The sequence below is a fragment of the Cervus elaphus genome, unplaced genomic scaffold (assembly GCF_910594005.1).
Source record: "Cervus elaphus unplaced genomic scaffold, mCerEla1.1, whole genome shotgun sequence".
In the NCBI taxonomy this organism is placed as follows: domain Eukaryota; kingdom Metazoa; phylum Chordata; class Mammalia; order Artiodactyla; family Cervidae; genus Cervus; species Cervus elaphus.
In genome coordinates this window covers 98,881-170,969 of record NW_025316750.1, presented here as the reverse complement: position 1 = coordinate 170,969, position 72,089 = coordinate 98,881, and the positions used below count along the sequence as shown (strand labels likewise).

At 40.4% G+C, this 72,089-nt stretch overlaps 1 protein-coding gene across 1 annotated transcript; it reads left to right on the top strand.

The window, feature by feature from the left end:
• The first annotated feature begins 19,437 nt into the window (after positions 1–19,437).
• Positions 19,438–57,151, top strand: LOC122691369 (cyclin-Y-like protein 1). Its single transcript, XM_043897953.1, has 10 exons — positions 19,438–19,998; positions 30,740–30,814; positions 32,623–32,657; positions 37,987–38,087; positions 43,354–43,389; positions 45,529–45,580; positions 46,425–46,547; positions 50,422–50,582; positions 53,796–53,958; positions 55,080–57,151. The coding sequence occupies exons 1-10, from the start codon at positions 19,788–19,790 to the stop codon at positions 55,191–55,193; spliced, it is 1,071 nt and encodes a 356-aa protein (XP_043753888.1). The 5' UTR covers positions 19,438–19,787; the 3' UTR covers positions 55,194–57,151.
• The last annotated feature ends 14,938 nt before the right edge of the window (positions 57,152–72,089 follow it).

The following is a 72,089-nucleotide window of genomic DNA, read 5'->3' as shown; positions in this document are numbered from 1 at the left end:
TCCATGAATCACCACTATTAAATATTGTACCCAGCATCATGGGGGAATGTCCACATTTGTGGGCAATTGTTTCAACTATTACCTAGTTTAAGAAAATATTCTTGCTGGCTCACATTAACAATAAAAAAGATTAAAAAATGGAAAAAACATTACTATCTGCCACATATATTCTGTACCTAGTGAAAAGATCTCTTTAAACTGGTGGGCAGGGGCCCCAAGTTGCCATAACAGACTATTAGAACTCTGGCATTAGGGTGCCTAACTTGTTCCCATTTGCTTAAGACTGTCCCTGTTTTAAAATGAGAAGTCAGGCTCTAGGAACCCCTCGGTCCCTGGCAAACATGGATGGTTGTTGAGTGCTTTGGAGTCAGAAATAACATAGTAATTTTAATCAACTTGAGAGATAAATAAGTTGTCAGGAATAAGTTGTCTATTTGTCAGAAAAGACCCTGATGCTGGGGAAGATTGAAGGAAGGAGAAGAAAGGGACAGCCGAGGATGAGATGGTTGGATGGCATCACCAATTCAATGGACATGAGTTTGAGCAAGCTTTGGGAGATGAAGAATAGGGAAGCCTGGCTTGCTGCAGTCTGTGTGATCACAAAGAGTTGTGCACGACTGAGTGACTGACCCACAACAACAAAAATGTCTCTCTTGAGTCTCAGCATCTTCGTTTCCAAATGAGAATGAGAATATCTTTCCTACAAAGTTGTGATAAGTGTTAAATGAGGTTATACATATAAAATGCTTTGCCACGTTATAAGCACTCAAAAACCAGTGACGACTATTATTATTATTGCCACTGCTGTTATTATAAAGTTAATTCCCTTCCCTTTACCTGACTCCATCTTCTCAAAAGAATCTCACCTTCCTCTCTTCCTATGTACATTGTATACAGTCCTCAGACCCCTGCTGAACTCTACTTTTTTCATGAAGAATTAATTTGCTAATATCACATGCAGTGATGAAATGGTGCATTAGGTTGAACTTTTTGAAACTGATAGTTTTCTAAGTCAAAAACAGTCAAATACTGATATCATACAATTTGACCTGTGTGTGTACATAGTAGGCATGGGGTGTGGCTTATACAAGGCTGTCATTTCATAAATGTTGTCCTTTCTTCCTCAATGACTCTGATATTCATGGGCCTCTCCTTAATTCCTCCTTTAATCATCCTAGGTTTTCAAAGAAATTTCAGATTCCATGTCGTTATATTTTAAATTAAGATGATCTATTAAATGCTTAAGTAAAATGATTTTTTAACCTTTCATAAACTGTGTGTAAAAAATTCACAAATCAGAAGAAAAATTCTATAGTCTTGGAACCTTATATTTGCTCTAGATAAAGTTGCTATTATGTATCCCTTGCTTTTTGGCAATAAATAATATACTGCCTTGCCTTTATCTTATATACATGTGTCTTGAACCTCATCTTGACCATGTTGTATTATCTTTTTACAATATCCAGTGTTAGAAAGAAATACATTAATTACAGATAATTGAAAAGGGAACTTTAAATATCATTGAAACCAGATGGTATGTTTACATCAGTAAGGTTTCAGACTCAAAGGAACATCATTAAAGAGAAGGGCCCCAAGTAAATTTCTGGAGCAGCTCTGACCAGGCTGGTAGCCCCTATGCTCATGTGGTTATTGAACCCTTGAAATATAGTTGGACCAGATTAAGATGTGATGTAAATATGAAATACATACTATAACCCAAAAACTTAGTAACAAAGAATATAAAATATGCTCTTAATAATTTTACATGTTGAAATGATAATAAGTTGGCTATACTAGGTTAAATAAAAAAATGTAATTAAAATTAACTTCACTTTTTACTTTTAAATGAGACGCCAGAGCATTTAAAAATTCATACATAAAATCACCCAAATGCCAGTCAAGAGATGAATGGATAAATTTAATGTGGTACAATGAAATATTATTTCATGTATATAATACAATATAATACAATGAAATATTATTCAGCCTTAAAAGGAAGGAAATTCTGATACATGCAGCAGCATGGATGAAACTTTGAAAATATGCTAAGTAAAATAAGGCAGACATAAAAGGATAGATAATGCATGATTCCATTTATATCAAATACTTAGAATAGGCAAATTCATAGAGACAGAAGGTAGAATTAGAAGTGACCATGGACTAGAAGTAGGGGGAATGCAGACTTAGTGTTTAAAAGGAAAGGCGTTTCTGTTGTGGGTGATGAAAAAGTTCTGGCAATGGATAGTGGTGGTAGTGACTACTTAGTACCAGTGAATTATGCCGATTATAAAACGGTACATTTTATGTGTATTTTACCACACATTTTCAGCGTTCTCGTGTGGCTTACATTACATTTCTTTGGATAGAGCTTAGAGTTTAAATTGGCTATAGAGGTTAATGAGGAGAAGACAATGGCAACCCACTCCAGTACTCTTGCCTGGAAAATTCCATGGACGGAGGAGCCTGGTAGGCTGCAGTCCATGGGGTCACTAGGAGTCAGACACGACTGAGTGGCTTCACTTTCACTTTTCACTTTCATGCATTGGAGAAGGAAATGGCAACCCACTCCTGTGTTCTTGCCTGGAGAATCCCAGGGATGGAGGAGCCTGGTGGGCTGCCGTCTACAGGGTCGCACAGAGTCGGACACGACTGAAGCGACTTAGCAGCAGCAGCAAGGGTTAATGAAAAGTCGAGCAATGCTGGTGGAGATTGAGAGCTGAATCTTTGCAGTTAGATGTAGTTAGATGTTAGGATTCAAATTCCAGCCCTGCCCCTGACCACCTAAGAATCCTTGGTCAGTATCACTGTGACTACCTTAGTTTCTTCATCTGCAAATGGGGATTATAAAATGTACCACATAGGGTTGCTGTAAGCTTAAAAGATAATACATATACATTGAGTAATGTAAACATAAGAGGCAGCTGAATGAATGGTATAACTTGTTGCTATTGATGGAAGCAATATCTTCCATTTTTATTGATATCTAGCAATTTTGCTAAATCTGAGGCATAATATGAAAAATGTGACCAGATACCTTAGCAGATTTTAGGCTCAGCCTTGTATAAGCTCTCCCCTCAGAATACTTCAGTTCTGCTTCCTGAAATTCACCTTGTGTAGTATTAGTAAACAGCAAAGAAGTGATTCAGGCATATTTCTCTTCAAAAGTACCTGGGAGAAGTGGAAAGTATGATGTCATTTTCTAAGATCTCTAGCTCTCAGGCTATAATTGTGAGTTTATCTTCTGTCAGGTATGAAAATGAAAGTCATTAGGTTGTAAGTTTTCTTTGTCTCGCTAAGGTTTCAAATGGTAAGCTCAGTGGAAGAGTGTCCAAACAGAACTGGGTATGCCCAATAGCCAGATCAGATACCGTTGGGATTCATAGTATCAAAAGTAGTCTTGAAAGCTAGCACAGACTCTGATGGGAAAGATTCTTGGATGCAACTCAGAACTTGCTTCCCCTCCTGGGATATTCAGTTAGTAAATAACAGAGCAGCCATACTGGTTTCTAAGACACAGATATTTCTGTCACGGGGCTGCTTCCTCTGTGGCTCAGAGGTAAATAATCCGCCTGCAATGCAGAAGATGCAGGTTCAACCTATGGGTTGGGAAGATCTCCTGGAGGAGGGCATGGCAACCCACTTCAGTGTTCTTGCCTGGAGAATCCCATGGACAGAGGAGCCTGGAGGGCTAGAGTCTATAGGGTCGCAGAGAGTCGGGCAAAGTCGTGCCTGAGCCCTCCACAGGCCTCTCTTTACCTGAGCTTCCCGCCCCCCAGCCCGAGTCCCTCCAGACCTCCTCACATTCCAGAAACTAACGGCCTAGTTTCCTAAGGGGGCTCTGGTTCTTCGACTGGCATCTGTTCTCACTGGTCAGTGCCTAACCATGCTGCCTCTTAAATATCTCCACATTCTACAGCTAAAGCATTAGCTTAATTCCTGAGATTCTATTTGCCCATCTTTGTATTGCTGGAGTAGGAAGTATAGATGGAAATGAGAAATTGGAAAATAACCTGACTCTGCTGAACGATTCATCTATTATTTGAGTATAAGAATTTCTTTTAAAGAGCTTGAGCTCATTTTAAGGAAGTCTCTAAATCAAGAGTTGCAAACTCCTGTGGACTGGCCAAATTTGGACTGCAGATGATTTTTTTTTTTTAATGGCCAGAAGTGTATAAATATACTGAATTCAAAGATTAAGCCAAAAAAGAACTGTTCATCCCAGCTACCCTCTTGTCCTACTGCTCAAATTAAAATCCCAGCCTGTTCCCTGACAGCATTAAAATTTGAAACCCCTGTTCTAAATTCATACAACACCATCTCAATTCTACTAGTATTTACTCATCACCTGATCATACAGTCTGTCACTTGAGCTGTAATGTTTCTATTTTGTTTAAGAAATGGATGCAAAGCTACTTTCAGAGGTAGCCAATTAAGATTAATTAAACATTTCACCAGACTTAACAGGTCTAATTAGATTTGATTCATCTGTAATTTTATTACCAATGAGATATCTGGATGACTAAATTATATTTTCTTAACTTCATAGGAGCCGAATGCTCATCTCTTCCCCGTGGGCTTTTTTTCTCCCTCTAAGGGATGTGATAGTGAGTCATCATCCATATTCTCCCTGTCTCCTGGTGCCATTAAGTAAAGCCCATCTGAGAGCTGATGATGGAATCTGGGGCTCTGGGGCAGCTTCTGGCTTTGGGCCACCTCCCTGAATTATTCATGTGGAGCCAGGGAGGGTAAATGTCCAGCCACAAAGATCCAGAACCAATGCCAAGGGGGAGATGCTGGCCTAAAATAATTGAGGAAACGACCACTGGCGCCACTGACTTGGAAGCTCCAAGTAGAACCACATGGCTTCAGCTCAGGTCTAGGTGGCCCTTGACCCCCCCCCCCCAACCTCCCCCTCCTTCCTGCCCCAGCACTCCTGTTTTAACTAAGAAAGGAGCTCTGAGGAGCCAAGATGTCTCTCTGACCCGGCGTAAACCCTGTCCTTTGAGTTATTGCTCTCAGCAACCCTGCAAGAGGTTTGGGATTTTTCAGAATAAACAGCAATCCCCAGCCTCTAATTTTCCCCCGGCAGCACTCTTGTAATTATCCCATTGGTGTTAAGTTGATTGTATGTTTTTAGTATATTTACTGAATACGTATTATGCACAGAGCATGTGGTAGCACTGGTAGGGGGATGCAGAGGGGAACAGGGTACAGATCCTGATCTTTAAGTATAATAAGTAAGTTTCATTTGGAGTCAACTTCATGGTGGCTGTTGGAAGTGATGTCTTTTGAAGAATTCAAAGTCTCCAAGGAGAATCAGTGGGAAAGAATGCTGTGATCAAGTCATGATGTCTCCTCTGGCAGAATACAGAAGGGTTTCATTCCTGACCAGCAGTCTTATAAGAAAAATAATACTGTTGTCTAGTTGTCCATTTATCTATAATGCCTTACATAACAGGAAAAAAAAATCACTGTCATTTACTCAGTACTGAATATAAGCAAGACATTAGGTAGGTGCTTAATATGCATTTACTCTCTTTTAAGAATATCTGGCATTGTTTCGTCTCAATCACCAGTGACTACTTTTAGACCTGTGATTTGACCTGTGTGGTCTATGTGGTTATCCCAGCTCTAGAAGCACAGACACAACAATTTACAGTGTGGTATGGGAAGAGCAGTACATCAGCAGTTAGAAAGCTCAGATGCTGCTAAGCGATCTTACATCTACAGCCCTCATTTTCCAAAATGTAATACGCTGGGGATAACTTGATTCTTCTGGCCCCTTTTCAACACAAGTCTGAGGAAACCTAGCTCACTTCACTGTTGTATGGACGGACTTAAAGTAATTAACAGAAGATGACCCAAACCATACACATTTTTCTCCTCCATAAACATCCGAAAGGATTAATGTTTTGCTGTCATCCTGAGAAAGGAAAGGGATGCTGTTGGAGTGAAAGAAAAATGAAACTGTTAATTGCTCAGTCATGTCTGATTCTTTGCCACCTCATGGACTGTAGCCCACCAAGCTCCTCCTGTCCATGGAATCAGGCAAGAATACTGGAGTGGGTAGTCATTCCCTTCTCCAGGGTATCTTCCCAACCCAGGGATCAAACCTGGGTCCCCTACATTTCAAGCAGATTCTTTAACATCTAAGGCCCCAGGGAAGCCCAATAAAGGCAAGGGATGCTGTTGGAGCAAGCCTATACAATTCATCTGGGTAGATTTTGGAGTCTTCCGGATTCGGGCATGATACAGTCAAGGAAGTTCCCTAGGGTACAGTGACCTTAGTACATAAAGTAAAACAAGAGATTTGTCTCTAGTAGCTGTGACCAGGTCACTGAAGGTATGCAAGGGGAATATGTTCTGATAAAGGCTACAAACTTGTTAACACTTTTAATTATGTTTGGGGCACACAGCGTTATAGAACCAGCTGACTTGGCATTATTGAAAACCTTGTCAGCTGCCATTCAGTGATTCAGCCAGCCAAGGAAGCTCTAGGGAAAGTTTGCTCATTTCTCTATTCAGGTTGTTTGTCCATCCATGTAATTTTAGAAGTATTCTTTCAACGAATCCAGCAGCCGTTAATCCTAACAAACAATAGCTTTTGAATTCCAGTCCATCCTTTATCACATAATAGTTAAGGTAGAGAGAGTAGTGGGGAGTCTTCTAGTTATATTTTGTCATCCTGTCCAGAATACAGTTGTGAGGAAATAGAGAAGTATTTGACACATGGAAGCAGGAAAATAGTCCTTTTTCAGATAAATGTTCTGGAAAGTTTTCATTCAAAGTTAAACTGTGTTGAAGTCATTATTTGTTTTATTTTGTTGCATATTTTATTTGCGCTCAACTCACAATTCCTTATGTTAAAAAGAAATGGTTTTTAAATCTACAGAATTCCAAGTACAGTATTAAATTTTGTAGCTAAAGGAAGTAAGTGTGTACCACTACTTATATTCTAACAGAAGTAGGAGAGAAAAGCCCCAAAACTTGTCTTGGTAAAGCCACACATTGGTAATTGTGCCAGGGAGTTCACGCTGCAGAATGTCTAGTGTAAGTAGTGGCTGACCTGTGAGTAAATGTTTAATTTCATACCACAGAACCCTGTGACAGCCCATTAAAAGATAATCCCTTGGTGTCTAAATCTCAGAAGTTCTCCTTTGCCAGTCAGCTTGTGGTTGGGGTTGTTCAAGACAGATGGACCATCATCCCATTTTAACATTGTATATTGATGTTTGCCTTGCCAAATCCCTCTCCCCTGCGCACATCCTTTTCTATGAGGTAAAAGAAATTGTAATCTCTGGACTCATTTGATAAATTTATAAACCTTCTTAGGATAAAGGGAACTTCAGAATTTGGTTCAATCCCTATAGGTCTGAGTTGAGAAAGAGAGAGAGACAGAGATAAAGACAGACAGGAGGAGGGAGGTGTCCATTCATATGTACCATACCTTCCATGGTCAAGCTAGTCATTTAATTTAAGATGCATGGACCTCTCCTGAAAATTTCATCAAGTATATAATAATATCAGCAACAAGTTACATCAGTTGAGTGATTGAATACTCATTGTGTGCCAAGAAATGGAGGCTGAGTGCCTTGGAATGTCAGCATAGAAACTGTATGTCAGGCTAGGTTCATGTTGTAGAGTTAGCTCCCCAACAGATGAGGGAAACCTTCAGAGAGAAATCAGGGCCAATGAGGCAGCCCTTAGGGACAAGGTCAATGCCAGTCCTACTGCACTGTGGCAAAATGGAAAGATATGGAGGAGGAATGAGATTTGCAATGCTTCTTAATGCTTATGGGAGTTTTTCCCCCTGAAAAACATCTGAGCATACAGAAGTTTGTACACAATTCCAGGAATTGTTACAGAAATCCTGAAATCTAATCACAGGCAGTTTGGACTCCTGGATTAAGACAAAAAGAGATAGGAGGAGAAAGCATCTGATTCTTACTAGGAGGCTTCTGTATTGCAGACATTTGACATACATATAAACACACCTTGACTATGGCCATGAAAGATACGGCTTGTGGGCCCCATTTGGTAGATCCAGAATCTGAGATTCTCAAAAGTTAAACATCCACAGAGATCACATGGCTAGCAAGCACTAGGCAGGCATTCAAAACTCTTTATTCCTGACTTGCCAGTGTTAGCATTTGAGTCAACCATGAGAGAGAGAGCGAGCCTCAAACACAACAGAGATGAACATTTTTATAAGAGATTATTGATGTTAGAAACTCTGTATATATCTCATGATAGGTACATTAAATATATCACAATTCATCCACATAATGGAATATCATACATCACTACAAGCCATATTTTCACAAATTTTTTAATGATATGAGGAAATGTTCATAGTTGCAAGGTCACAGAAGCAGGATTCAAATATGTATATTTATCATAGCCTATATATGTGTATGTGTGTGTGTGCACATATATAGATACGAGAAAATTAATGATAAAAAATAGGAGTTTTGTCATTTAGTCATTCATGTTTGCATTATAATGATAACTTATTAATTCTGTAATCAAGAAATAGTCAATCTAACAGTTGAAGTATATTACTTAGATGTTAACTGTCTTTTTTTTTAACTGCCTTAAGATAGAGCATAAAGGAACTAGAAGGGATATAGCACAATCCCTTTTTAAAATTTTTATTTACTTATTTATTTTTTAAATTGAAGAGTAGTTGATTTACAATACTATATTAGTTTCAGGTATACAGCATAGTGATTCAATATCTGTGCAGATTACACTCTATCATAGGTTATTAACCTCAGATACGCAGATGACATCACCCTTAGGGCAGAAAGTGAAGAAGAACTAACAGCCTCTTGATGAAAGAGGAGAGTGAAAAAATTGGCTTAAAGCTCAACATTCAGAAAACTAACATCATGGCATCCAGTCTCATCACTTCATGACAAATAGACAGGGAAACAGTGGCTGACTTTATTTTTCTGGGCTCCAAAATCACTGCAGATGGTGACTGCAGCCATGAAATTAAAAGACGCTTACTCCTTGGAAGGAAAGTTATGACCAACCTAGATAGCATATTAAAAAGCAGACACATTACTTTGCCAACAAAGGTCCGTCTGGTCAAGGCTATGGTTTTTCCAGTGGTCATGTATGGATGTGAGAGTTGGACTGTGAAGAAAGCTGAGCACCGAAGAATTGATGCTTTTGAACTGTGGTGTTGGAGAAGACTCTTGAGAGTCCCTTGGACTGCAAGGAGATCCAACCAGTCCATCCTAAAGGAGATCGGTCCTGGGTGTTCATTGGAAGTACTGATGCTGAAGCTGAAACTCCAGTACTTTGGCCACCTGATGTGAAGAGCTGACTCATTTGAAACAACCCTGATGCTGGGAAAGATTGGGGGCAGGAGGAAAAGGGGACTACAGAGGATGAGTTGATTGGATGGCATCACTGACTCAATGGACATGGGTTTGGGTGGACTCTGGGAGTTGGTGATGGACAGGGAGGCCTGGTGTGCTGCTTTTCATGGGGTCACAAAGAGTCAGACACGACTGAGCGACTGAACTGATAGTTTATTATAAAATAAGAGCTATAATCCTCTTTGGCATGCAGTATATAGGGGCTTCCCTCGTAGCTCAATCGGTTAAGAATCTGCCTGCAATGCAGGAGACCTGGGTTCAATTTCTGGATCAGGAAGATCCCTTGGAGAAGGAAATGGCAACCCACCCCAGTATTCTTGCCTGGAGAATCCCACGGACAAGAGAAGCATGGCAGGCTACAGTCCACGGAGTTGCAAGAGTCAGACACAACTTTGTGACTAAACCACCATGCAGCACATCCTTGTTTCTCGTGTTGGTTTGTATCTCTTAATCTTATACCTCTAATTTGTCCCTCCTGCCTTTACTTTATTCTTTGGTAACCACAAGTTTATTTTCTATATCTGTGATTTTGTTTCTGTTTTGCATATACCTTCATTTGTGGTTTTAGTTTTTTTTAGATTTCCACATATAAGTGATATTATATGGTATTGTCTTTCTCTGACTGACTTAATTTTCTAAGCATAATATTCTCTAGGTCCGTTCATGTTGCTCCAGATGGCAGAATTTAATTCTTTTTTATGGCTGAGTAATATTTCTGTGTGTATGTGTGTGTGTGTGTGTGTGTGTGTGTGTGTTACATCTTAACCCTATCCTCTGTTGATGGACATTTAGGTTGTATCCATGTCTTAGCTATTATAAATAATGCTGCTATGACCATTAAAGTGTATGTATAATTTCAAATTAGTGTTTTTCTACATATATACCCAGGAATAGAAAGCTGGGTCATATATGATCCATAGATCGTATAGGATCTCTATTTCTAGTTTTTTGAGGAACCTCCACACTGTTTTCCATAGTGGCTGTGAAAGTGAAAGTGGCTCACTTGTGTCTGACTCTTTGTGCCCCCTTGGACTATACAGTCCATGAGAATTCTCCAGGCGGGAATACTGGAGTGGATCCCTCCTCCAAGGGATCTTCCCAACCCAGGGATTGAACCCAGGTGTCCTGCATTGCAGGTGGATTCTTTACCAGCTGAACCACAAGGGAAGCTCAGGAATACTGGATTGGATAACCTGTCCCTTCTCCAGCGGATCTTCTGGATCGAGGAATCGAACCAGGGTCTCCTGCATTGCAGGTGGATTCTTTACCAACTGAGCTATCAGGGAAGCCCAAATCACTCAGTCATGTCCGACTCTTTGCAACCCCATGGACGATACAGTCCGTGGAGTTCTCCAGACTGGAATAGTGGAGTGGGTAGCCTTTCCCTTCTCCAAGGAGTCTTAACCCAGGGATCAAACCCAGGTCTCCCGCATTGCAGACAGATTCTTTACCAGCTGAGCCACAAGGCTGTACAAATTTATATTCCCACCAGCTGTGTAGGAGGGTTCCCTTTTCTCTGCATCCTTTCCAACATTTGTTGTTTTTGAATGCTAACCATTAATAGGTGTGAGGTGATATCTCATTGTTGTCTTTGATTTGCATTTCTCTATTAACTAGTTGTGTTGAATATCTTTTCATATGCCTATTAGCCATCTGTATATTTTCTTCAGAAAAATGTATATTTAGATATTCTGACCATTTTTTGATTGGGTTGTTTGGGGTTTTTTTTATATTGAGTTATATGAGCTCTTTGTATATTTTAAATATTAGCCTCTTGTCAGTCCCATCATTTGCAAATATTTGTCCCCATTCCATAGATTGCCTTTTTGTTTTGTCAGTGGTTTCCTTTGCTGTGCAAAAGCCTGTAAGTCTGATTAGGCCCCATTTGTTTATTTTTGCATTTGTTTCTTTTGCCTTAGGAGACTTATTAAAAAAAATGTTGCTACAATTTGTTAAACAGTGGTCTGCCTATGTTGTCTCCTAGGAGTTTTATGGGCTCCATTCTTACATTTAAATCTGTAAACTATTTTGTGTTACTTTTATATATGGTGTGAGGGAATGGTGCAATCCCTTTTTAATGGTGGGAAGACTAAGACTAGATAAACATGGCCTAAAATTAAGTAGGACTTGCATAATATCAGTGCAGATGTTGTAATTCATAGTATAGTCTTTCATATTTTTTTTCTTCTTATGAATGCTTTATGAAGAAGTACCACCTTATCTGGAGAAAAATGTTCTCACAGTGAAACAATGCTTTTGATCTCTGGTTACCATGTATATGTGAACTCTGAAGTAGGGCTCTGCTCAGAAAGACAGATTGCCCAGATCCCTGCAAACTGTCTGTCTTCTGTTCCTCAACACCTCTTGCCAAGGGGACATCTAGTCTTACCCCACCCAGGATTTGAAACCATGAGAACAGGGATTCCTAATTCTCTCCTGAAAGGTAATTTACTGCAAGTGGCTCCTTCTCTTGGAATCTCCCTCCTCAAATCATCTCCTAGAGCCTGAGCCAGAAGCCAAGTAGAACACCCCACTTCCTCAGCGGAACCCACCCACCAGAGAGTTTTTCTGCCAAAGATTTACCATGGAAGGATTTCAGCCTCTGAGGAATATTCAAATATATGTACATTTGTTTCCCTAATTGCCATAATATTTACATTGTCATTATCAGTAGATTACATTATACATTTATTTAGAACTATCATTTGCAGTGTTCTCCCCTAATTAGGAAAGGAAACAGCTCTTTGGCATGTAAGAGAATATGTCATGTCCTCTTTGACTGATCACTTGAATAGAACAGGGATTATAAGTATTTACTTAAGGATTTCTAAAGTAGGGCTGACCAGATCTAGGCAGAATGAAAATGATTTCTCAGGAATCTTCTGCTCTCACAGGTTAAGGAGGGGAGGAGGGACGAATGGAAGAGCAGGTCTTTGGGGTTAAATGGCATTTGTCACCAATTTTAATGGGACTGGAAAGTGGTTTGGTTGGTGTTTCAGTTTGAATTGTGCTGTTTACTTGATCAGGGTCCTTGCTTTTGAGTATGTAATGGTGATAATATAAGTCTCAGGGTCACTCCTTGACTAGTTTGCCAGTGAGCTGCTCAGAGGAAAGCTCTTCAAAATTGCTTCTTTATTAAGGGGAAAAAAATACCTCTTTTAAGTCATTTTTTGCCATTAGTTCAAATTATAAAAATGTTTTCAAAAAGTCAATTTTAAAAAATAACTAATTTGTATTATAATCTTGGATGCAAATGGAAAGAAAGATTTGAAACTAGGTTTTTTAAAAAATTAAACTAGTTGTACAGTCAACATTTCTGCTTATATTTACCTATAGGAACTATAAAATGCATGATGAATTTTGGCTTTTTCTGGCATTGCCCACATAAAATATATTGCTTATATATGAAAAAATGACTATACTGTAGGGGATAAACTTAGAGAGAGTTCACCCTAAGTGTAGCTGTGTTAATATAAGAGGAAAGACTGTATTTACTAATACCATTTCTAGTTAATAGTGTGTGAAGTTTAATTACAAAATCCTATACAAGGAAAAAAAAAAATCCTATACAAGGAATTTATTGCATACAATTGGGGTCAGTTAAAATAACTTTCTTAAAGCGTAGCAGATTTAAATAGATTTGTGTCAACATAGCTTTCCAGGCCGCCATCATTATCAAATTATTCCATATTATCTTCAAGGGGAAATGGTTTTAGACCCAGTGGTAAACATAGTTTGGTGCTCTACTTTGAAGGCAGGGGTCGTGTGTGAGTGCGGAAATAACTTACCACTTTAGTTCACTGTAGTAGACATTTTTGAATAATAGCCAAAGGGTTTTTGTCAGCTTCAGGAATTTACTGAGTACACACTTTCACTTTTCAGAAGTGGCCCTGGAATCAAACTCTTAATAGAATGAGATAACAAGTCAGTGTCAGAGACTCCAGAAATGACTTGAGGGTTCTTTGTAGAATTTTCACATATGAGGAATGTTCAGAAGAGTCAATAAAACTAAACTATGGAGCCAAGTAGTCAAGGTGGGAAATGTCCACTTAATAATTGCCAACAGAAAAGACAAGCGTATAGATCTTCAAATAATGATCGAGCAATCAGGCGTGGGTCAAGGCATAGCAGACCCAGAGTTCTCAAGGGGTTCCAAGTCAATAGTTCTCGACCAAAAGCTGGACTTTTCTTCTTACTTCAGTTGTGACTTGGAACAGTTCACATCATTTCTTTTAAAGTGATTTATCTTTGCAATGAGTACAGTAGCACCAGGTGCTTTCTTTGGATATGTAGCATTTAACGCAGCTGTTAATGGTACATTTCTTTCTGTGATACTTGCTTAAATATTTGTCTCCTCTTTTAGACATTAAGTTCCTTTGCTCACCCTTATATTCCCAGCGTAAATTACATGCCTGGCGCACAGCAAGCGTTCCATGATGATTTGTTGAACAGGAACTTATTTCAATGGAAAATTACGGAGGACATGTGAAACAATTCATGTAGTTAGCCTTGTGCCGACATTGAGTAAGTCTTCAGCGCATGTGAGACACCCTTATTGTTGTTGTTGTTATTATTTACATTGAGTAAGTGTTTTTAAATAAAATAAGTTCTAGGCTATTTCAGGATAAACCTCAGCAGGTAACACAAATCAGTGGGCACTAAGAAACTATATTTTATTAGGTCATGTCATATTGGTCAAGCCTAAGGAAACCTCTAAAATTTGGCTTCTCAGCCAGAAAGGCAATTCATCGATTTACAATAGAAGATATATTTTTTTCCCTAGGGGTCAGGACTTCCTGAAATCAGTGTCTTTGGAACACAGAATTAGTTCTAAATGTTGCTTTTAAGCTCTGAATACAAACAAAGGGAGCTGTCTTTATGGTCTTGTAGGGTTTGAGATGTGGGCTGGAGACTTAGTTCCACTATTCTGGTACCTTTCTGGTTGCTAGAAAGGTATGTAAAACATGTCTGTCAGCCTCTCTTTCTCACTGTTTATCTTCCCTTAGAGAATGAAGGATAAATATGACAGTTCTGCTATCTATATCTAATATAATTTTGAAGCTGAAAGAAACCTTGGTGGTGGTTTAATTGCTAAATCATGTCCAATTCTTGCGACCCCATGAACTGTAGTCCACCAGGTTCCTCTGTCCTTGGGATTTTCCAGGCAAGAATACTGGAGTGGGTTGCCATTTCCTTCTCCAGGGGATCTTTCTGACCTAAGGATCAAATCTGGGTTTCTTGTGTTATAGGAAGTCTCCTGCATTGCAAGCAGATTCATTACCAACTGAGCCACCAGGGAAGCCCTTAAAAGGAACCTTCAGTTCAGTTCAGTCGCTCAGTTGTGTCCCAACTCTTTGCGACCCCATGAATCGCAGCACGCCAGGCTGTCCATCACCAACTCCTGGAGTCCACTCAAACCCATGTCCATCAAGTCGGTGATGCCATCCAACCATCTCATCCTGTGTCGTCCCCTTTTTCTCCTGCCCCCAATCCCTCCCAGCATCAGGGTCTTTTCCAATGAGTCAACACTTCGCATGAGGTGGCCGAAGTATTGGAGTTTCAGCTTCAGCATCAGTACTTCCAATGAACACCCAGGACTGATCTCCTTTAGGATGGACTGGTTGGATCTCCTTGCAGTCCAAGGGACTCTCAAGAGTCTTCTCCAACACCACAGTTCAAAAGCATCAATTCTTCGGTGCTCAGCTTTCTTCACAGTCCAACTCTCACATCCATACATGACCACTGGAAAAACCATAGCCTTGACCAGACGGACCTTTGTTGGCAAAGTAATGTGTCTGCTTTTTAATATGCTATCTAGGTTGGTCATAACTTTCCTTCCAAGGAGTAAGCGTCTTTTAATTTCATGGCTGCAGTCACCATCTGCAGTGATTTTGGAGCCCAGAAAAATAAAGTCAGCCACTGTTTCCACTGTTTCCCCATCTATTTGCCATGAAGTGATGGGACTGGATGCCATGATGTTAGTTTTCTGAATGTTGAGCTTTAAGCCAACTTTTTCACTCTCCTCTTTCACTTTCATCAAGAGGCTGTTAGTTCTTCTTCACTTTCTGCCATAAGGGTGGTGTCATCTGCATATCTGAGGTTATTGATATTTCTCCTGGCGATCTTGATTCCAGCTTGTGCTTCTTCCAGCCCAGCATTTCTCATGGTGTACTCTACATATAAGTTAAATAAGCAGGGTGACAATATACAGCCTTGACTTACTCCTTTTCCTATTTGGAACCAGTGTGTTGTTCCATGTCCAGTTCTAACTGTTGCTTCCTGACCTGCGTATAGGTTTCTCAAGAGGCAAGTCAGGTGATCTGGTATTCCCATCTCTTTCTAGGGAGCATCTATTTTCCTAAACCCAACATCTTACACATCTGTATTATAGATGATAAATGTGAGCCTTGAAGAGGTGACTTTGCCTAGGAAATACAGATCGGTTGTAACAAAGCAAGGGCCTGACCCTGGTTTTCTGGAGAATTTTTGTTCTTTCCAGTTCCCTACCCTGCTTTATCTAACATTCCCTATTGTTGTGTAGTTTGGGAGGGGACCCTCAAACATTATTCACATCCTGGTCCTGAGTATCTGTACATGTTGCTTTATATAAAAAAGTGATGGAGATTTTCCTGGATTATAATCTAGGGGCTAGAAATGCAATCACATGTATATTTGAGAACTAGGGAAAGGTGAATCAGAAATACACAATGGAAAAGGTGATGTGAAGACCTGGCAAAGAGAAATTTGAAGATGCTGGCCTGGAAGACTCGAGTGACATGGCGACAATTCGAAGAATGCTGGCAGATACTTGGAGCTGGAAGAGGCGAGGAACGGATTCTCCCCTAGAGCCTCTGGAGGAAGGAGGACACTGCCAACACAGTGCCTTTGATTTTGGCACACTGCTACTGATTTCAGACTTTTGGCCTCTAGAACTATGAGAAGATCAATTTCTGCTATTTTAAAGCACCATGCTTGTGGTAATTTGTTATAGCAGCCACAGGAAACAAATATACCTATGAAAATAGAAGTCTTATTTTCCTAGTTAAAGATTTGATTTATTTGCTGACCTGACCCCACCAATATAACATCAGCAACAAGGTAGCTTCAGAATTAAAATTGAAGTGAATTCCTGCTTTTTTGACAGCAATTTAAACTAGATCCTACTGTTTCCCTAGTAGTTTTGAGCAAATAAACTCTGGACTAATATGATTTCATTTGCAAAAAAATATGGACTTATGATATGGCCACAGGGCAAATTATTTTATACATAGATCATCTTGGAAATCACACACACTTTTTTGTCCAAGTCACCTTGAGGGAAGCTATCATTTTCTTTTTATTAGGTATATCAAGCTTTTCTAGTGTTTAAACTTCTTTACACATTATCCTCACTTTCCTGGAGTAGCTTTCCAAACAGAAGCCTATTATAACAGAGAAAAATAGAGGTCATCAGATGAGCTCTTCTTAAACATCTTCTCTATCAGAAATGTCTCTATTCTGACAGACCCAGAACAGGCATCTGTCACCCAGGTCCTGTTTCCTTCCTTGCTTTTCTCTCAATCCAAAGCTAATCTATGTCTGCCCTGGAGGACATCCACTTCTGCCTTCTTGAGGACCTTGCTCTGTCAATTTTCCCATCTCCTCTAACCTCAAACTCGTTTTTTCTCCATCGGCTCATACCCTTTAACATATAAATATACTCACATTTTTTTTCCATCTTCAAAAATCATTAACTGCACATTTCCTTCTAATGACTGGCACACCTCTCTTCTCAGTCAAATGTTTGGGAAGAAAATCCTTGTCTCCACTTTATCACCGCCTATTTCTTTCTTTTACTCACTGCTTGCCTTCCAGTTTGCACCCATCCTCAGTTACCCATGTACCACGGTCAGTGGTACTTGTAACTTTCCTGCCCTCTGGACAACACTGGACTCTGTTTGGGGAATTACAAATTAGAGCTTCTACTGGCCAGGTACTGTGCTAGGTGCTCTGTTCCAGAAAAGAGCAGATGTGATTTCTACCCTCATGGAACTCAGCTGATCAGCCACTTCTGGTTAATACACAGGTCCCTTGATTTCCACTTCTCCCTTTGGCAGGTTTACTTGAACGCCATTTAAATTTCCCTATTTGTGAAGTTCCCTCTCTTCCTCCCTCCATCCCTTTCCTTATTATACATGTCTTCTCGAGGCAATTACCTCTACACCCATGGCTTCAACTACTTTGTACGTACTCCAATGACAATTTTAGTATTGTTCTCATTTAACAGTTTTAGTTTACATAGGACATGTCATTTACTAAAACCATAGATTCCAATTTGCTCCATGAAAAATATCATAGTCTTAACTGTCAGCACAGCGTTAGGGGATTTCCCCAACTACATTTTAAAATTGATTTAGTATGTGTTATTTTCAAAAACATAAGATGGGATATCACAAAATGGACTTGGCCTACAGAAGTTTACATCTAACTTTCAACTGGAGAGCTCTAATTCCATGCTCTCATTAACAGAGCCCCAAATGATCTTCCTCCTCAAACCTCTTCCTCTTTCTGCACTGTCTAGGAAAAAGTCACTGTGCTCTCCCTAGTTCCCTCAGTCAGAACCCTAGTAGCCATTTTTGCCTCTCTTTTCCCCCTCTTGCTCCGTATCTAGTCACCAAATGACCTCAAATCCTTTCCCACCACACCAGTCTCTGCCACTGCCTTTAGTTTAAACTCTCACTCCGCTCTTAGATGAATAAAAAGTCTCTTCATTGCTCTTGTTTCTTTCATCAATCCTCCTTATTGTCCATAGTGTCCTCACTAGAAACCACCTGATTGTGACTCCTTAACGTCACAACATTCAAAGGCTTTCATGTTTCTGGGGGGAAAAAAAATCAAGCTCTTTACCCCAGAACCTACTTTGGGGTTAGACAGATCTAGGTTTGAATTTCAGGTTCAAGTACTTGGCAGCAGTGTGAGTGACCTCAGACAACTGGACTTTCTAAGCCTTTGTTTTCTCCTGTGCCTGACGGAGCTCATCGAGGGCAGGGCTATTGCAGGAACACAGTGCCTAGAAAGTAGGAGGGACTAACCAATGTTGAAGGAAGGGAAAGAATTTTAAAATCCACTTCAAAAAATTGTTCTCCCTTAGAGAAAATCCTATGCCACTTCCAATCAAATTTGACTTCTACCTTTCTTTTCTGATAATCACAATAAGGTGCCTTTGCGGATCCAAACGATCGGAGACCAAATCCTGGCCATACCCCTGAGCAATCATGTGACCTTGGGAACATATCTTTACCATCACCTTCATTAAATCAAAACCGCGGTACTTCACTTTGCGACTCTTCAGTTTTGTATGAGAAAATCGTGCTTTATGCTTTATGTTACCGGTGAAAGTAGGGAAACCTGGAGACTCGTGCCGTGGAAGAGAGAAACAGCGAGAAAACCGAGTTGTTGAATCCCAGCGTTTCAGAGTTGGGAGGGAGGCGTTCGGTCCCTAATTTACCGAGGAGGAAGCGGAGGGGTGACGTGTCCTGGAGTCTCATTCAAGACACAGACACAGCTCTTTATTGAGGACCCGGGGGGTTGCTATGGTTAAACTGAAGGCGGAAACTAACACTCTTTCGAAGTCAATTTGAGAGGAGCATTTAGTTACAAAAGCTGTCAACAATTCGGGTGTAACTAAGTTCATTGAGGAATGCATCAAATGAGTCAGCTGTCAGACCCGGTGAAACCGAGTTGCTTAACGGAACTGACTCTTTACTAACAAGCCTTCTATAGGGTCCACTGACTCTCTAGCTTCGATTCACAAACTCCCGCAATGCTTCCCGAAGGACACGGAAAGCTCCGAGTGCCGCACGAGGAATGTGAACAAGAGTCCGGGGCGCGCCACTCGAGGGGCGGGGCAGTCGCAGGGTGGGGGCGGGGCATTGTGAGTCACGTGCCTGCTCTCTGAGGCGGGCGCGGGGAGGAACCTCTGTGTGTGATTGGTCCGTCGTAACCAGGTGACCGAAGGACGCATTCCGGTTGGCAAGGGCCAGCCAGGCGAGCGGCTTTCAGTCTGGAGGCGGCGGCGGAAGGAGGAGGAGCTCCGACCGCGCTCTCTCCCGGCAGTGGCTGTGCGTCTCAGCGCTTGTCGGGTCCCCACCCCTTTTAAATAAGCCCGGCTGGTCGCAGCCTTCACTGACTAGCTGACTCCGGGGAGGCGGCGGCGGCGAGACAGCGGGGGTGCGGCCGGGCCGGAGCCCTGCTCCGGCCCCGGCGGCGTGGCGGACAGGAGAGAGGCAGGCGAGGCCGCGTCTACCTGTGCGGCGCAGCCCCGGCATAGCCCGGGTCTGCCGGTGCCCGCCGCTCCATTGTTGGGGGAGGGGGCGGTCTCTGAGCTTGGCGGAGTCCGGGGCCGAGCGGAGGCGCCCCATGGGGAACACGTTGAGCTGTTGCGTGTGCCTCAGTGCCAACCGGCGCGTGGGGCCTGCGCCAGACTCCGAGTCTGAGGTCTACGAGGCGGCGGCCGGAGACCCGGTGGCCGTAGCACCGGCGCCGGCTGCCGTGGAACCCACCGAGTTGGATTTCCGAGCGGGTGAAGGCCACCACCTGCAGCACATCAGCGACCGGGAGATGCCCGAAGGTAAGGAAGCGGCCGGCGCGCCTCGCCCCTCGCGGGGCCGGCCCCGTCTGCTCTCGGGCTTACCTCTGGCCTCCGCCGACCCCCAGGTCCCCCGGGAGGAAGCCGCCGCCTAGGGCTCCTTCCTGCCTGGAGTTGGCTCTCTCGGGGCTGGGCACCAAGGACGGAGGCTGGCCCTGCCTGGCGTCCCCACCCCTTATTCTTTCTCCGTCGCGTCCGGCCAGTCTTTCTCCCTCTTCTCTACCCGAACGCCCAATTCTTCCTCATTCCCTTTTCGCAACCCGACCCAAGACCCTCAAGTCTGTGGCTCCTGTTCGTGATTCTATTTAACATCTTGTGGGACTTTGTAAAGACTTTCTGATGTATTCTCTCTTTTCTCAATGAAAACTTAAATACTCCCAACTTCGGCGATATCCATCCCATCTTCCAATCCTTACCTATTCACGTGGTACCTAAGAGAAGGAACGAGGTAAGGATCTAGATACACTTCCACTCGTTAGGATAGTTGATACTCGGGACAATTAAGACAGATTTTAGGGTTTGTTATTTAAAATCAAAACTGCTATCGACAGAGTTAGTGTGGCGTTAAGTAATATTCTGTCTAGAGTTGTCCTGATTGAAGCGACCTTATTCTAACTATAATTTGAAAACGATAAGAAAGAAAAAGGTTAGAGGGGGTCTTAAAATAACTGAACGGTGTGAAACGTTACTGCAACGGCTGCAGGGAATAGTTTTGTTGTTGTTGTTGTTGTTTTTACCCAAAGACGATCCCACGGAGCTCAGATTAAGATTCCCACTTTGACACAAAAATGTCTTCAGCTCCCCAGCTTTAACCAACTTCACTTGCATGTTGCCTCTTCTAAGGGAGGATTGGGGGTGGTTCCTGAGACTGTTGGTCAAAAGTTTCAAAGGAGAAAAGAGAAATTCAGACTGTAATTTGTAATGCAAAGATTTGGCAGTTGAGATGGCAGATCCTGCAGGAAAGTTGTCTCCATGGCTACCTCTCCTTCCAACCCCCTCCTGCCCGTGGAATCCTAGTCAACTTTTATAACGTTCAGGGAAAATTCTGAAGACGAAGTGGCTGGGGGTGGGGGTGGGTTGTCACGGAGAAGAGGAGAGAGAGGAGAGGAAATGTTTGATTTTTTTTTTCCTCTAGAATTTTGAGACTGGACGGCTCTAGGTTCTAAAAAAAAAAGATTCTGGATAACACTGTGGCTCATTAATCAAGACTGTGTTCTTTAAAGTAGAAAACATTGTGCCGTGAAGATGTTAAAGCCCCACTGGCCCACTTGTTTCATTTAAATGCCAGAGAGTATTTCTTTATTTCATAGAGGATATGTCTTATAGCTCTTCTATTTAAATTTTATTTGGGTTTACTTAATTTCTTTCAAAGTTAGAATAGGTAAGCCTGTGAACTCACCCATATGATGGACATGGCTTTGTAAGTGGAAAGTACTCCCTTTTCAGAATACTCAGATACTGTGAAAGCACAAATTAATGTAAATTAATTGTAGCTTTAAAAACAAAGCTTGTGCATACCTGTGAAAACTGCTCAGCTTGTTGCTATAAGGTAAGCCTCTAAGTGATTTTAAAAAACAGTAGTAGGCTAGTGTAGGGAGACCAAAATTGGACTTCTGTATGATTCTTTTACGATTTACAACATATTTTCGGGTGTATTTCACCTGACCCTTCCATCTATAAATAAGGCCTGTGAATATTCTCCCTGTGATGCCAATGAAGAAGCCAAGACTTAGAGCTCTGAAATAACTGTGTAACATAGCTACTGAACAGAAGAGACAGACTTGAGAATGGTAGATACACCAAATTCAGTTGTTGGGTGCTTAAAAAAAAGTTTGGAATGCACTTTTTATTTTATAATTTATCCATAAGATAGGCCTAACTCAACTTCAGTTTGGTTATTTCCATTTGAGTTTATTGTTCACAACTCAGAAGCAACACATACCTCTGCATTCTGTGTCTGTACATTTCTTACAATGGATAGGAATAAAAGAAGTCGTGAAATAGCCTCAATTTACCAGTCAGGTAAACATGTTGGTATATTTTAAAGAGTTTGTTCTGCTGACTCAAATTGAAGCCGAGAATGCCCTGGACAGAGGGACATTAGGAGAAACCGGTAAGGGGGCAGGTAAGGTACGAAGCATTTAGTGAGGGGGAGTGCTGAGCCGGGAACTAGAAAAAGAGGGTTCATGAGCACAGAATTTACCTTTTTATGTTTGACATGATTGTGAAAATTTTACTTAAATTTGTCTCTCTTTTTTGGCATTCAATAAAGTGATGAGAGAAACCTCAATTTCAGCATTTGCCTATTATTAAGTTTCCATAGATACGAGGTCAGAACACGAATGTAAAGTGCAAGCACATTGGAAGTTTGCTCTTAATGTTTTTATTTCAGACAATTTTATATCAGTTTCCCTGGAAACTGAGAAATACCTGCATTGATATAAAACATTTTGGCTTTTCTGCAATGAAGAATTATTTGGTTACTTAGACAAAACCAAACATAAATGATGCTGTGTGTTTTTCTTCAGAAACCTTTGAGAAGAACATGATTTCTTCAAGCTGTTTCAGTTAACTCCTACGAACCTAGTATAAATATCAGATAGACTCAAAAGAATTTTGTGGCTATCTTGCCTTTAACAGTGTATCTAATGTAACTGATGTTACTGTCAATAATAGAAAATAAGATGCTAAGGTCCTATTATCTGATTTTATTATTATGCATCAGCTTTTCAAACAGCCTTTATATTCTCCTCTTAGGAACTTTGCTCATTCTCTGGTGCAAGCTGCTCTCTCAAGTGATTCCTTCCTTCCATCCTCCAAGGAGCGGGTAGGGAAGGAATTGACAACGTAATGGGGGAAAACCTCTGAGCAACAGGTTTTTCCTCCTTTCAGTAGCTATTATAAACACTTTTTTTTTTTTTTTTTTTTTTTTACTTTTTTGATACCAGTAAACATTTGGGGTAAAAGATTTGCAAAATACTAAAAAGTCATTCACTCATACTCAGAATATCCAGAATTTTCATTAATATTTTGGTGTTGGTTCTTCCTGAACCTTTTGTATACGAATAAACAGAATGTTGTGTTTATTGTATGAGATCGTTCTTTGTGTGCCACATTGTAACTTTCTCTTGTAAAGTGAAGACGGGAAGCTCCTGGAACCGTGCTGACACCTGAAGCGTGCCCCAGGATGTATTTCCACGCAGCTGCATGTAGCTGTGCAGTCTGCTTTTTACCACCTGTTTAATGGTTGGAGCATCATTCATTTACCCACCCTTTATGGTTGTCTTTTATAATCTCATTATATTGCTTTAATCTGGGCACAGACATAAAAAGTGATGTATCGTACTTCCCTGCAGAATTCTGGTCTTGTGGCTTTGTCTTTCGACTTAATTAAATTCATAGGGTGAGTCATTTTGTAGTTAAGGTATTTTAACATTAAATGTTCTGTCCCCAAATTAAAGTTACCATTGATTTGTCACTGAACAGTAGATTTCCTCTCTTAGGTTTTTGTGGGTCTTGGTAACCTGTCGGTGTCTTTGAGTCTGAGTAACTAAACTACCGCTCGAAGAGATCTGAAATTAATGCTGGTCTTGGGTGACAGACCCATCAAAGGACAGCATTAGAAGAAATCTTAGATGATGAAGGAAAATTGGGAGAAGCATAAATGATTTGGGGTACACTGAAATGGATGATTATTGGGCACGATTTAGGGGCAGGACAAACAGAGGTTATACTGACAAAACCCAAACCCTAACTCTGGTCTTTACTTCCTAGAGGTCCCTGGGGCCTGTTGACACAGGAATAATGTCAAGTAGCGAAACACTGAGAAGAAAGAAAAGGATGGTCATGGACTGGGGAGGGGGCAGTGTTACTGGGGGTGGTCTCCTTAAGTGACAGTGAGCATCCTAGGAGTGAAGGGGAGCCCTGTGAGGTCCTCAGAAGGAAATATGCTCGGTGTAGGCAGAGGACAGAAAGAGGGTGGCTGCAGCTGAGTGAAAGAATGCCAGGAGGAATATCAGGGGGTTAAGGCCTTGTGTCTAGTAGACCTTGACAAGAAAAAATACGGATTTTAGTCTAATTGTAATGGGAAACCATTGAAAGGTTATATGCAAGGGAATGGTGATAATTCTTAAAGAAGGGGAAGGAGACGTGGGGAGAGGGGAGGGAGATCAGACGAGCTACTCGCTACTCTCACGTGGGCAGGGGTAGAATGAAGCAGGGAGACAAGCTAGGAGGCTGGTGTAGTCACTCAGCTGAGAGCCAACAGTGGTTTGAACAAAAAAGCAACATTAAGAAGGGCCTAAAATAGGCTGACTTGAAGAAACTGAGTGAATCTAAAAGTAGGCTAACAACAATATGAATGGGATAAGTCACAGAAAAAGAAATGCGGATGGCTTTTAAGCGTATCCTCACACATAAGAGAAATGAAAATACAACTACTGTAGCTTGTGTTGGGAGAAAATTCAGAAACTCGGCACTGCATTCTTTGGTGATACTGAGGAAAGTTACATTCATATATTGCTGGTAAAAATGGGAGATTGGTCAACCCTTGAAGGGGAAGTTGGCACAGTCTCACTTAATCCAGAGATCCTACTAAAGGAATTTATTCTGAAGGTATAGGCTGCATATGTTGCATTATCTTCAGTAGCAAAATACTGGAAATGATTCAGATGTCCAGTAAGGGACTGGTAAACTAGCACATCCAGACACTGAAGAATTAGGGAGCTGTGAAGGAGCTCTCTCCACTGTTAATGACTTCATCTGCAGGGGATGTTAACCTGAAAAAAAATGGGGAGAAAATATACACCAATCTCCATGACAGAAGCAGGAGAAATGATATGTATTTGCTTATTAAAGAAGAAAAAGGAAGAACACTAGGAGAAATGCTTGCCCTTGGGTACTCTTATCCTCTTTCCTTTAGTGGGTGGCCTGACTCAATGACATGAGTTTGCACAAACAGAATCGTGTAGGACTGGGAAGCCTGGCGTGCTGCAGTCCATGGAGTTGCAAAGTCAGACACAACTTAGTGACTGAACAACAACAAAGCACTATCTACTTAAGATGTTATTTGGCTGAGGGTGATAAGTGGACATCAGTTTTCCTATGAAATGCTAAATGTTCACTTTTGGCTTTTGAGTTAATTTGTGAAAGCTGTGATGTGTCATTTATTATGCTTTATATAGTATATCCCCTCATGGATTGCAGCCTTGTCATGGTGAAGGGGCTTGTGTAACTCTGTGAAGCTATAGTGTATGGATTGCTCTTGAATTTCATTTGATTCTTATCGTGTTCTGAGTTAGGCAGTGTAGGGATTCTTCTCTGAGGTATAGAATTGTCCAAGGTTTTACTCATTTTTAAAACCTTGATAGATCAGGACTGTAAATTCCATGTACATGACATATAGGGATAAAATTTATTGATGTCATTTTGTGCTCTGCTTTGAAATACTACCTTTTTTCTCGCCCCTTTTAGAAAAATTGTTTATTTTTAGGGTATTAAAGCAATAAAACTTGAAGAGTTAAAACAGTAACATTGTATGATGTGAAATGAAATCACCATAGCTTGCAACCCAGAAAGGTTCCTAAAAGTCCAAGAAGCCCGAGCTAAGTACTCCTTAGAAATACATAAATCCAGGTATACTTACCTGTCTATCATCTCTTGGTCATCATCATTACAGCATTTGATTGAGGATTAAGGTAAGGCAGGACTGAGAACCAAGTTAGAGGCAAGTTGAGAAGCAGTTTGGAAGCCAGGTTGGTCAGAAACTGGGGAAGCAGGTCAGTTGAGGGGGTTGCAGGAGCATGCTGTGTGCCCTCCGGTGAGACAGCCCAGGTCAGCATCTGCTGGCAAGAACCGCTTGGCTAGGGTGTGAAGTGTGGACTCAGATGAAATCACCGGATGACTGTAAGACATGAAATGTAATATTAGCCATAAAACTAATATACTGTACTACTAGGGGTGATAGGGCAGTTCAGTAAATGGAGTAAACCTTTAAGTAAACTGGAGCCCAGAAGTTGGCCCAGAAAATGCTGACAGTCCTGTTTAATTGCAATATATTAAGTGAAAAAGAACTAAAGAGCCTCTTGATGAAGGTGAAAGTGAAAGAGGAGAGTGAAAAAGTTGGCTTAAAGCTCAACATTGAGAAAACCAAGATCATTGCATACAGTCCCATCACTTCATGGCAAATAGATGTGGAAACAGTGGCTGACTTTATTTTTCTGGGCTCCAAAATCACTGTGGATGGTGATTGCAGCCATGAAATTAAAAGACGCTTGCTCCTTAGAAGAAAAGTTATGACCAACCTAGACAGCATACTAAAAAGCAGAGACAAAAGGTCCATCTAGTCAAGGCCATGGTTTTTCAGTGGTCATGTATGGATGTGAGAGTTGGACTATACAGAAAGCTGAGTGCCAAAGAATTGATGCTTTTGAACTGTGGTGTTGGAGAAGACTCCTGAGAGTCCCTTGAACTGCAAGGAGATCCAACCAGTCCATCCTAAAGGAGATGAGTCCTGGATGTTCATTGGAAGGACTGATGTTGAAGGTGAAACTCCAATACTCTGGCCACCTGATGCAGAGAGCTGACTCATTTGAAAAGACCCTGATGCTGGGAAAGATTGAGGGCAGGCAGAGAAGGGGACGACAGCGGATGAGATGGTTGGATGGAATCACCGGCACAATGGACATGGGTTTGGGTGGACTCCGGGAGTTGGTGATGGACAGGGAGGCCTGGCGTGCTGCGATTCATGGGGTCGCAAAGAGTCGGACTCCACTGAACTGAACTGAACTGAAGTCAGTATGTTGGCATTAGTCTCCTCCTGTCAGATGATTTCTTAGTCACTACCCTCTCTCTGATATTTTGACAGGGAAAAATCATTTATTGACAGTTTGACAGCATAATTTTAACACTTTTAGGCTTCAGTAATGCATCTTGTTTGTCCTAAGTGGCCTTTATTTTCATATTTTTAACATCTGCAATTGAGATGGATCTCACGATTGATAGAATGTTAGGTTGGAGGAAAAGTAATGTTCAGTGACCTGGTATTTTACAGGTTTCCTCCTGGGAGTGTTTATATTAAGACCCCAACTTAAATTTTTTTAGCCATCCTTTTTCCACATAAGTCTATCATGCTGTCAAATAAGTTGCAATTTAAATTGGTAATATAAAAGTGATGGGTCTTAAAATATAACTTTAATGATAACCCCTAATCATAAGCTCAAGAATATTTCTCCTGGGTTAAAACATTCTTAAAGATTGCTAGAGAAGTAATTTTAGGAAGAATTCACATATGAAATGCACAGTAATTTCTCAAAATACCTCTAACATTACTGTGTGTGCTTGTGGGAGAGGGGATGAGGGGAAGTGTGGGTGGTAATGCTTTGCTTCAGAGTTGACAGTCTTACCTTTGTGACAGTGAAGAGTACGGTAGGTTTTTTTCATCGTCTCCTTAGACTCTTGGCAAAACAGTTAATGGAGTGTGCAGAAATATTGTGTGTATGTATGAGTTTACTGTCTAATGGCTTACCTGTCAAGTCTGTTATAAAATAGTGATGTAGTTTTCACTGGCAAAAAGTGCAAGTTGTATAGAAAATTGTTATATAGGCTGTAAACAGAAGATTAATATTTTCTGAAAACCTCATGCAAATTGACAGCAGTAAGGCCCTGGTATGTTTAGTATGTATGAATGATAGGCAGCTCACCAAAGTGGAAATGATGCTGATAATTATGGGAAAGTAGTAAAAACTGTGTAATCGAAAGAAATACAGATTAGATCTACAGTGCTGTTCCTTATTTATATTAGTAGAACTTCCCCCCCGCCTCTCAACTGTACAGAGCAGGGGTCGGAACTAAAACTGTCATGATTGGTAGTATTATACATTAATGTGGCCCCACCTTCTTCAGGAAGCAGTTTAGCACTGTACCTTGAGCCATGAAAATGATCTAACCTTTTGGCTTAGACATCCCACTTTTGAAGATCTTTGCTAAGGAGATAAAACCATTATTTATTTAAAAAGCTGTATAACTATAGATGAAAAGTTTCCTCATCAAAGAATAGAACGTTGTAAGTACCTAAACCCCAGCAATAGGGGATTGGCTAAGTCCAGCACAGGAATAACGCTTGATGGACTGTTGTGTATTCATTAAACAGTAAATATGCAACAGTGAGATGTAGAAGGGTTGTTAGTAACAAGAAGACATAAATTATACACTAATTAGAGCTTTTTCTAATGTATAAGGAAAACAACTAAAAGTAAGGGTTGTAAGTCTGTGGGTTAATTTTTAAATAGGGTCATTTTGGCTCATGCAAATTTTTGTTCATGACATTTGTTAAAGGAATGAGCAAGTGACTTTTACCTTTCCCCACCTTCATTGTGATCATCAGTACTGCTGGTTAACCAGGTCTCTTTCAGTTGCAAGTTTGAGAAAATGTCTCAGAATAGCTTAAATTAAAAAATATATATATTGACTTTTATATAACTGGAGTTGAATGAGTAAATTAAGCAGTACTTGACCCAGGAGTTCAATGACCTCACAGCCTATCTCAGTTCTGCTGTCCTCTATTGATCTCTCCTGAAAAGCCTTTCCCCTCATGATGGCAAGAGGAGTGTCCAGCAGCCCCAGACTAGCTAAGGGTCCTAGGGCACCCCTCTGCCTTCTTCTGCTTCTTGGAAAGTTCCAGGAAAGCTGTGATCTGTCAGTCAGTTCTGGGTCATGTGCCCACCCTTGAAACCTCTAGGGTAGGGTAGGGGGAGTGCCAGCTCTTTTCTGATCACTTGGGCAAGTTTACTTTTTTCCTGCATGTTGTCATTTCTTTTATCCCAGCCTTCTTGATTTCTATATATAGATCCGTAGTAGCACATCATAGCATACCTGTAACACACCCTGGTTTGGCAGGGGTGTGTGTGTGTGTGTGTGTGTGTGTGTGTTTGGCAGGGGTGTGTGTGTGTGTATGTTAAAGCTTGCTTCTCTTTGATCCTGACACTTATTTTCCCTGGACTTCCATTGACTCTTGTTAAATTTTGCCATTCCATAAACCCTGATGAAAAATATGGCTACTTTGCAAGCATTTCTGCTTATTTTTTAGATTCCAGTGTAGTCTGTTTACTTTCTGGTACAAGTAAGTAGTCATGAATCCTTTCAGAAGCCTTAGGTCGAAAGTCTGTGCCTGTCAACTTTGTGTATAACTGAAATAATTTATTTTCCCAGTGTCCCACTTTTCAAATCTGTAGGGGGGAAAAAACTTTAAAATAATTTTATGGGTCTTTTACATAAAACTGTTGAGTAGAATATTTTCTCCAAAAACAGCTTAATAAACTCCAAATGCAGTGAAGGAATTTTCACGAAGAACAAAGCAGTCGGTTTAGCTATGTAAATTTCTAGTGCTGGCAGTAACAATTAAATTCCCATTAAACCAGGAAGTCCCAAATTACTGTTCATGCAAAATTCTTTCTTTGGGGAAGAAAAGGCTTCTAGGTAGATAACATTTGTTAAATGCTGGGTCAGACAGAATTCACTATGGGACTGGTTAGTTTTTATTTATTTTTTCATTTATTTTTATTAGTTGGAGGGTAATTACTTTACAATATTGTAGTAGTTTTTGCCATACGGGATGGGGAACACATGGTTAGTTTTTAATATATCAATGTGTATATTCTTTTGATTCTCAGCGATAATGTGTAAATCACGTTGACCACCAAAGTCCCCTTTAAAAATAGGCCAATTATTATGTGGTTTGGGAAATGCTGCCTTAACTGTTGCTCTTTAAAAATCTTGGTCCAGTTTCTTAAAAGATTGTTTAATTGGTTTGAGGTGGACTTCACTAAGTAACTGCCCATAGGGCTTTTACGTTTGTTTTAAACAACAACCTTACTGTCCAGCATGGCAGCCTGTGCTTGCTTGATATTTCTGCCTAAATAGAAGACTGTCCCACCTTGGTGCAAGGTGAACTGCCAGCAGACCCACCTTTTTTATGTAGGTATGGGCAAAATTTTTTTCAAGCAGCCCTTTGATGTGCTCCAGGAAATACTGTTACTGAAGCCCTCTATTAATCATGCAGCATGAAAGGAAGAAGTGAGAGTTTAGCTTTGGAAATAGAGGGCAAAGTTAAAACTCACTATCCTGGAAGTGTTCCTATGGATCAGAACATTGAACTCTTATGTAATCCTCTTAAATCTGCCATGATGAATAGCCCCTAGATAAACGGCAGCCAACTAAATGAGTTGGTTTGTTGAGTGTAGTTGGAATTAGCCATTAGATTGTCTGAAGAACGTTTGCCAAAAGCAGCTCATTTGGTTATAGCATATTTGATTGATCTGGTATCTGATAGTAAGTGACTACAGCATAACTTGCTTCTTGAGACTTCTTGAAATGTGCTAGTAATATCAGCTTAAAGAGAGGTGACTGAATTTTTAATCAATATGTAGGAGGGGAATCACATACATGATTTGCCTAAAAGTGGCATAGATTAAGTGCAAGTTAAAAAAAAAAAAAAGCCTAAGACATAGCCCTGGTTTTATTCCACATATATGGAGAATTTCTACAATTTTTCTGTTTCCCAATAGAATTTTTGTATTGTTGCCTTTACTACAGTTTCCTTCTTGTCATTACTAAACGCTCTTCTTAAGACTATTAAACTTGATTAAAATCAGCGTGTAGCTGTTTTAAAAGTCATGTCTTTTTCTACTCAACTAAATTGTCACACCTTTTTCTTTTTCCTGTGCAGACTTAGCTTTGGAATCAAACCCTTTTGACCACCCAAGGGCAAGCACAATTTTCCGGAGCAAATCTGAAACGGACGGTAAGACAGTGTTTTCCCCCCCTGAGAAAAAGATTGAAAACTGTTTTTGTTTTGTGTATTATAGGAAGATACAGAAAAGCACTTAGAATGGTTTAATTTTTTTTTTTTCATATGTGATAATATTTTAATATGTGATGTTTTATTTTAATATGTGATGATACATTTTTCATTTAGGTGTCACTGTTTTAATGAGGAAAAACACCCAGACCATCTGTTTATACACTTTGCTATTTCTTTATCAGCAGTCAGCTTGCCACATGATTTAGTTGTGGTCTGTTTTTCCATGCTACTTTGTCCTTTTCCTTTCGCTCCAAGAGCACATGAGGTAAAGATGAATGACACGGTTTAGGTCACAGTTAGGTCTTCATAATCGGTTGTTATGTATGGGAGTCGAGGCTTGTGATTTCGGCACCATTTTGCACAGTGCTCAACCGGGTGAACCTCTCTCACATCCAGATTCATGTGAATTTTTAAGTTCTTTTAAAAGTTCTTATAAGAACTTTTAGCTCTTCAAAGTTCTTTCATCCTGATGTAGTGCTGGGTCAGGGTAATCAGACCAATGTGCCTGCCATATGGGATTTTCCAGAAGGTTATCCTCAGTGTGGGAAACCTTGTGTAAATTTCCAGTGTCCTGCTTGTTTTAAGATGAGAATCAGAAGTTTTTGCACTCCTGCTTGTCTTGCCTGCTTGTCTTCCTTAATATATGTTAAATCCTAGTTTATTTGCTAAAAAGCCATATATGATCAGGTTTTTCGGTTGTTTATGAGAGCAGGAATACCAGAAGTGAACGTTCTATAATATTTGAAGTAATGCAGCACAGTAAAAAATAGAGGGTTCTTTTCCTCTTTTATTTTCATTAGATTACTGGTTTTTATCAAAGGGTCTGTCTCAGGAACAGCCAGACGGAAGAGGGCCAGGCATGGGGGCAGGGCCCAGAGTGTACCACATGTTCTCCAACCTGGGAGCTCCTGGGGTTTCTAGTTTGCATTTTCTTAAAGTGTGTGTACTTTGCCTTGAGGCAATTATTTTTAGTTAGGATTACTGTATTTCTCAGTCTTTTCCAGACTCCTGAGCTGCTCACACTGTAGAGAGACGGTGGAGAGAGTAAAAGAAACACTCTCCCATGCCCCTGTCTCTCCTCAGTCTAAAGGAATTCGTGCTTGTGATGCCATGGGAAAGTGTATGGCCTAAGACCCTCTTTGAGCTTATATTCTTCTGGCCTTTGTTGGAGCAAAACAGTTCTATGTGCTGTCGATGTATGTTCAGTGAGGTCAGCACGTATGTTAAAATTTATAGATTACTTTCCAGTGTGTAAAGAACCTGTATTTTTTAAGTTGGGTGTTTGAGTAGGTGACCAATAAGTGGTTCGGGATGCTTCCAGAGACACGGGTGCTTGACCAGAAACTGGAACTTGGAGTTGTCATCTGTTAATCCTGGTGACTAAAGTACATGTAGAACTAGAAAATACTACATACTGTGCAGCTGGTAAATTTTTTTATCAGCTAAATATCTCACCTGGCCTAATTTGCTTTGTCCTTTTCTTTTGTAAATGGAGAGTCTTTGATTTGTACCTAATACAGAGTATCTGTTAGTATTAGTCAAATAGTAAAACTAAGTTTTTAAATATTATTTATAGGATTCATTTTGCTGGGTGGTTTAAATTATATATTTTGTTGGAAGTTATTTTAAAAAACAGAATGAAATTTTAACTCATTGTGTATATTGGTAATCCATCAGATAATTAGTGACTTATTTGTCTATGGTAGTTTTATCAGAATTCATCAGTTAGTTTTTTTTTTTATTCTTAGTGCGAGAAAAGAGGAAGAGCAACCATTTAAACCATGTGAGTAAATAGTTGAAAAGTTAAGAAATCAATAGTTTGATTAATTAAAAGTATGTCTGCCATGATTCCTAAAAAGTATGATGGATCCAATACTGTTAGCATTTAACCTCTTATTTATAAAATTTCTGAATCTCTAGTTCCTAATTATCAAGTATATTCAGAAAGGTTTTTGACTTAGTAGTACCCTTTTTTTTTTAAGGGTCCTGACATTTAAGTTAAATTTCAATAATATGGTTATAGCATAAAGATCTACCTTAAATTCTTTTGCCTTAAATTTTTTATCTTAGTTTTTAACCAAAGTAATAAAAGTGTAATAGGTAATTTAATTTTTAGCACCGTCCATTGACTTCTTGGCACAACAGGTGAAAGCTTAACCTCCTCGTCCACCGTGATTTTATTTCCCTCCTTCTGGTCCCTTTACATGCATCAGTTTTTGTTAAATCGGAATCACTGTTTACTTTATTATGACTAAGCAAGTATTGTTCATTGCTGAGCCATATAGTTCTCTGTGCCACCTCCTTATACACCTTTCATTCTTTTTCTTCAATATTAATGAAATCTGAGCACTTCTACACTTCTCAGGATAATCCAGTTCTGCTTTTTCTAGCAAACATGATCTCACACAGCCCAACATAGTTGAGTAGCTCCCTGGCCAGTCTCCCTGTTTTCACATTCTTCATTTTTGTTCTGTGGAATTAATTTCCGGACTATATTCACTCTAACAGCTATTTTTTCCCCCAAATGTTGTAACATTTGTCACATGCCTATCAAAAATATTTACCATCCAGAAAACCACATCTGTTCCATTTCTTCTTGGAGACACTCTTCGCCAACCTTTTGTCTTCCTACCTCCTACATACTAATGATTCCTGGACTAGCTCTGTGCCTGTTTTCCTGGGATATCTATGTGAAGTCACCTGGGATCTCACATCACTGCTCTCTCGTGTTGGATCGCCTATGTCCTAGATTCTGTTTCCCTCTGTCCTGTTTTACTGGAGCACATTTTCCTGGAAAAAGGCACATGAGCAAAAATTTTATAAAGACCTAGCCTCTGTGAAACTCCTTCTATTTGATACAGTGTAGAATTCTAGGTCGAAACTAATTTTTGCAGTTTTAGAGACATTTCCCTCTTGTCTTCTCATTTACAGTGTTGCTCTTAAATCTATTGAATTTGATACATTGTATATTACCAAGTTAGTCTTTTCTCCATTCCTTCCTCCTGTGGAACTTTGTAGTACCCTCTGTCTTTGTGGGGTTTTGAAATTTCATAACATGGTTTGGTATAGACCTTGTCACGCTATTGGGGCATTTAAACATGCAGAACATCTTTTCTTCTAGTGAATTTTTTTGTGTGCTGCTTTGGTATTTTCTATTTTTTTCTTTTGGATTCCTGTTAGATGTTGAAAATTTTAGAGCAATATTTCTGTACAGATTTTTTTCCCCTTCTGTTTTCCATTTTGTCTTCTTGTCCTACTTCATGGAGGTTTCCTTGACTCTGCTCTAATCCTTCTATTGAATATATTGTTTTGTCTACCTTATTTTTTAGAGTTCTCTTCCATCCTTTCATTCTTTTTTTCACTGATGCAATTTCTCATCTTTCTGTAGATGTTGAAGATTTTTTTTTAAGTTTTTATTTGCTCCTGGATTTTTATCATTCCCATCAGTTCCTTCTCCCTGCTTTGATCTGTGACTTCTTGGAGGTTTCCCTCAAACATGTGATGGTCCCTCGCTGTCTGTTAAGATCTAATTGGAAGCATCACTTTGCTAACTGATAGACCTCACTGCACGGATTTGGCGACCACGTCTCTGAATTTTGAACCTGCCTTGGGTTCTGTAAGCCAGATTGGTTTTGTTGTTCCTGGCCCAGTCACTCTGTAGTTCCAAGGTTGTGCTTCCTCTGTTATGCCATGTCAGTTACTACTCCTTTATCTCATTTTTTCATCTTTCAAACATCAAAAATCATCTGCAGTTTATCCTGTCTTGGGTACAGCTTTTTTGACAAAATACTTTTAATTCTAATGAGATGATATCCCTGAAAGAAGGTGGGAAAAGAAGTAGATTTGTGGTTGGTCCACTCAAAGTTGGATTTATACTTTGAATGTAAATTCTCAGTTTAAAAGTTTTAATTCAGTATAGTTAATGATACTGACTCAGACAGTACTTTCTATTATACCTACAATTAGAATACTGCACATTTCTACTAAGGCCTTGATAAGAATCCTGTTCAGACTACTCATCCTGCCACATTGGCCATTAACGTGCAGTAATGTGGATGGAGTAGTTTACACTCATGCACTTCTTGTTGTTTTGTTGCTAAGTCAGACATGACTCTTCTGCAACCCCAGGGACTGTATCCCACCAGGCTCCCCTGTTCATGGACTTTTCCAGGCAAGAATACTGGAGTGGGTTGCTATTTCCTTCTTCAGGGGATCTTCCTGATTGAGGGATCAAACCTGCGTCTCCTGCATTGGCAGGTGGATTCTTCACCCACTGAGCCACCAGGGAAGCCCCACGCTAATGCATAGAATATTACAAAATTTTAAGTTAAAGTCTTAATAATTATTAATAAACACATCTAAAGCTTGTGGAAAGGGGAAGAAAAAAGTGAATTTCAGCTTAATTTTTTTGATGGGTTAAACTCAGAGGCAGTAGGCAGGATGGGAAGATTCACTTGGGTGGAGGCAGAATTTCAACAGGTGCTTGACTTTTAATGATAAGTTTTGGGGGGGGATTGTTACTTATTAGTCTTCCAGTATGATGATTTTCTAGTCTTTGCCATTAACACTGAAGTCTACTAAGTAAGCCTTTTCCCTTCTTGTAAAGATTGTAGAAGTCCATCTGTTCTGTCCTTAGCTCTGAATGAAGGTAAATACTCTTCTTCATTGAACATTAAACTATCAGTGAGTGGGTTCTGCTGTTTGATTTTTGTATTTGCATTTTATATCATTAATCTTTGTCAGTGTAGTTTATTGAGGTTTTGAGCCAGTGATGATAAGGCTTTAATCATAAAGGACAGTTACCTTAAATTTTAAAGTGAGATGAGGGGAAAGTAACCTGTTGGCAGCTAATACATCCAGGCTTTGCTCAGAGGCTTTAATTCTGCCATCCTTTAGTGAATAGTAGATGCCAAAAGTTTGAATCGCTTCAGGAGTAGGCCTGGAGAAGCGTTCACTATTTCTTTGGTAGGATCTAGCCAGTAGTCTGTAGGTTACTGATAGACTAAATGAGCGCCCGTAGTCTGTAGGGCTACGTCTGATTAAACTTCTTAAACGTTTCAGCACTAATATTTCCAAAGATAAACAGATATAATTCATAATAAAGAAAAAAGTTTTAATAGAGAAAAACGGGATAAATGTTACCCAAAGCCAAAGCTCTACAAACTAGTCTATATTTTGGTGCATTTTCTTACTATTTTTATTCCCCTCATAGGTAGATTTTATAGTCAGAACTGACTTTTACTGTGTGTAATGTGTCATACTCTTAATAGTGGTGACCTTTTAAAAGATAACTTCATTTAGAATATAACTATTTGAATGAACAGTTTTCATGCTGTGTCTCTTTTGAGATTCTGAAATTACACATTAACCAGATGGCTTAAGGAATATATGAGTTTCAGTTGAAATCATTTCTAGCTTGAAGGAGAAATTCTCCCAAATAGTGGTACTTTTCAGGTATGTTATGTGTAGAACTTTTTGTTAATAAGGAGTAAGTGGCCTTGCCATAAAATACCTGAAACAAGCAAAACGGTGGCTTATACACCCATTTGGATAGTTCTTATTATTGGCTACTGGCAATGTTTATTTAAATGCTCTGTATTTAAAAAAAAACATTGACTAGACTTTCTCCTTGTTTCACCTTTGATGCGTTTGTGGAGGACATGGATAGAGTGTGACAGCGTGGTGAAAACTATTTTAATAGAAGGAAGGAAGGCTCATCTGAATTAGTAAACAAAACCCAAGAAAACCAAGTGTTAAAACTGTTTGTGTTCTGTGGTATTAAAGAATGCTATTACTCAGAGCTACTGACAGTGACTGGGATTTGATTATTGGCCTTTACTTAAAGGAAGAGAATTGTCCTCACATAGTTCAGGCTGTTTTAGTATTTGACTATGGCTGTGTTTTGGGCTCTTCACAAATAAATGGATACTTCTAAAGTGTTTTAAAGATAGCTTGTTCTCTAGAGGGTCTGACAAAGCTCTTTGTCACCTACCCAGCACCACTGCAGATAGTTTGAATGTGTATCATTAGCATGATTTACCTTCCAGTTGTAATCGATCTTAAATAATTGGTCAAATGCTTCTTGATTCCTAATTTGTCCCAGATTCTGTTCTCAGCAGCTGGAGGAGGAGCAGTAAGAATCTGTCACCTGGAGGAGCTTGTTTGCTTACTTAGGAGGGGGATACCAGGCAAGCAGTTGAGACCATGTAACAGGTGGTGAAACAGAGGTGTAAGTGTGCAGAAAGGTAGAAGTTTGGTGGTGTGGCTGCTGGCTGAGGTTTGCTGGAGGTCGATGGGGTCAAGCTTGCTGGGACAAGGAGGAGGAAGAAGCCACTGCAGGCAGAGAGCAGCATGTGCAAGGCAGCAGAGTGCCATGATGAGTGGCAGATAACATGTAGAGTAGAATTAATAAAACTGTGAGATGAGTGGAAAGTATTCTCTGAGGCTCTCCCTTGTGTAATATAATGGCAGTCTTACTTAACCGTGAAATTCTCAGAGCTGCTTTGTCTGTTTCTTGGCTGTGAGAGAATCTTAAAGCTATACCCTTTCATCCTCCAGATAAGGAAACTGAGGCTCAAAGAGATTTATGGCCTTCAGGTCACTAGTGATAGAGCAGCCCTGGCATGCCCAGCCTCTGATTCAAAAACGCTTGTTTCCTCACACTGTCTCCCAAACTAATACATTTATGATTGGCGTTCATTGACTGCAATGAAATGCTCTCACATCGATATTATATAAAGCATTGCATTTTATTGTAGTAAATGAATAGAAATAGAAATCTCCGCTGCATTTCATTGCTTAAGGAAGAAACACTGAAGTCTTACTAAAAGCTTTCTCATTACTATAAAGGCAATTTATAATAGGTGCTTTCCAGGTTCATTTGTGGGTCCTTTTTCAAGAGCAGCAGTTTATACCACATTTCTCAGATCTTGCCTGTGGAAGTGAGAGTACAGAGGTTTCCCATGGAGCTGCACGTGATGCCACACTCAGCAGTTCATGGAGTATAAGGAAAATCTTAATGCTTTATCGTTTGACATTTTAACCAAGGAAAAAACACACTTTTATAGGTTTAACTTACTGTGACATTTTCTTCTATCTCCCTTCCCCTTCAGGTATCTCCAAGGAAGCTTACTAAAAGGTATAGCTCATGCCCAACCATATTTCCAGATGACAGCACAGTCAGCGAGCCTAATCTTAGAACCACAATAAAATGGTGAGTACAACTAGGTTGCCAAGGCTGAGTGGCAGACCCCCTTCATGCTGAAAGCATCCTCGCCATACATTATTTCATTCGTTTGGTTTGTCCTTTTCAGTGATCAGGTTAAGAAACTGGTGTCAACTCTATGTTGGCTTCAGGGACCTCTCAATATGAGTCTTCAGTTTCCATGTTAATCATAGAGTACATGATAGAAGGGAAAGTCAGTTAGCAAGTGAGAAATCCCAGGAAAAATGTAAACCTCATTTGATTCATTTCTATTGTTAAGACAATGTTGAACATAATGAGAAACAGAGGTACCTGTTTATTGTATGTTTCTAGAAAAAAAATTATTTCTTTATGAGTTGGGAGAGTCCTACAACTATGTATACTAGTTTGGAAGCTACCATTAGAAGAAGGAACAGCTTGTCCCCTATTGGCACTGAAGTGAATCTGCAGTTAAATTTAACTGGACTTGGTCAGATTTATCCCACCGTGCATTTTTTTCCTGCAATATTTCTGTAGGAAATTTTACTTCTCCTTCCTCTCCCCCAAAGAGGGGGAAAATATATCAAAACCGTTTTAAGGGGCATACTCTCAAGCTTAATTTCTCCATAGATGAAATTTGTTCAACTGAGATTTTAACTTAATAGACACATTAAATTTTTGTTTTTGTTTTTTTTTTTTAATTTTTGTTTATATATGTGTATCTCTAACACACTGTATCAATCAAAGCAGAGAACAAAAAAAGAGATGAAGTTTCAGAAACAAGGCTGTGGCCAGGCTTATACTTAAGAAGACACGAACAGTGTTACAATGACGAAAACTATTCCTCAACTTCTGGAAGCCCCTCATAGTCCACAATTGGAGATGCACAGTTCAAAACGCCCTAATCATGGGAATGTTCAAGTTTATTTAAGAGAGAGAATTAAAAACGAAACAGGATGCAGACCTTCCTACCTCCCTTGGGGTTGTCCATGGAACATTAAATAATGTCTTCTTAGCATATGAATGTTGACTTTCCAGAACAGTTTGGGAAATGCTACTTGAAAATATTAGTATCCTAGTTTCATTCTTTTACAAGTGGTTGACCAGCTTTCCCAGCACCACTTGTTAAAGAGGTTGTCTTTTTTCCATTGTATATCCTTGCCTCCTTTGTCAAAGATAAGGTGTCCATAAGTTCATGGATTTATCTCTGGGCTTTCTATTCTGTTCCATTGATCTGTATTTCTGTCTTTGTGCCAGTACCATACTGTCTTGATGACTGTGGCTTTGTAGTAGAGTCTGAAGTCAGGCAGGTTGATTCCTCCAGTTCCATTCTTCTTTCTCAAGATTACTTTGGCTATTCGAGGTTTTTTGTATTTCCATACAAATTGTGAAATTCTTTGGTCTAGTTCTGTGACAAATACCGTTGGTAGCTTGATAGGGATTGCATTGAATCTATAGATTGCTTTGGGTAGAATAGCCATTTTGACAATATTGATTCTTCCAATCCATGAGCATGGTATGTTTCTCCATCTGTTTGTGTCCTCTTTGATCTCTTTCATCAGTGTTTTATAGTTTTCTATGTATAGGTCTTTTGTTTCTTTAGGTAGATATACTCCTAAGTATTTTATTCTTTTTGTTGCAATGGTGAATGGTATTGTTTCCTTAATTTCTCTTTCTGTTTTCTCATTGTTAGTATATAGGAATGCAAGGGATTTTCGTGTGTTAATTTTATATCCTGCAACTTTACTATATTCATTGATTAGCTCTAGTAATTTTCTGGTAGAGTCTTTAGGGTTTTCTATGTAGAGGATCATGTCATCTGCAAACAGCGAGAGTTTCACTTCTTCTTTTCCTATCTGGATTCTGAAACTAGAACACTTTCTAACACCATACACAAAAATAAACTCAAAATGGATTAAAGATCTAAATGTAAGACCAGAAACTATAAAACTCCTAGAGGAGAACATAGGCAAAACACTCTCCGACATAAATCACAGCAAGATCCTCTATGACCCACCTCCCAGAATATTGGAAATAAAAGCAAAAATAAACAAATGGGACCTAATGAAACTTAAAAGCTTTTGCACAACAAAGGAAACTATAAGTAAGGTGAAAAGACAGCCCTCAGATTGGGAGAAAATAATAGCAAATGAAGAAACAGACAAAGGATTAATCTCAAAAATATACAAGCAACTCTTGAAGCTCAATTCCAGAAAAATAAATGACCCAATCAAAAAATGGGCCAAAGAACTAAACAGACATTTCTCCAAAGAAGACATACAGATGGCTAACAAACACATGAAAAGATGCTCAACATCACTCATTATCAGAGAAATGCAAATCAAAACCACAATGAGGTACCATTACACGCCAGTCAGGATGGCTGCTATCCAAAAGTCTACAAGCAATAAATGCTGGAGAGGGTGTGGAGAAAAGGGAACCCTCTTACACTTTTGGTGGGAATGCAAACTAGTACAGCCGCTATGGAAAACAGTGTGGAGATTTCTTAAAAAACTGGAAATGGAACTGCCATATGACCCAGCAATCCCACTTCTGGGCATACACACTGAGGAAACCAGATCTGAAAGAGACACGTGCACCCCAATGTTCATCACAGCACTGTTTATAATAGCCAGGACATGGAAGCAACCTAGATGCCCATCAGCAGATGAATGGATAAGGAAGCTGTGGTACATATACACCATGGAATATTACTCAACCGTTAAAAAGAATTCATTTGAATCAGTTCTAATGAGATGGATGAAACTGGAGCCCCTTATACAGAGTGAAGTGAGCCAGAAAGATAAAGACCATTACAGCATACTAACACATATATATGGAATTTAGAAATATGGTAACGACAACCCTATATGCAAAAACAGAAAAAGAGACACAGAAGTACAGAACAGACTTTTGAACTCTCTGGGAGAAGGTGAGGGTGGGATGTTTCGAAAGAACAGCATGTATATTATCTATGTTGAAACAGGTCACCAGCCCAGGTGGGATGCATGAGACAAAGTGCTCCGGCCTGGTGCACTGGGAAGACCCAGAGGAATCGGGTGGAGAGGGAGGTGGGAGGGGGGGATCGGGATGGGGAATACGTGTAAATCTATTGCTGATTCATATCAATGTATGACAAAACCCACTGAAAAAATAAATAAAATTTAAAAAAAATATATTAGTATCCTTATCATTAATTTTACTTTTCTGTCTTAAAAGTATAATTAGCTTATAAATTTAATTTAATTTTTAATGTGCAAGGCTTTTTATTTTTTAGCTATTTAAATGATCAGTAACTTCTAACTTTAATTAAAAACAACCAGTTCACAATCATAATAATGTAACTTTCTTATAATATTAGTTTCGGTCAAATCGTATTTCAACAAAAACTGAGCCCCATTGCTCTTTAAAGTCCTGAGTTTTGGCACTTCTCTCGTAATCACTGAATGTTTTTATTCAGCCAAGACTCTAAATCTGTGGGTTAAAAACTACTCTCACTGTGGCTAGACTCACAGCTTCTTTTGAATTCAAAAGAGCCTGATGTTCCAGTATATAATTCAGAAGTAGTTTTAAAGATTAACCTTGCTCAGACAAGTAGGTTTCATGCTTTTTATTCTCAACCTAGTCTTAGTGTTTGGAAATAAAGTAAATTTTTTTCTCATTAAGTTTTAAAAATGACCATTCACATTCATTATTGATGAAATAAAGGTTTACTGAGAAAATTAATAGGGCAAATTGGCTTTTAGGAATGATCTTGAAAAATACGATGGGATTAGTTTTCATTTGGGGTAGGTGAGCCTTATTAGAATCACTTGTGCAACTTTTTCAAGATGTATGTCTCTGAACACATACATGAATTCCACCTTTCCTCCCTGCCCTCAAGACACAGTCTGTGGGTCTATCTGCCTCTCTGTCCCTGTGTCTCTTTCTCTCACACACACACCCCTTTTGACAAGCTGAGGAATGATGTGTGAGGCATGATTTCATAGACAAAAGCATCCTGAGAGATTCTGATCTTAACCCTGACTCATTCATTCCTAGACTTGGCTGCACGTTGCAGTCACCTGGGGAGCTTTAAATACAATCCTGTTGCCCAGGTCGTACCTAATGCAGTTAAATCAGAACATTTTGAAGCAGAAGCCAGGCAGTGTTTAAAGCGTCCCGGGTAATCCAGTGTGCAGCTGACCTTGGGAACCACTCTCTGCTTTGAGGGTAGGAGAAAGAGAACTACTTCTGATAACTGGTGGGACGTTGAGTAAGTCAATTTTAAGCCTTGATTCTCTTATTTGTAAAATGGGTTAAGTATCATATTAGGTTCAGTTGCCCTTTTTATCGTGTAACTTTTAATTCTGTGACTTTAAAATCAATTTGAAGAAACTTTGAAGCACTATAGAAGTATCCATCTTTGATGCTAACAGTGTTACAGGCCTTTCTGCAAATGCTAAGATTCTATAGAGGAGTTACAAAATTCAGATTTGCCTTCTCTCTATTATTTTGAGTTTCATTTTAGATACTGAGAACAAAGGGAAGCAAATAACTTAACCAGAGAACCCCTTAATTGCCTAATACACAGCATCTGTGAATAACTTAGGGCTATAGTAGTGTAAAAACTATCTGAGGACTTGTACCTGTTGGTTAGTTAATACTTTATTTAAAATAATGTGGAAATACCTGTCATTAATAGTGTACTGTGTTGTATTGTGCTGCCTTATTAGCAGTGCTTATTTCAGGATAACTAGGCCTATCATCAATTTTGTGACTATAAAATTTTGCTATTAAATTTTCTAATAATTATGTGTGAAAGTGATTTTAAATCCATTTTATTTGATATGGAGCACTTGTATTACTTACTTTTAGAGAAATAATGGAAAATAGATGTGTTAGGGGGACTACCGAACGGAATCAACTGAAATGCAGTGCCTAACAAAAAGCCACACGCACAAAATCTGTATGGCTTAAATTTAACCATGTGGATAGATGATGTAACTTGTATGGGATGAAAGATTCTGTGCATAGAAGGACAAATGACCGGGGAAATATGTAAGAATTTATATATTATAATAATCAACCCAAACATGTCTTCTAAGAGCACATCTATATTTTGGGTCTCCTAATTTTGCTAAAAGCCAAAGAACCTAAAACATGGGGGATACCACCTATGGGTACTGCTCTGAATTAGGGGGTGTGGGGGCCACCGGGCATCTGGATGGTCTTACCTCTCTACCAACCCTTTAAAATGTCTTCAGGCCTAATGTGATAAAAACCAATTATTACAATATTTTTTTTTCCTCCACAGGGTGAGCTTAGAAATATATAACCACATAAAAAACAGGTGAGCTCTTTTAAAACCTGTCTTGTTATTCCAGCTAATTAATTTACACAGTATCAAGTTTAGTGTTAATAACAATGGACAGTATTAGAGTAAGCTTTTACTGTTAGGAGTCCTTTCATTACAGTATTGAAGTGAATCATTTATTTTTATTTTGAGACTCTTAATTCTTTAAGTTTTATGTGGTTTACATGGATATTTACTGTATTAGAAATTGAAATTTAAAATTTAAAAAATTAAATCCACTGTATGTGAAAACAGGCTTTCCTCAGCACTGCTGAAGTTCTGAGCCGGATGAGGCTTTGGCGTGGGGTGCCACCCTGTGTGCCGCAGAGTGTTTAGCAGCACCCCGGCCTCTGCTCTGTAGGTGCAAGTAAGGTGTTCTGCTTCTCTCCACATTAGGACAGGAACACTGTCTCCTGAGGGATGAGATCACCATCTGACTGGGGACCCCAGTGTTTAACATAAGTCATTTTTTTAATGAAAAATAACCATTTTCCACAACAAAATAGTGGAGAGGATAGTATCTCATTAATAGGAGACAGTTGATTCTCATGTCAACATTGTCTTCAGTCATTTGCTTTGAAGAAGCAATATGAAGATCCAGCTACATGCAGACATATAGTTGGGAAAAGGTGAATTTTTAAAGCCTTGAGATAATTGGACATATTCTTTGATACTGTCCCCAAAATCCACATGTGCCAGTTTATTAAATTAGTTAAGATGGAGTTCCAAGTCATTATCAGTGAACTTGAGGTAGATACTATGTTAAATTAATGCCCATTGATCTGTCATGCATACTGAGTGGATCTTTTTATCTGTACATGATTTTATATTATACATTGTCATTTGCAAAGTATTGGTTCACATGTCTTCAGACAGTGTCAAAAACTCACTCTTGTTAGTATCACTACCAGTCTTATCAGGAAAGTCTTTAAGTATTGATAAATCAAGCTCACCATAAATAACACACTGGAAGGTACAAATTTTCCAAAAATCCTAATATTTTTAGCTTGATGGTTTGAATTTTATCATTGGCAACAAATAGTTTAGAGTTGTCTTTGAAGTGACAGGCTCACTTTGTTCATTTTTGAAAAAATGACTGTCAATTGGCGTTTCATGAAAAAAGTGGTTTAAATATGATGTTCTAGGGGGAAGAAAGTGACTTGGTTACCAGTAAGTTACAAATGCTCTTCCTTAGCACAGCCATATTTCAGTCCATACAAGCGCTTAATGCATACTTTCCGCTTACTCAGAATATGAAGAAGAAGAGTAAAGGTTTAAGAACACTTAATTTTTACTCTTTCATCATGGATGTTCTTAAGTGAAGCAGATTTTTTACATTCATTTGGCCAGGAATAAGTGAATGACTTCTAATTTAGTTTCATACCACTGCCTTGATTCACACTCAGAAATGAGCAATTTTACCCACTTTTGCTTTTATACAATCATAGTTAAGTGTCAAACAGGGTAAAGGCAGGTGATGTCTTGGTATTCTTATAAAACACGTTTTGACCTCTTGGACTTACAGGATTTCTGAAGAGGGGCCAGGGGAGATTCCTATAGAGGCCTATAGACCACATTTGCAGAACTACTGTTTAAATGGGCACAGTGTAGTAGTGTGGTGGAATTTAAAAGAAAAAGCCTGGTCTCTCTTAAAAGACAATTAAAATTTTTAACTCAAACTATTTAAAAGAGACAAGAAGAAATAAACAATAAGAATATAATATGAAGAACAAAAGCGGGGTGGAGACAAGAAAAAATCATGAATCTCATATTTACATTCATTGAAGTTAGAAGACTTTATTGCCTACTACTACCACTTTATAAAATGTTCTTGTATATTCCATTGTGAGGTTAGTGAAGTGGAAATGTATTGGTCTACGAACATTGCCTGTTAGAAGGGGTCTGTGTGGGTAAAGGCAGCTCTGGCTGGTTATAGAAGAGATTTCATGCAACTTGGTGTGCTGAGTATAAAATAGGTCAGAAAACCTTTCTAAGGGCAGAATCCAGGAGAATATGTAAAACTGTTTGCTTTATTAAGGTTAAGCTTCCTCTACTCCTCTCTCTACTTTTAGCAGATATTTTACTAAGCTAGTAACTCCTGAATTAATTTTTAAAATACACATTCTTATTTTATAGAGATTCTAATAGGTCCTTGGACATTTTTGATGAGAGATCACATCCACTCACAGTAAGTGTCACTTTTATTGAAGGTGTATTTTTCTCTTATTACAGTTGTGTTTATTTCATGCTGATTTGCTTTGAAATTAATTACTAGAAGAAAATTATTGCCTCCAGCTCAAAGCCAAGATTGTCTTCCTTTAAGTCTTCTTCCCCCACCCCATATTATGTCAAGTAATTTTACCAAAAGCATGTTGTGTCAGGGGTGTGACTGATAAGAACCAAGTTACGCTTTGTATGACGAATGAGCAGGTAAGTAAACATACACAAGCAACAGAAAATGTAGGTTTTTAAAGGATGATTTTCCATAGCGTCACACAATATAAACATTTCCTAACACATATGTAAGACCTCTAAGGAGAAAATTTAAAAACTGTTTAAATTTTAAACTAATTAAAATGACAGGGTTTAAAAACTCACTTCTTCAGGTGCTCAGTAGACACATGTGACTGGTGACCGCTGTGTAAGAGAGCACACTCTTAGAGCCTCTGGTTACAGGACACTGGAAAGGTGTTTTCATAGTTGACTGCAGAAAAGTCTGATGACGTACAATGATCAGCAAGACTTTGAGCCTAAAAATAGTTTGCATTTGGTTAGAATTCTTTGGGGAAGAAGGTGAAAATACATTTTCTGAGGTTGTGCTTGCATTTTTCTTTAATGAATGGTAGTGAGTATTGAATCACTATGGTACTTTAGGATCCAATTGTTTATATTTAAAAGACTACAAGATATGTCACCTAGTCAAAATTATTTTAAGTAGCACGTGGGCCCACGTGTGAAGATTGCTATCTTGAGGGTACTTTTAAGTATTTTTCTTCAGTGGATACTTAACACTGTGTTTTTTCTTCTTTCAGCGAGAAAGGGTTCCGGAGGAGTACTTTCAGCATGATCCTGAACCCAAATACATCTACAGATTTGTGTATGCTCTCTTCAGTGCCGCCCAGCTGGCTACTATTAAATGTGCAATAGTGACTTTGGTAATATATTTTTCTCTTAATAGAAGCATCTCTAGAAATTTTTTTCTTGTACAGAAGGTATGGGCCTGTTTTTCAAATGAAAGTAGGTTCCTGAAATGATCATCAGAACTTTATTAAAGAGAAATGTATCAAAAGGAATGAAAACATACAGATTTGAGCTTTAGTAATCATCATGATTTAAAATGTTGCCACTGCTTTTCTCATCACAAAACAATTGATGTTAAAGGCAGCAGGAGAGACTTCTGGTTTCTCCTTCCACACCTCAGGATGCATGCACACACAGGGCACACAGGCGCACACCGGCAAAGTGTGCTGGGTGGTAGGATGGAGGCGATCACTGAACTTCCTGGCCCACGGCAGGTGTAGATTCAGTGTGTTTCTGAGTCTCAGGCTGTGTTGCCTAGGCAGTGTGATGTGTGTCTTGATTGAGACTGACTGCCTTCACCTCCCTGACCTTGGACGACAGTGTTAACCATCTCTACTGTCCCCTGGTGCCGGCGTGTGAAGGTACCCAGGACTGGGGTGTCAGCAGTGCTTGGAAAGGCTTTACTCAGGTTAGCCTGCCGAGCTCCAGCTATGTGAGGACCTTTCTGTCATCCATACTGAATTCCTGTGGTAAGATTTCATCATTTGACTAATACATCATATTCAGCTGAGAGGTCGTTGGGATTGCCTAACTCCTCCCTATAGCAAACCCATAGGGGAAGGTCAGCTGCATGGTCTGGAGGGAGGGCCTGCGTCCACCGCTGCCCGCGCCCCTGCAGGCAGAGTGTAGGAGAGGAGGCTTCCCCTCAGTGGGCCCGGGTCAGACGCAGGCCTTTTCTTGGAGCTGCGAGCCAGGTACAGGGCTCAGTTGGCATGTGCTTGAGAGAGGCGGGAGTGGCGCTGGCACGTGGAGAGCTGGGAAATGCAGGCAGGAGAGGGTGTGTGGGTTGGAAGAGGGGCATTTCTTTGTAGACAAGTTAAGCCCGATGGACCTGTGAGACAGCAGAGTGACAGTGTCTAGCAGTCATTTGACTGTATGGGATTGGAGCCCGAAGCTGAGCAAGAGGCAGGGAATTACGTGTAGCTGTTCAAATGCAGAGAAAGTACGTTAAATAAAAGTTGAGGAGAAGATAGATCTGTGGGGACTGTCAGCACTCACAGGACACATCCCCAGAGGAGTGGCCGGAGTGGTAGGAAACCCAGGACAGAATCAGAAGAGCTGCCAGGAGAGCTTGAAGAAGGAGAGCATGGTGCACGTGCTGAGTGCTGCCAAGGAACTCCTTAGGGCATACATGGGCACCAGATGCCTGCCCGTGTCACGGTTCTAAGTGCTGGGCATAGAGGAGAGTTCTTGCCTTTCTGAGGTAAGTATAGCAGACATAAGGGTTTTGTTTTTCTCTAGTTTTTATGGAGTATGGTTCATTTACAGTGTGTGTAAGTATCGGGTGTACCACAGAGTGTAAGACTTTTTAAAATGAGTATTTTTAAAAAGATGACTGTTTGAAGTAGTAGTGAAAGCTAGAAAGAGAAAGCAAGGTAAAGGGATGGAGAGATTCGAGGGGCTTCCCTGGTGGCTCAGACAGGAAGCAGTCTGCCTGCAGTGCAGGAGACTTGGGTTCCATCCCTGGTTTGGGAAGATCCCCTGGAGAAGGGAGTGGCAACCCACTGCAGTATTCTTGCCTGGAGAATTCCCCATGGACAGAGGAGCCAGACGGGTCCATGGGGTCACAGAGTCAGACACGACTGAGCGACTTAACACATGCACGCTAGAAAGACCAGGAAGAGCCTCTTTACAGAGGTGAGATCTGAACCAGGACCTGGCTGGACTGAGGAAGATGAGGGGCCTGAGAGCACAGGCAGGGGGCAGAGCACGAGGTGCAGACAGGAGCGGGTTCTGTGCTGAGGGGTCAGCAGGGTGCCGCTGTGATCAGAGTAGGGAATGAGGGAAGGCACAGGCAATGAGGGCACAGAAGGACGATGGCATCTCACCCAGGGCCTCGTGACTAGCAGGCCACAGAAGTGACCTGTTTGATGGGAGAGCCCTGGCAGATGTTGAGCAGGCCCGTGAAGTGCACTTAATCTGAGAGGCTCTCCTGGCTGCTCTGGGGAGAACAGACTGTGGTTGGCTTTCAGTGGAAGCAGAGAAGTTAGGAGGCAATGGCAGTGATAGAAGCCAGAAGTGACGGACAGAAGAGCAGAGCCGGCAGGTGACCAGTGAAAGTGGAGATAAGAATTCCCAACAGATGGTAGTGAGATAACTCAAGTGGAGGTCTTTGGTCCCGGCAGCCAGGCGTGTGGCAGTGTCTCTCAGCTCTGAGGGCAGGCCTGGGGAGTGGGGCGCTGTGATGAAGAGTGCTGGCTGTTTGTCATGAAGGCAGCAGTGACCATGCCTCAGTAGTTTCAGGGGGGCAGTGGCGGCCAGGGGCAGACTAGATGGGCTAAGGAGAGGATGGGTCATGAGGAGCCAGTGTCAGAACATTTCCTGAAGGAAGTGTTCTAAGGGGTGGTGACGGATGGGCTGAGAACATGTAAGAAAACATTGGAGAAAATCTCTGACAGAGAGGGGGTTGTTCAAGAAGAGATGAATTGTGGGAACAGTGTTCTGCAGAAATGAGAGGTGGGACTGACTTCATTCATAGAAGAGTTAGCTTCAGGGGAAAGAAAGAAGTGTAACTTCCACTGAGACAGGAGGGCAAGTGGTGTAAATGAGACCAGGTTTGCCTTTATAAAGTGAAGCTGAGAGGAAGCTGAGGGACTGCCCCTAAGGCTGAACTGCCTCTGTCAGTGCCATAATACAGCAGAGGGGCGGACCCTGCGGGAGACTCGTTCTTGGAGAGTACTGGCGCGTGTGGAGTTCTCTGGGGAGTGGGGTGCAGAAGTTCACTAAGAGTATATAATCTCAGTAACCGTGTTTGAAACACAATTGAGTTTGGAGAGCTTTGGCAGATCGGAGCTGTCAGTCTGATAACGGGACATTTTTCTTTTTGTCAAATGGCATATATTTTCTTCTGCAGAGGTAACACCATCACAACTTATGTCTTTAGTCTTTACTCAGCTGTTAACTTGGTCTGGTTCTTTATAGAATAGCCATTTGACACATATAAAAGAAGCCATGAAGTCATCTCACAAACTACCTGGCAGATTTAGAGGAGCCCCAGGGATTCAGACATCGGCAGCTCTTAACCACCTTAGAACCAAACAAATTGACTAAGTTGCAGAATATGTAAGACCAGTGAGTTATGAAATAATGGAGATGTGAAAAATCGGGGTGTGAACAAAGAGCTCTTTGTGCGTGAATCTTCCCTGAAGAGGCCCTGAGTGTAAAGCACAGCTGCTCCGTGCTGCCTGCCCTGTGGGGCGCAGCAAGGAGGCTCCTTGACCTGGGAGGCTCCTTGACCACCAGTTATTATCTTCAAGTTCACCCTCTGAAGAGAAGATAAAGAAATGCTCAGTCTTACCAGAGTTTTACATACTCAAGCTTTATGTAAAATTGCCACGTACCCACCACCAGTATGGTAGGTACATTGCACACGGTAGGCACTCAAGCATTTACTGAACGGTTGAATCAATGCTGGGCCATACGTGCTGCCTTTTACAAGTGGGAAGGTAATAACACAATGCCTGTCTTTAGAATGCTGAGATGTCCTTTCATTCCTGCGACCAAAATTGGGTTGGAAATTCACATGGGCAGAGTAGAAATACCAGACTGACAGAAATATTTGCCTTACAACTGTGACCTGGCCTTTGGCCTTGGCTGGCCAAGCAAAAGTCTCTGTAGAACCAAAGAATAAAAGATATGTTAAAAACAGATGAAACCTATCATTCCTAACAATTCTATGACAGCTTTTAAACTGAACTAAAATCAAAGGTCAGTCCTCTACTTTTGCAGGTTTACTTAGAAAGGCTTTTAACTTATGCTGAGATCGACCTTTGCCCCACTAACTGGAAAAGAATTGTTTTGGGAGCCATTCTTCTTGCCTCCAAGGTTTGGGACGATAAGGCTATTTCGGACTACTGCCAGATCCTAAAGGACATTACACTTGAGGACATGTGAGTTTGTAAGGTTACGGTGAACTGTCTAACCATTTTCCAATACCTTATTTGCTCCCATAAAGTTTACAGCTTAAGAAATGTTACATTTTAAGAAATGTTACATTGTGCAGAGAGCTGAATTAGGTATAAATATAAAATTAGACTTCTTTCTGTCTAGCTGTAGTATAACCATTTGTATTTCCCATCATTAATTAGTTAAATCTTGGTGTGTTACTGTTGTAATATTCTGCTTGATAAATTGAAATTACTTTTCTGGTGGTTTTTGCCATTTTACAAGCTCACTACCAGAACAACATGATGCAGTAAATAACTTCACGTCTTTCTTAAAGCTGTCTACCAGGTCCAGTCTGTTTTTAAGAGACACATGTCTGGCCTTGGAAGTTAAGTGGTCACTGCTGAGATCTTAGCACCTCCAGACTACTGAGGTTATAACTTCAACTTGAGTCACACATTGTATGTTTGTTTTTGCAGGTCTTTTCTTTTGTAATCTGAGGTTGTCTCTAAGGTTCTGTTGTTACGGAAACCATGATGTACAGATGACCAAATAGAAAGGTTTCAGATCTCTGTGTTCTGTCTCCTCCACTGTCAGGAGTGTTCCCCATGTTTAGAAGTAGGTCTGCTGAGTTAGGAAACTCCTTTGTCTCAGATAGCCCAGGAAGTGTCAGTGGGGCCTCACCCGGGGCACTCAGCAACCACAGTGGTACTTGGTGGGGCCTCGAGTTAACTTGGGGGGTTCCTCACAGATGGCATGCTCCCATGGGCGTGAAACATCAGGCTTGCTGTCTGGCTGCAGGGAAGGGCCTCGAGGGTGGGAGGCAGCAGGAACCAGAGAGGTATTTGCAGCAGACTCTAGAAGTGCTCACTTGACAGGAAAAATGTCCTTGTGGGTGGCATTTAGGAAAACGTAAAGGGGCACCTCTTTATTATACTGAACAGCAGAGGACGATCAAGGTCATGGCAGGCAGTGGCAAGAGTTTGTTCCCTTTGCCCCTGACTCTTAATTCAGATTTACCAAAGTGCATATTTACAACTGAAGCAAAGAAGCTTGTGACTAAGAGAAGGGACCAGTGATTGTTGGTAGCTGTCAAAGTGGCTTTTGGTGAAAATGTCCACTTTGATGATAGAAAGTGTCATGGTGATATTGCTGGTAGCCACCTTAGTGTTACGGCAGATAATTCGAGATAAGTAGAAGTACTTTTGGAATTTGTAGAAACTAAGGTGACGTTGAGCACCACTATCATCCATCTTTAAACTGGTTCCTTGAAGGAAGGAAAATGTGTAATCATAAACACCAGGTCTGCCATGATGGCAGCTGAAATTTTCTCAGAACCTGCAGCTAAGCTGACGGGGGCTCTGGGTCCAGTTACAGCATCAGAGAACATGCAGGGAAGTGTGTGGATGTTCATAGATGTGAGCCCAATAGCACTGATGGCAGTGTCTAGCTACAGGAAGAAGCTAATTGTAAACAGCCCTTTTCTGTGTACAACAGAATCACCAGGAGCTATGTTCGTAATAGGTTGCTTTTGTTTATGATCTTTGGAAACTGGAAAGCATTACAGCCAAGTGTTCAAGTCACATTTGTCTCATCCCCCTGCTGTTGGCTGCTATTTGTAATGGTCTCATTTTGAGTCTAAATTGAAAAATTGGCATCTATCAGCTTTTCCTTAAAAGTTTTCTAACATTCATGTATCTTGTTTGAATATATTGAGCAGCTGCTGTTCAGAAAATTTGCTGCACCTATAAATGGCATGCTCTTCAGTCATCTAGTCATTTAAAAAAAAAAAAAAACGCAGAAGCGTATTCTGTAGTTCTAATGCCTTTTTCTTCAGTAAGTAAAGCTCTGTTAATAGACATGTTAATCCTATGAAGTACTGTATTTCCACACAATTAAAATGTATTAGTGGAAGAGAATATAAAAGGGATAGTGAAGTGCATTTATTCCCATAATAAATTAAGTCCTCATTAGCTGATTATCAAAACATTATCTGTTTTACATTTCTATAGACTTATGGCCATATGAACAGGAAATTAATTTTGGAGGTAGGTTCAGTTAGGTTTAAAGTTCAGCAAATGAGAAACCTCATTTCTGCTCACACTCTGCTCTCCATGCAGGAGAACATCAAACATTTGATGACTTACCAATGGATAAAATATTAACACTTTAAAACCAGGAAACAAATATTTTGAAAAATAAGTCACTTTCATTTGTCTGGGTATTTATCATTTGTATATAATTAACTCTTTAAAGTGATTGCTGTGAAAGTGGTAAGACTTACTCTGATTTTATTTACTTAAACATTAGACAAGCTAATGACTGTGTATGGTCCCACAGGAAAGACCTGCTCCCAGGACCCTACTTTCCCACTTCATTGAATTCGCCCCCTGCGTGCCTATGCACCTTCTGTCCTAGTCAGGGCCGGCGGACAGAGCGCAGGGGGAACTGCTCCATCGGGGTCATTGCTCAGGTGCATTTAGTCTAGCCAAGACGTCTCCCCTTAATCCTACTGCCTCCCATAGCTTGAAAAGTGTATCCCATCCTGTCCCAGGAACACCTTCTGGTCCTACTGGGATTAAGAGGAACAGAAACTTGCATTCTGCCCTTTGCCACAGTCCCCTGCACTGGAGCGGGGGGAGGGGATTCCCTTTCGCATCGCGTGTAGCTTATTTATTTATTTATCTGAGATGAATCCTTGTTGCCTCAAGAGTCTTCTCCCCTCAGAGATAATAGCAGTGGCTCTCCATGGCCCCATTTGTTGCCGTGGTGATGTGCCTACTCCTTTTGTTGGCGTGTCTCTACTTCAATAAGCCCCTTCCTGTTATCTGTGGGAATGTCTGCAAGTTCTCCAGAGCTAGTAAACAGCACACATCATTCCTGTCATCTGATGACTGTAGCGGGGCCGTGTGAGCGAGCGTGGAGCATGAATGCGCAGCTGCACTGATGGAACTCTGAGGAATGAGCCCCCGAGTCAGCAGCATGGGTGCATAAGAGGGCCGTAACCTCCCCCCCTTGTCCCAAACTCCAAGTGCCAGGACGCAGGAAGAACCACCAAGAGCTGTCCCTTGTTTGAACATGAGTGTATTAATCCAGCTGGGGAGCCGTTATTTGTTTCCAAGCTGTATTTAGAGCTGTTGTGGCACAGAATGGGGTTTCTGAAGATAGCCCAGTTGACTAAAATTGTCCTATGTTGGTTTTGTCTTCTCCTCCCCCAGGAATGAGGCGGAACTGCACTTTGTGGAGCTCCTCCAGTTTCATCTTAAGGTTTCCACCAGTGTTTATGCCAGATACTACTTTGACCTTTTCTCCTTAGCAGATGACGACAACCTGAGTTTTCCAATTGCTCCTTTTAGCACAGAAAGAGCACAGAGCCTAGAGGTAAGACTGGGGATTCACTAACTGGGTTTTCTGTCAGCCACCAAAGCCAGCGTCTGTGGCTGACTTACACTCTGCAGTGACTGACAGTTTGCAGAGCTTATTAACCCATTGGCATCTTATTCCCTGTGTCTTTTATGGGTTAGACAGAGATATCACATTATTTTTTTAAAAAAATTACAGATATCTTTTATGTAACCATAATTCAGAATATTTTAAATCAGATTTAATTGTTCTTAATGGTTTTCCATTTGAACCTCCACACTTACATATAACCATACAGGAATAATTCTTATAATTGTGTCCCTAATCATATGTACATTGATAATTACTTACCATTCTTAACTGCCTGAGCTTGTAGTGTGTGTTTGTGTATCACAGTTCAGCCCCATGAGTTTATTAGACCAGAAGCATCAGGGGCTAACCTGTGAGACCTATACTTGGAAATTAGAATGTGGGTTCAGAAACTGGATGTAGAAAGTAGGTGGGTTTTTAATGGAAGTGGTAACATACATGGGATGAAGGAATTTGTAGTAGTGATTTGAAGAGTAATTTGAAGTAGTTTGTGATTTCTGGTGGGTATACAGCAAAATTTACAACTGAAATGAATACATATAAAGTTGACACTTTTTCTGGTACCTTGGTACTTTAGAAATAAGACATTTTTCTACAATAATTTACATGCATGTGAAATAGCACCTTGTAGTGCTTCATCACTAGACCTTTCTTGCCTTCAACACACACCTACCCTCATTAAAATGTTCGTAGTGTAGTAAATAATGAAGACTGAATAGAAGTTGAATAGCTGGGTAAACACTGATTTTGCTCAGGTGTGTTCATTATGCTTAAGGACCTAGTATGTAGGTAACATCATATTGCTGTTAGATGGGGCCTATTTTGGGAACCCAGTTTTTAAATATGTTCCTCCCTGCCCCAGCAATCTCATCATAGCCCTTGAAGAATATTATCTTAGGGAATCAGCAGTGTAGATATGAGCTATCCAAAGTAGCAGCAACTGTCAACCTAAATGAATGCAGATGTGTGGCTTATCAATGCTGCTTTCTTTAAGGTTGGAACTTTTTTCCCCCAATTATACTTATGTTCTATCTGATTGACTTTCTTAGGCCATCTCCAGACTGTGTGAAGACAAATACAAAGTGGGCAGAGTTGCTGTGAGAAGGTCTTTCAGCGCTGATCATTTCATTGGTATTCAGCGCTCCAATGCCATCCTCTCATGAACAGAGAGAGGTGAGGGGTTGTAACATCATGAACCCCTCGTAACAAGGACTGGAGAAATACCACCTCTCCTGCTCAGAAACCAGCAAAGTTAGTATTTCACCCAGAAGAAAGACACTGAATTCAAGAGACTTGCAGACAGCAAAGGTTATGGTCATAGGAAAAAACTGGACCTTGTCAAGACAACACACTCTTCTGTCCTTTTTAATGTAAACAGAGTTACAAAAACCACTCCAAAGCTAAAAGCTCCCAACCCACCCACAGATATTTGCTTACTGTGTAGGCCGATAACTGTGAACTATGTGAGGTTTTTTTAATAGTTTAAATTTTTAGACTTTAAAGACACTAACTGTATAACTTTTACTTTTTCCTATTTTTCTCACCCATATTGCTGCATATTCCTTTAGAATCAGTGCAGTATTGCCGTTCAAACACGGGACTCCTGACAACTCATATAGCCACTTAGGAACAGACTGCTGTAGCACTGTTAGGTTTTGAAGGATTCTTCCTCCCTATTTCATTGAAGCTGCTAGTCATTTTTGGCAATCAGTTTAAACCAAAAAGCTGCTGAATAACACTTGTCATTCAGTTTTTTTGCAAGCACTACTTATTAGCATATTAGCATGTTTGGGATCATAAGCAGAGAAAGTATGTTGTTACCTGCTTCTATTGGGTCCCTGCTGCGTTTCTTGTTAACTCTAATGGTGCTTCTCATTTTCTGATGATTTTCCTCTTTGTTAAATACTTGTATTAAAGGATATTTTCATAATTGCAGCCAACCTGTTAGTCCAGGAATAAGCAGATAGTGAAATAGAAGGTGTCCCAAAAGTCTTGGTGCAATTTTAAGCTTTAATACAGTGTGCTTGGACACTCCAGGACACTGCCGTGGAAGTATAAATGCTACAGACGCAAAATGTGACTTGAAAGTTTACTTGAATTTCTTCTAAACTCATTTGGTTTTGTAAATCTTAGATGTTAAGCTTTTAATTTGAATTTTTTGTTTCAGTCCCTCTTGAAGATGGCAAACAATAGGCTAAAACAAAAGATTAAAATTAAGAGCTTAATGTTTAAAATTTACAAAACTAAATGAGTTTAGAAGAAATTCAAGTAAACTCTCAGGTGATGTTTTGTAAGTTTGTAGCATTTATATTTCTACAAGTATCAAAGCTTCAAATTGCACAAAGACTTCAGGAGGATATCTTGTATCTTTATAGACCTGGCCTCCTCTTTTTAAAATAGTCCTTTGCCTGGCTGGGCTGTTGATCTGCTTGAGCCCGGAAGTTTCTTTTTTATAGGTTTGGTAAAGGAATTACGAACAATAGCATTAGTTATCGATAATAAACTGAAAGGAACTGGACCCTAGTAGTAGTGACAGGGAAGTAAGCGACATGAAACAGCTTTTCTGTTCTGCGTGTTAACCTGGCTGTAGGTGTGTCAGTTCAAGTTGTTACTTGAGGAAAGATAAATCTTAGGAACCCTTACCTCAGGCTTTTTAAAACACAGGGTACCACTTAGCCACCAGGAAGCCCATTAAAAGACAGGGAGGTCCAGTAATCAGTCTTTTAGGAAATTGGTAATGATGTCACCTAAATGTGAAACATTAAAAAAAAAAAGTGTTCTCAACTATGTAAAATCTTTCTCCTACCTTCTCAAACATAATCCTAGGAATTTTGCCTGTAAACAAAGCATTTCTGGGCTATAAATACTTTCTCTCTTTATAGCAAGGCTTCACATTATATTGAGTGCCACAGGTTCCATCATTTTTAAAGGACAGAGACATAAACGATAAATAATGGATATAAAATATTACAGTCTACCACCTCAAAAAATGTTGTTTATGGAGCTTGGAGATTCAAGTATCGATTGCAGTTTTATTTTGAAAAGGATGCTACAACTTGTGTGGTTTTTCTTCCTCATGTTTATATTAAAAGAAAAGAATAAAAGTATTTTAATTAAAATACGTGGCTGTTGTGCACCTTCTCACTGCTCACGTAACATCACGGCTCTGCTTAGCGCAAATGTTCTCAATCCGCTCTGATAGGCAGGCCTGAAAGCATTTTCCGACTACCCATTCAAAAGTTTCTTTGACCGTTGCCTTTAGTTAAGAGGCATTTATTTCTTCGGCTTATGTTCTTTTCAACCAGAAGATAATTTAGTACACTTAAAATCACTGGCTGTGGTGCTCAGTGGCATAGTGCATTAGATGGCACTTTGGAATTGTGTGTTATTGTACCAACAGGGGAAAAAAGCACATTGGAAGATAAAAGGTAAAACACAGAAAGGAGTTACAGAAATACTGTTGAATCAGAACATGAGTTACTTGAGGATTTCAAGCCACTGAACAGGAAAGAAAATGGAATAAGAGGAAGTAGAACTGAGGTTGTTGTAAAGAGGGTGATGTTAAACAAGCCATGTGATGTACCAGATCACCATCAGGTTTCTCTAAGACCCTAGTCACTGCACTCGCGCAATATTCCATCACTCCTGATAGTATTGTTGTGTCTTCATCCACCTTAATTCACTACCTAAGGTCAGATCTTTTAACTTTGTTCTTGGTAAGTTGTTGATTAGGAGAAATAATCTGAATTAGTGCAGAAGGAGAGAAAAACTATGACAAATCACTAAGATAGTTTGTACCATGTAATAATATGCCAGTTACTAAGCAGAAATGCTGTCACATCTTGAGTGGTCAAAGGTTAAAAAAAAGTGGGGGTAGGAACACTGCTTGGACACGACTGTAGTTTGAAGACAAGTTAGAATCACTAAACATTGCTCTTTCAGTGTTAATTCTAGAGACAATTACAGCCATTTTGATAAATGGAAAACTTAAAGATTCTCATAAGTACTATAGGGCATGAAAACTAGTTCCTAGTAGGGGCAATAGGGTAGTGTTGAGATTTTATACCTAGGAAGAGTTTATTCCCTAAAGTACTAAGACTATAAAAGAATACCTCAACTCAAATTTATTTTCATTTTTAGTTTTTGGAATATACTGACGGTGCAATTTTAACTGGAATACTGTGAACTGAACTTTATAAGGACAAGACAAAGGTTTCAAATCTATGTATGAACCAAATGAAATTGTCATTTTTCTACATTAAATTCACGTGGTTCACCCTAAGACAACTTAGGGCCCAGTGTTTCTGAGAAGTTTTTTCCATTCTGTATCAGATTCTATCATGACCCTATTCTATCACATCTAAAGTACCCTGTATGCCCATTATTGAAATTCAACCTTACAAAGTCCTGGTTTTATAACAACTCATGTTTCATTTGTTAGTTTTCCCATTTTATAAGATATACCATTACTTGATTTTTTAAAAGTGCTGATGAAGTCAGTATTTACTGGAAAATCATTCACTCTATATTTCAGGTTATGCAGTGTTTTGGGAAGTGTTTCCATACAGCATGTAGGTTACCTGAACTCTTTGATCACACAAGCCTTCTACCACGTGTAGAGTGACTAGGACTGTTCCTCGCCCAGAAGCCGTGGTCTGTGAGTTCAGAGCTACTAGGTAAAGCACCTGATGGCTGGCAGAGCCTCTCTCAGGCAAGCGCTAGTTTCTGTGCAGAATCTGTCGATTATCCCTAGCATCTACCAAGGATTAGATCACCTAAGATCTCAACTGTTGGCTACTTATCACCCTGGCCGGCCTGACACTGCCAGCAAAAATAAAATCCAGGAGCCCTTCAGCAAAGTCTGGTCCCTTGTACACAGGTGCAGTCTGGTTTCGGAGGCAATTTAGTCTATTTTAAATGGGTTTGGCAGATGAGAGAACAATTTAATGTGAAACAAATTTTAAGAATACCAGTTTGTGGTTTAGGGAACTCTAGGATGCAGAAAGAACTAGGAAAGTGAAACAGAAATTAAGAGGAATCCAGAGTCAAATGAAAAGTGGTTAACATTCTTTAAAAAAGGCCCAGGTATGCAAAACAGAAAAAGAGACACAGAAATACAGAACAGACTTTTGAACTCTGTGGGAGAATGTGAGGGTGGGATGTTTCAAAAGAACAGCATGTATACTATCTATGGTGAAACAGATCACCAGCCCAGGTGGGATGCATGAGACAAGTGCTCGGGCCTGGTGCACTGGGAAGACCCAGAGGAGTCGGGTGGAGAGGGAGGTGGGAGGGGGGATCGGGATGGGGAATAAGTGTAAATCTATGGCTGATTCATATCAATGTATGACAAAACCCACTGAAATGTTGTGAAGTAATTAGCCTCCAACTAATAAAAAAATTAAAAAAAAAAAAAAAAAAGAAATTACCAAACAAACAACACGTCATTTCTGTTTTTTCAAAAATACAGGAATAACATTGGTGCAAGATAAACTGCTAAGTTAGAAGCATAAAATGGATACAGGAAAGTAATCTTCATAAAAAAAAAAAAAAAGGCCCAGGTAAATGTGAAGGGAGCTAGTAATTTGAATATTAGAAAAATTCAGCGACAGCCTCAGAACCTAAGGTACTCAAGAATGTGTCCATATCTACTCAGATTGTTCTGACTTTTTCTTAAAACATCTATTCCTTCATCCTAGCATTCTCATTTCCAACCTTTACTTCTGGCTCCCCAGACGGTGGCCCTGTATTACCTCCCTGTGGGAACTGACCCTTCCAAGGGCAAAGGTTGAGTGTTCGGTCACCTCCCACTGGCCTCTCTCAGGATCATCTCAGCTTCACCCTCTGATTTTCTGCTAGTGCCAAATGTGGCAGTGCTTGATGCTGGTTACTACTGTGATCCACTTCCAAAGCCTTAGCAGGTTCCAGGAAGTACAGGATTTATATGGCTCACAGGCTAACTGGTCCCTGTGATCCCCTTTAATCAACTGCTTGGGCCCTCCTCAAGGTGCTTGTTCCCCATCTGCTGCACTCAGTCCCCTGACCTGCCCACAATTCTAGACGTATCACCTCAGGCTAAGCAGCAACCCCACGTGCAGACTCCACAACTTGTTTCACCTGGCGTTAGGAACAGATGCCTCACTCTTAAGGTAACCCCTCTCATCCAACGGAGGCAATTCCATCCCAAGGCTTAAAATCAAACTGCTATATCCACCCCCATCCCCTCCAGAACCTCACCAGTTTATTCCCTTCTGCTTCAAAATTGCATTCATCTTCCCAACATGAGGATAGGGCAGTTTGACCTTGCTTGGTCCTTTACATGTCCCAGTATTTCACAAGATGTGGTCTCTAGACCATCTTGCCTCTCATGGGCTGAAAACTTGTAAGAAATGAGGGGAATCCTGGAACAGATAAAGAAACATTAGTAGAAAGTCTGGTGAGATCCAAATGAAGTCTGGAGTTAATAGTAATATGATAATCTTGACTTCAGTTTAACAAAAGTGCTATGATAATATGTTAATATTAGGGCAAGATGTATATATTTTTGCAACTTCTGTGTAAACCTAAAATAATTCTAAAAGTTTAAACAAGCAAACAAAACAAAAAGAACCACTTCCTGGGCCCTAGACTAAACGAATCTCAGTTCCTGGAGCAAAGCCAGGAAATCTACATTTCTAATAGGAACCCCCAATGATTCTTACACAGACACAAACTTGAAAACTAGTCTTTCAATTCTCTCCCATCCCATGCCTGAATGGCTGCTTCCTCCTCATTTTATTGATACTTACCTTAACCTGGTTTAATCCTTCAGGTCCTCTCAACTCTAAAATATAAATACTATCATTATCGCCCTTTCACAGATGAGAAAGTGCTAAGATGAGAGTACTAAAAGGTTAAGCCATCTGTCTAGGATCAAGCAGCCCATGATTGATGGAGCTGGAATCTGAGTCCCTCGTCAGTCTAGCTCCCAAATCTATGCATAGAACGCTTATACTGCCTCTCCTTCTGCTGGATGTGACCAATTAAAGAGCTGTGCAACTAAGCCACTAAAAATGCATTATGACCTACTTCTCTAGCCACCCAAGTCTAACAGGCCCCTTTTCTACTGGTGGGGAATAAGCAATGTCTTAGAAAGCATCAGGAAGATGTGTCAACTATGGAGACCTGTATGGGGAAGGCACAGTGGCTCTTCTACCAGGATCCAGCTCAGCTGCTGTATTTTCTATTCTCTCAAATGCCCTAATGTGTACCAGTCTAACAATGCTCATCTTACTTTGACACTACATTCTCTCAGGTTTGCTAAGCATCTGTCCATATTGTCAGGGAAGTGGCAACTTTAAATCAACTTACAATAGGTCCTCTGTACCCACAGATTCTGATCAGTGGATTCAATCACCATGGGTTGGAAATACTTGGGGAAAAATTTTAAGAAAGTTCCGAAAAACAAAACTTTAATTTGCTGCATACTACCAACCATTTGCATTATACTTAAAACAACTCCTTACTGAGGATTTGTATTAGACATTAGAAGTAATCTAGACATGATTTAAAGTATATGGGAGGATGCAGGGGGAAGACGGAAGGACTGTGTGTAGGTTATATGGAAATATTGCACCATTTTACATAAAGGACTTGAGCATCTGTGGATTTTGGTATTTGCAGGAGGGAAAGTTCCTGGAACCAGTACTCCACAAATATAGAGGGAGAATATATATCTCCTTATCTGGGCTCCTTGACTGGTGTTTAGACCTTAATGAAAGTGAAGGTGTTAGTTGCTCAGTCATGTCCAACTCTTTGTGACCCCATGGACTATAGCCCACCAGGCTCCTCTGTCCATGGAATTCTCCAGGCAAGAATACTGGAGTAGGTTGCCATTTCCTTCTCCAGGGGATCTTCCAGACCCAGGGATAGAACCCAGGTCTCCAGCATTGCAGGCACATAATTTACCGTCTCAGCCACCTGGGAGGCCTTCATACCAAGTTGTAAATTGAATGATCAAGTTTGGGGAGTTCATGACTGCCAAGCAGACACACAGAACAGCACCGCTTCCATCCAAATTGCTTCAGCAGTCTAGACAGAGCTGACAAAACAACACAATGTCAGGCAGTGCCTCTGCTCTTGTGTATTTCCCTTCTTCCAGTGAATCATAAAACAATCACAGGATTGGCAGGAGAAACCTAAGAAGTATATTCAAGTAAAACATGTTTTCATTAGTTCTGCTTCTGTGATTGGAGTTTGCTTAATTTCATTATCAACAAAAAGGTTGCCACTCATATCTGAAAAATCTGATAATTAAGTTAGAATCCACATAGCGCCTTCAGCCAGCACATGCTCATTCATGTCCAACTCTGTGAGATGCCGTGAACTGTAGCCCACCAGGCTCCTCTGTCCTTGGAATTTTTCAGGCAGGAATACTGGAGTGGTTTGCCATTTCCTACTCCAGGGAATCCCTTAGAAAGCAGTGTGTCTCTTTGTAAAAAGCATGAGGAGAAAAATACTTGTGTAGCATCTTTTTACTTACTTTACCATTGCTTTAATGCACTTTAAAATTTATCTATATTGGGAACAAAGAAACAAAAACAGACATTTCTTTGTTTTTCATAAATAGCTACTCTCCATATTTGATAAAAATCTCAAACCATTATTTTAGCTTCCCACAAATATAATACATACAGATTTTTTATCTGAAATAGTGTCAGCAAATTAAGTACCTTGAAACTAACATAACCACATGCAACTGCTGTTCTACTGACTTCCAGGAACAAAACAAAAAACTTTTTATCAAGATGCTCTGGATTTCCTTTTGTTAGTGTTAAGAGATTCAATATTATAATCATCTGCCAGTAATAATTTATAGATTTGAGTTGATTGTCTACAAATAAAATACCACTGGCATTGCTTTATGAGTTCTGGATTTGACATGACATCGACAATACCTCATGGGACAGGCAATACACATATGTGGAAATCAGAAAAAGTAGTGAATGCCCTGGGCTCAAACTACTGACTCGGTATGTGCCTCATTTGGCTCAGTAATAAATTCACCTGCACCAAACCCGTATCAAAAGTCACTAAATCTCCCATATATAAAAATTATTTATATACACCCACAACACATACATACTATGCATACAGTTTTTAACAACATGAAGTAATATTGTCTTCAAATGATGTACCACAGACATTATCCTGGCTGAAATAAATCCTGTAATTGTCATCAAGCTGCTAGAAGCTTTTGAGAGTTCTGAGTCGGGTTACTTAGTTACTTTCATCCTGCCTACCCTTCACCCTGCTTTCATGTCCTGGTAGCTTTTTCTTTCAGAACCACCCTCCTCAACCCAGGCAGATTTCTTTCCCAGGATCACTTGATTGGACTTTGGAGGCAAGAAAGGGCACGCTGAGGGAGCAGGCAATTCTCAGCCACTGTACCTCACACCTGCCTAGATTTGTGATGTTCTCTGTCCTGTTGGCCCCATTCAGTGTTAGAAAGCAGTGATTCAAAGCTTTGTCCCTCCTACCCGCCTTGGTCTTTCTGTAGAGCACAAAAGTGAAAGAAGCCTCTTTAGCAGGGGTGGCAGTTCATTAAAATATACAACTACGTCTCCTAGCTCTGGGGTTCCCATTCTGTACTTGAGACTGCGGGTCACGGATGCTGTTACTAAGGTTCGGTGCGGGATCCATGAGGTTTTCTCCTGGCAGCCGGTGTCAGGATTAGTGCAGCCCTAGCCCAGGAGGAAAGGGCCTAATGAATACCAACTTGGAAACAGGGCTGCTGGCACATTATTTAAGCCTGTACATGCGCACAGTGACACACAACACACACATGGGCCCGTCGTTGGAAGCGACGGCAAGAAAGTATGACAAAGGTTTGCAAGGATAAACCAATAAGGCACCAAGAGAACTTTCTTCCAGTCAATTTAGACAGCTTCAGAATGTGAGGTTAATAATACATAGTAAAAAGACTTCCTAAGGCTCTTGTCAGCTGATTCACTGATAGGTCGCATATTAGTTCCTTCTAAATCTTCACCCTCCTATCTATGCTGAGAGACATTGCTTAAAATTGAACCACGAAAGGGACAGCCCAAAAGCTGTGTATGAGACTAAACTGGGCCTTAAATCCTCACTAAAATCAGAGCTAGCTGTAAAGAAGTTGCTAAACTACCTCACATCCTTTCATTTTATAATTGCTTTCATGAGTATGGATGGTCTGCCTAATGAAAATAAAAATCAGGAGAGAATTGAGTATGAGATGGAAACAGGGGGTGAGCATAAATAGATGGGTTTCTCTGCCTGGGTAGGGGGAGGGGTGGCTGATGCAAGACTTCAGGAAGCAGTGGGCTTAATCTTTGAGGGAAGGGAGAGCAGGGGTGAGAGAGAGACTGAAAACAGGCAACGCTAACAACTGGGATGAACCAAAAAACCTCCAGTGCATTACCTCTATTACTGCTCTTTGCCTTAGTATCCTTTCTCTTAACTGTCTTAAATTGTTTTTAAAGTAAATTGGTTGATCTTTTTAGGTTTGGTATGTTGCCGAAATAAAAAAATAATTGTTTTAAAAGTAAGAATTAAATCACTTCAACCACATCCTCTCACAACTTTTAGATAAATTCTGCATCATCTTTACACTCTTCCACAAAAAAAAAAAAAAAAAAGGAAAAGGAACAACCCAAATTAGACACAATGACTGAAGGCAGCAGAATAATCTATGTATTTTCTGGGAAGAGGTCAAGGTGATCAGAAAAGGTCCTCATTTGAAAAACAGGAGAGGAACTGGCCCTCAGGCAGGGGATCTATTTCAAGGTTCTAAGCAGCTGCAGAAAAAGCAGACGAATTAGATGTGCAGAAAGTTCTGTAGCTCGGTGTACCAGGTTTTGTCAAATATACTGAAATTTAATTTTGATTTAGGTGAGTGTTTAAGAGCAGTGCATTTTTATAAACATGAACAGCCTTTGAAAGTTCATGAAGACTATTAACATCATGCTTCTTTCCATCAGCATAGTGCTTAAATCCATTGTGGAAAATACACACTTGTTTACTTAATATCCATAAAGTAAAAGCTGCCCTGGGCTTAAATCTTACTTTTCCAACTTTGGTATAAATGAAGTGCAAATCGTTATACTTGTCATTTTTCTAGAGAGGCCTTCCCAAATTTTAATTGCATTTGCCATTTTAGCTTCTTAAATCTAGTCCCCAGTATTTTACTGGAAAATGCACTGTCACTCCCTTCCCCAACTATAGCCTCACACTCTTCTTGAATGAATGGTTAAACAGATTAGAAAAGCAAACAGCATTTTTAATAGTAAAGTGTGTGTGTGTAGTGTGTGTACGTGTGTATTCAACAATACGCAGGCTTTCATATAAGAATGAGGGAATGGTTCAACAGATTAGAAAAGCAAACAGAATTCTCTAACAGTAAAGTTTGTGAGGGTGTGCTCACCAATATACAAGCTTTCTCAGAAGAGGAGGAAAAGAAAAATATATTGAGGTGGGGTGGGGAAAACGGCTTTCCTTTTGCTACACTGATTCACGTTTCAAAAGCTTAAGCAAGTGTGTTATGGGTCTCATTTGTTGTCAGAGGCTGCAGAGAGCAGTGTCTCGCTGCTTTTGAAATATCTGGCTGTAATCTAGTCCAATGTCCAGGGACAGTCATTTTCCCTCATTGCTGCCAATGTTTGTTCACAGGTAGCCAGCCTCCCTTTCAAGCCCCTCATTCAAGGATGGGTGTGGTTTCTAATCACAGCTCTCCAGGAGAGGAGGAATAAGAAAAGCAAAAGGACTGTTTAACATGATAAAGGAGGTGGGATGGGGGAGGAGCAGATAAGAGAAGTGTTGGAAATTTACTTAATTACAGGAGGTATATCCAGTTTAGTCCTTAAATGTAAAAAGGAGACCCCTTCAGCTCTATCACTAAGTACTTTCAGAAGAAGGAAGTGGGCTCATTTTTACCAAAATATAACACAAGTTTTTTGTTGGTTTTTTTTTAAGTAAGATCACTAGAGTCTATTAAGAACCACCCACTCCTCCAGCACAAAGCTGCCATCTTAACAGTCTGGAATTGAAGTTCAACCAATCGCCATCCCTTAGGTTAGCACTATTCCAAACATTTATTCTGGACACTTACAATGCTACCTCTAAGTCATTCAAGCAAAGCTGGCACTGTTAAGAATGAGAATGATTACAAGGACTACAGAAAAGAAACTCAAGCTTGCTAAACAAAGCTAGGACGCACACAGAAACTCTCAACATTTCCTAACCTTGTCACTTTCTGGAGGTGTAAACCCATTATGCTCCCCCTCCTCAGTATGACTTAGGGTGTCCCCAAAGTTAGGGAAAGGGCCAAGCAGCTCATCTTAAAGCATCTGGGACACTTTAAGCAGTGGAAGGAGAAGTAAGCTGGAGAAGCCCACGAGAAACTTCCCGCTCACAGCAACCTAAACTTTCACTGTTCACATTATTTTTAAAGACACAAGTATAGGAAATACATTTTCCCAATTGAGACCACACAGTTCACAGAACCCTGAACCAAGTGGACCTTCATTATAATGCCAACCTCAGGATTGTAACTGCCCCCCCAAAGCAAAGGTAAGTTTTGTTGCCAAAATGCAACAAAGTTAAAAATTAAGAAAACGACATATAAATTAAAAACATGGTTCCCCTCAAAAAGGCAGGAAGATAGAGCAGACGTCAGCTGAGCCCTTCTGAGAAGTCCTGGGACAGGTGCCCCCCTGGAAACAGCCCCTTCCCCTCCTCTCCAAGTTGCCCCAGGAGCGGGCGTCAGCACCATTAAGGTAAAACGGAAGTGACCTTGGCAAAGCTACCAACGGAAAACAACCTAGCTCCCTCAATTCCCGCCCGGCTCCTGGTCCCTTGTCCGCCTCCTCCTACACGTGCGACAGGGACACCTATTTGTGGTAGGTGGCGGCGGCGGCAGCTGGGCCGGGGGGCCCGGTCCTGCCCGTGAGCGCAGCGCTTGCCTCAGCGTGGTCCCCCACGGCCGTGGTGCTGCACGTGTCGTGGCGGTCACCGGCGTGATCGGTGGCTCGGGCGCTGCTGTCATCATGGGTGTCGTGAGTGGAGGGGGCTGAGCTGGGGGTGACGGTCCTCGCCTCCGGGCAGGGTGAGGGAGTGGCAGGCTCTCTGGTCTTCTCCTTGACTCCTGGTTCTCCTGCTGCTGAATGGTATCCCAAAGCCAGTCAGGAATAAGCATGGACACTTCAGGGCTGGCGGGAGGCATGTGTTCTTGGCTGCTGAGGTCGGAGGAAATGGCCGGCCTCACAATGATGGTGCGGGCCCCCACCTTGGGTTCATTGGTGTCACTGCCACTGCTTGTAAGCCAGCCCTGGATCTGGTCCCTCCACCAGCCCAGTATCATCCCCACTGTCACCCCAGGGTGCTCTTCACAGATTCTATATCTGTATCATCTCCATCTATTCTACATCTACATCTATATGAACTACATCTATTCTATGTCTCTATTATTTCCATCTATTCTATATCTATATCAACTACACTTATTCTACTGTTAGCACACATTCCTGTGCATGCACACTGGGGTCAAACAAACTGAAACATCAGAGTTTGAAGCAGAGAAAGGTTTATTGCAGGGCTATGCAAGGAGACAGGTGGCTCACACCCTAAAAGCCCAAACTCCCTTAAGAGTTTAGCAAAGCACTTTTAAAAGCCAGGTGAGGGGGGAGGGGTGAGCTGGTATACAATTCTCTGATTTGGGGAGGGAACAGGGTGGTGTCACATTATCAGTCCTTAGGCTCCAGGAGGCCTGAGGCTGTGTGCTTTTAGTTGTCAAGTAATTAGTGTCTTCTATTCTGTGGAGCCATGAAATTAAAAGATGTTTACTCCTTAGAAGGAAAGTTATGACCAACCTAGATAGCATATTAAAAAGCAGAGACATTACTTTGCCAACAAAGGTCCATCTAGTCAAGGCTATGATTTTACCAGTGGTCATGTATGGATGTGAGAGTTGGACTGTGAAGAAAGCTGAGCGCTGAAAAATTGCTTTTGAACTGTGGTGCTGGAGAAGACTCTTGAGAGTCCCTTGGACTGTAAGGAGATTGAACCAGTCCATCCTAAAGGAAATCAGTCCTGGGTGTTCATTGGAAGGACTGATGCTGAAGCTGAAACTCCAATACTTTGGCCACCTCATGCGAAGAGTTGACTCATTGGAAAAGACCCTGATCCTGGGAGGGATTGGGGGCAGGAAGAGAAGGGGACGACAGAAGATGAGATGGCCGGATGGCATCACCGACTCAACAGGCATGAGTTTGAGTCAACTCCGGGAGTCGGTGATAGACAGGGAGGCCTGGCGTGCTGTGATTCATGGAGTCACAAAGAGTCAGACACGACTGAGCGACTGAACTGAACTGCACTGAATCTGTGGAGGGATTTTCACATCTGCAAAACAACTCGGGAAATGTGCATCAAATCTAGGTACTTTAGAGAGAAGCATACGGCATCGAGGAAGGCTTGTCTGAAAAAGCCCCCTAGAATCCTACTCAGTTGCACTATATCTATACCATCTATTAATAAGTCTATTCTACATCTATATCATCTATGTCATGGTCTGTGTGCGGGTTGGAAAAGGATTTCCAGACATGAGACAGAATGAGAGGGAAATAAAGTTTATTAGAGTGGAAGAGGCTGTTAGAACAGCTGGCCAGCCCAAGAGAGAAGGGATGTTGAAAAGGGGTCCTTAGCTCACTTTTATACCCAGGGTACAATGAGTGTGATAGGGGACTTGCGGGTCACTTGCTGATTGGACTAGGCACATATATGGTGTGGGAGGAAGAGTAAGGCAAATACCTTCTCACTATTGGGTAGGAGGGAGACAGGTTATACTTCTCAGGAGAACCTGAAATCCATTAATAGTTACAATGTGGGGGAAGGAAGGACAATAAGGGTCTGGTTTTCTGTTCCTGAATTCCAGGACCCTCCTTGGTTTCATCTGCTCATTCGTCCTTGGGTCACCACATTCCTCCCTCTCTTTACTTTTAGGACCAAATTTTTGGCCCCTGTTGATACTCTGCTCACGTCTAACTATCTACCTATTTTCCTTTTCAAGCATTTGGGAACCCAGTCTCAAAGGAAAAGAGGCGATGACCACTCTGGTTTCTTCAGGCTGTAGGGGCATACTGGGGCTCTGGGTTTCAGTTCCCTTTGCCTGCTCTCTGTCAGGGTGCATTTATGGAGGGAGATGAGAGTCCATGGAATAATAAAGTGGCTTGTTTCAGCATTGTCTAGGTGTTGGTCGGGAATATTCTTGTCAAACTATCACTCGGAGATTTTTTGTTTTCTAGAAGAAATCAGCTTAATGAGAAATTTAAAGATATATGGCCTAAAGACTAATAGAAGTAGAAAAGATTCTGAGGAGCTAGCCAGGAGAACCAGGACTAGACTTTGGTTTGTGACATTAGTGTTTTTCCAGGTAAGAGAAGATGCAAGAATTTGGGCTCATAAAAACCTTTACCTGAAAGCATCTGACCCTCTGAAGGCCAGTTCTTTTGGGTTTTTCCCAGAGCACAGAGTGCCTTATTTCTGATCTCCACCCTGAATTTCTTTCAAGGGGTGTTGAAGGTCAACAGCTTGCAATGGTCATGATGTAATCTTTGTAGAGATAGCTGGCAAGCACCAATTTCCAGTCAGCAGGATCCCTTCATAGTCACATATTTGACCATGTTTGGGGGGCATTTCATGGCCATTGTGTCCCACGGTGCTGGGAAGGCTCATTCCCAGGTCTTGGGAAGATCCCATTGAGAGGCCACTCAGTGTGCTGTTATTGGACCAGACCTTGAGAGTAGCAAAAGTCTCTGGACCATACCTGTCTTACTAGCCTCTTGGTCCAGGAAAGTATTCCCTCTTGTTGCTTCTTCCCAATTCTAGAGTTACATTATTACAATCATTGATCTCATATGAAACTGCATATCAGCATTTTATCACAGGCTCAGGCACACATTTAGTAACATAAGAAACAGTTCTGAAACAAGTGACACAGAAAATAATATAGCTAGCAGGTATTAGTAAGGTCATAAGCAAGAATTTTGGAGAAGGAAATGGCAACCCACTCCAGTATTCTTGCCTGGAAAATCCCATGGACGGAGAAGCCTGGTAGGCTACAGTCCATGGGGTCATAGAGTCGGACACGACTGAGCGACTTCACTTTAAGCAAGAATTTAAGTCAAGAACTTTCATTAGGTATAGCCCAGTATACCCCAGGTCATCTGACTTAGTTAAATGACTATAGCCATGTGTTAATCTCCTGGTGTACATCATGGAGCCTCTGACCTTTATCCAAAGATTAGTCGTTGAGATAAGCTTTAGAAACAAACTTAGAATGTCCTTTCTAATAACTTAATTAATTAAACCTTTTAGCAATATAACATAACAACAAGGAACTATCTCAGAAATGAATCGTACTAAACCAGGCCTTAATTAGCAAAACTAGAACTTAATATTAAGTGAAATATAATTTTTTGTCATTGTGAGGACATTAACCCTGTAGCCAGGGAAGGCTTTAACTCATCAAATGAAAATGAGGTTTGTCAGGGAGCAAGGAAAGCCAAGCGGCCACCTTGGATTTCCCACAGCCCTGACTCTTTGATTTACAGCTATTGTTCACCTATTTCTAATTCCCCGATTTAGGAGTAGACTGTTGCCATGTTTTAAGGACATCAGGATAGCAAAGGTCTAACAGTGAGGACTTATTTTTTGTAGAAGCAGAATGAGCTTTGCCTATATGTACCATAATCTTAAATAATACTTATTTACTTTATCAAAGTAACAAAAGATTTTAAAAACAAATATAAATCACTTAAAGGCAAAGAAATTCATAATCCATTAACAAAAGTTTCATTCTAAGAAAACTTTGTTCTCTTAACAAAGAGAGTAGAATAAATTCCAGTCTGTTACCAGTTTACCAGATAAGAAACAAAGAAAATTTGTTTATTGGTTAATCTTAGATAAGTCTTTTCCATAAATCTTGAAGTAGCAGTATTCTTGCAGTTATCAGAGTGAAACCATAGAAGGCATGTTTAAAATCTGATTAAATTCCAATTGACAAAATAGCCTGGTCATTGCTGTGAGATGTAACACTTCAATATGCTAACTAGCATTATAGTTAACCACATTTTCTCAGGGTATATCAGATCTATATGAATTCCATATAACTTTAGGATATCTATATTAATAACATCAACCATTCAGTATAACCTGAGAAGATTTGTCACCCCTTCAATAGTACTTCCCATGTACTTTAACATGTCCAATGAACCCAGGTAGTTTAATAGCTCCTTGGGATGTCTCAGGGGCCCTCTGAAGCATCCCAAAGTTAGCTAGAAGTTAAGTTATTTAAGAAGTTTTGTCGATAAATATCAAAAGGGTTTATAACAGTCAGATAGAATCATATAGATCACTGTAAAACAATATATTCATTTAACCAAAGTATTAAGGAAGATTTCAAAGGTAAACATAGAACATATCACTTCAGAGGTAAAGAAACTTAAAATCTATTATCAAAGGCAGTTCAACATCTCAAGAAAACTTGTATTTATGCAAAAAACTCTTCCCTTGGGGTCCACTTTCCATAAAATCTTCTTATCACTATCTGTACCCATTACTTTCCTCACCCATCCTGAAACAGCCACCTATAAGTCAGACCTACTCATGTTTCCATTTATAAAATGTAATTTCATTCCTCATACCTTCTTTACTGAAAACACACATCCTACCTTCCTCAAGCAACCAAGAAGTGACTTTTATATTAGCATTCTATAGATTGGTGAACATAGACAATTTCTAAAAAAAAAAATTCTATAGAACATCTCAGGATGCCATCAAACATTATTCATTAATAGTCCAAAATCTCTAGTTTCTCTGTAAGAGGAAGTTAGTATTCAGTAATGAATGTTTCAGAATCTTATTTTATTTGGAAATGACCTATCTATTCAATAAACTTCTGTTACTTAGTTTAGCACAACCCTAGAAATTCAGGTTACCAAAATCTAGAGAGACTGTTTTAGACAGACATTTCTAAAGTATGGTTATTCTTA

What these genes read in the sequence shown, in the direction of transcription:
- LOC122691369 (XM_043897953.1), top strand. Translation starts at nt 19,788, where the DNA reads ATGGGGAACACGTTGAGCTGTTGCGTGTGCCTCAGTGCCAACCGGCGC. An exon ending in CGACCGGGAGATGCCCGAAG is followed by an intron (nt 19,999 to 30,739) that starts GTAAGGAAGCGG and finishes TTTCCTGTGCAG; the next exon opens with ACTTAGCTTTGGAATCAAAC. An exon ending in GAGCAAATCTGAAACGGACG is followed by an intron (nt 30,815 to 32,622) that starts GTAAGACAGTGT and finishes TTTTATTCTTAG; the next exon opens with TGCGAGAAAAGAGGAAGAGC.